Source organism: Alosa alosa, chromosome 8, assembly GCF_017589495.1.
Source record: "Alosa alosa isolate M-15738 ecotype Scorff River chromosome 8, AALO_Geno_1.1, whole genome shotgun sequence".
NCBI lineage: Eukaryota > Metazoa > Chordata > Actinopteri > Clupeiformes > Clupeidae > Alosa > Alosa alosa.
In genome coordinates, this window is record NC_063196.1 from 14,086,979 (window position 1) to 14,159,067 (window position 72,089).

General features: G+C 41.9%; 2 protein-coding genes and 2 long non-coding RNA genes across 9 annotated transcripts; 1 reads left to right on the plus strand and 3 right to left on the minus strand.

Moving 5' to 3' along the window:
- Positions 1–4,624: 4,624 nt before the first annotated feature.
- gpatch2 (G patch domain containing 2) lies at positions 4,625–16,048 on the minus strand. 5 transcript variants are annotated; one of them, XM_048250877.1, is made up of 11 exons: positions 16,014–16,048; positions 14,268–14,304; positions 12,246–13,040; positions 10,428–10,492; positions 10,013–10,186; positions 9,766–9,833; positions 9,267–9,328; positions 8,849–8,891; positions 8,354–8,418; positions 6,956–7,044; positions 4,625–6,183 (listed from the first exon to the last, which is right to left on the minus strand). In XM_048250877.1, exons 3-11 carry the CDS (start codon positions 13,022–13,024, stop codon positions 6,014–6,016), a joined length of 1,515 nt encoding a protein of 504 aa, XP_048106834.1. In that variant the 5' UTR covers positions 13,025–13,040; positions 14,268–14,304; positions 16,014–16,048; the 3' UTR covers positions 4,625–6,013. The 5 variants fall into 5 exon arrangements, with proteins under 5 accessions (XP_048106834.1, XP_048106830.1, XP_048106832.1 ...); XM_048250873.1 differs by lacking the exon at positions 16,014–16,048 and having other exon boundaries at positions 8,849–8,888; positions 14,268–14,452; XM_048250875.1 differs by lacking the exon at positions 16,014–16,048 and having other exon boundaries at positions 12,249–13,040; positions 14,268–14,451.
- A 113-nt stretch (positions 16,049–16,161) lies between these two features.
- On the minus strand, positions 16,162–20,012 carry LOC125299426. Of its 2 annotated transcripts, none has more exons than XR_007194359.1 (6): positions 19,804–20,012; positions 17,199–17,388; positions 16,945–17,035; positions 16,736–16,836; positions 16,501–16,619; positions 16,162–16,221 (listed from the first exon to the last, which is right to left on the minus strand). It is a non-coding gene; the product is annotated as an uncharacterized LOC125299426 (long non-coding RNA). The 2 variants fall into 2 exon arrangements; XR_007194360.1 differs by having other exon boundaries at positions 19,896–20,011.
- Positions 20,013–25,160: 5,148 nt separating this feature from the next.
- Positions 25,161–26,209, plus strand: LOC125299749. The gene is made up of 3 exons (XR_007194440.1): positions 25,161–25,249; positions 25,709–25,879; positions 26,090–26,209. It is a non-coding gene; the product is annotated as an uncharacterized LOC125299749 (long non-coding RNA).
- Positions 26,210–43,574: 17,365 nt separating this feature from the next.
- Positions 43,575–46,620, minus strand: LOC125299614 (tryptase-2-like). Its single transcript, XM_048250952.1, has 6 exons — positions 46,561–46,620; positions 46,362–46,462; positions 44,971–45,050; positions 44,558–44,817; positions 44,150–44,292; positions 43,575–43,857 (listed from the first exon to the last, which is right to left on the minus strand). The coding sequence occupies exons 1-6, from the start codon at positions 46,610–46,612 to the stop codon at positions 43,693–43,695; spliced, it is 801 nt and encodes a 266-aa protein (XP_048106909.1). The 5' UTR covers positions 46,613–46,620; the 3' UTR covers positions 43,575–43,692.
- Positions 46,621–72,089: the final 25,469 nt, after the last annotated feature.

Consider the following 72,089-nt stretch of genomic DNA (forward strand, 5'->3'; position numbering starts at 1 on the left):
TGGATATCTTAGCAGAGATAACCCCACTGCTCATAAAGAGTTACCATGGAGACAGATGTAATGATAAGCAGTCACACGTCTGACACCTAAATAAATCCCACAGTGCTCATGTATGGCTAAACCTGACACACAAACACACGCACACACACTCTCATACACACACACACACACCACCACCACCACATATAGCACAAACCATCAGATCATTGCATCGCCCCCCCGTGTCTGTGTGTGTGTGTGTGTGTGTGTTTGTGTGTTTCTATGTGTGTGTGTGTAATGGTTTGAAATGGAGCGTCTGTGTGTGTGTGTGTGTGTGTGTGTGTGTGTGTTTCTATGTGTGTGTGTAATGGTTTGAAAGGGAGTGTCTGTGCCTGCCACAGTACATTTCTTACCTTCCCCACCATCTCCCTGCTTCCTTCCTTCCTGTCTGAATGTGTGTCTGTTTGTGTGTTTGTTGTGTGTATGGTGTTTAATCATTCAAGTTGAAAGTACATGTCTTTTTCTGTTTTCACCTCCACCTTTCTCTCTCAAACACACATCTGTAAGTATCGGTGTTATGGAGAACAGTGACTGTAGTGAAGGGGCTCCATAGAGAGTTCACTCATGTGTGGTGGTGAATTTTGACTGGCCCTCTCCAAGCCTGTCTGGCCCAGGAGAGAAAAGACAGACACAGAGAGAGAGAGAGAGAAAGAGAGAGAGAGAGACTCCCAGAGATGACTCACTGGCCTGTCATGAGGAGAGTTAATTTCCGGATCTTTCCGTATCATCGCTGTTGGTGCTGCAATCGTCCTGCAGTGTGGGTGAAGCGGAGAGTCAAGCTTGGAGTCCTTAACAACGCTGCACTCGCCGCATGGAGGTGAACCGAGTCAGCGGACGCTCCAAAACTCATGTGGGGCAGAGATGCACACGCATGTAGGGCCTACGTGTGTACACACACACACACACATACACACACACATTTACACACACGCATATACACACACACTCATACAAACACACACACACACCACCACATATAGCACAAACACATCAGACCATTACATGACACATTGTGTAATTTGTCGCTTGAATGTCTAAATAAAACAAACTTGAAACTTGAACCCCAACCCCCACACACACACACACACACACACACACACTCACACTGAGTCTCCAAGGAGTCCCCATCTGTTACACTGCAGCAGCAGCAGCTCTGCTTCAAAGCCAGAGGCATCTAAACCCTAACATCTAACCAGCAGAAGCAGGCGAACATAAAGTACTTCAGTAGAGTAAATCATTACAGGCCAGTTTGATGTTATTGTGTACTAAGTATGCACACATCTTTCTCAACACCTAAGGGCATGCGTGTGTGTGTGTGCGCGCTCACATAAGTAAACTTACAATGTATGGCTGTATTAATATGAATGCATGTACTTATGTAAGGCAATGCATGTGGATGGATGGATGGATGATGGGTGTGGATAGATAGATAGATAGATAGATAGATAGATAGATAGATAGATAGATGCAGCAGAGTATTTGGCAAAAGCAAAAATTATGTTCAAGAGGGAGGTTGTTGCCCATGTTTGTGCCTGACGGGTGCCAGCAGCATGCTCCAGGGTGCCAGTTTGGCATGCCTTAGAGAGGTGAACGGCGGGCATAGCAGGTCGGAGAATTCGGTGAGAGCGCGGCACGTCTGCTAGTGCTCCATCTGGCCCGAGAGCGTCTGCGATGGCACGCACTCCCGCGCACCCACAGCCCGGGCGCCATCTGCCAGCGGGACGGATGGGTAAAGGCTGGCGCAGGGCACAGAGCCGTGGCCGTGGAGTCAGGGGGCCCCAGGGGGTTGACAGGAGGACCTGCACCTGCTGCTGGACCGCTGGGCTGGACCCTCGGTGCACGGAGCGCTGCCCGTGGACACAGCCACAGCCGTTACAGACTGTTCCCCTCCCCGCGGTCCGACATGAGCAGAATAAGTAAAAATCACGGAGGCAGCGAATGTGAGAGCATCCGATGTTCTCTCGCTCCGATAGTTCTATCTTCTCCAGCAGCTGCTCGAGGAAGTCCACTCTTGACCTCCATGTCAAATTGGAACAACACAATCGTAAAACGGAGAAGCGGTGTTTAGAATGGATCTACATAAACATTAATGTCTGTCACCAAGTCATTAACAGCATGTAAGCCTAGTAGGCTAGACCTGCTGAAGAGGCAATCAAAACTTTGTCCTTTTTTTGTCCAAAATCTGTCTTGTTAGCCACTGCCCCATGACTGAGGATAATGTTTCTAGCCTACTGAACTTGAGGGCTAAAATAAAGCTTTTTTGGTGCATTTCCAAGCAACCTTAGAAACACACACACACACACTTGAATTTAAACATGTGTTGTGCACATTCTGCGAATTGTTCCCTCTGGTGGCCTGAAGGCTGTATAGACCGTCCAGTCCAAACATGGATTTGGTTTCCAAATGGCACGCATCTTCACTATAGAGCCGAGCATGTCCTTTGGTAAAGCTGGAAAGAGATACAAGCAAGTAATGAGCATGTTGATACTTTTCTTCTCACTGGCCTTTTTCTCATTCACAGGCCCATAGACATGCCCTCAAACCACAGGTGACTTTAAGCAGCAGCACACCAGCATTTGTATTTTGATCAAATTGTGCATCAATGTCAAAAGGTCTCCACATGTGTTAGCCAGATAGGAGGCCTTCCATGTAGTTTGCCTACTCAGAGTTCAAATCTTATCAATTTCAGAGAAGCCTGAAGACAAAAACTACAGGCCTGAAGCGGGTGCATTGACAGGATGATGCAGCAGGCAGAAGTGCATTTTCACTAGCTGGCACCAGTTTGATCCGCAGGTCTTTGCTTATCATAACTTTCAAACACCCTGTGTGCCCTGACATACTCAAACATCCCCATGGCAGGGTCTCTTCTCTCTCTCCCCTTACATGGGTGAAGAGGCCTGGTCTGTCTCAGAGATCTGGACACAGATGGCATTGGTGGGGGTAGTGTGTGTCTGTGTGGGGTGATGCATGAATTGATGATGATGTGTGAGTGTGTGTGGGGAAGCAGGAGGTGCAGCTGGTGACAGATGCCAGCACCAGCACCAGCCCTGTCTCCACACACACACACACACACACACACGCATTCATGCCCCAGGGCACAGCATGGATGAGACGTCGTGCCAGATGCCCAGATGCAGCTCCCCTAGTGCCACACCAGAACCCTACACACACACACACACACACACACAGCTCAACTGCAAACTACAAACATCTCTTCACATACTATTTGTATGTCTACTATCTGTAGTGGAATGCAGAGTTTAAAAGCAGGATAAGTATGCATGCACAATGGAAAGGGTTCCAGTTATGTAGCTTCTTATAACTTGGTAATGGCTTAGGCAAATGGCCTCACATGATACCAAGCATAAATATGGGGCGGTGGTAGTGTAGTGGTTAAGGAACTGGGCTAGCGTGCAGTAGCCTGAAATTTGTGGGCTCAATTCCCGGCTTCCACCATTGTGCCCTTGAGCAAGGCACTTAACCCCAAGTTGCTCCGGGGACAATGTAATCCCTTGTAATATAGTTGACATATGTAATTGTCATAATATTATGTATTATGTCACTTTGGACAATAGTGTCTGCTAAATGAATAAATGTAATTGAAAATGAAAAAAGTATTTCCACACTAAAATTAAAATAACAACATGGCAAAAACCTCAAGCATCAGAAATAGAATAGGTCTAAACAGGGCATGGAGCTCAAATTCCTTTTTTTAAAACTGGTAACAAATACGCCTTTAAAAAAAAAAAAGAAAAAAGATTATCACCTGTCTACGTGGCTGAGCTCACTTAACTGAGCATGCAAGATTATGTCAGGTTAGTAGGCTACGGGGAGGTTAATTTTCAATATAATTTATCATTTTAAACAAGACCAGCTTGCAAACACACCTTGCACCAAACTGAATCTCTGTGGAGTGTGTCCACATGTCTGGACTACACTAACGGCTCCTACACACAGTTGCGTTCAGTCAACGCATGCCAGTGGGTGTTCCCGCCGGTAGCTATGCAAATGACTTGAAGTATAACCGTAATTTGATTGGTTGGTGCTGTCCGTCGATTGGCTTGATTGGCCGGTGTCATCTGTCGGTGCAGCAACAGCTGAACTTCTTAACGCGAGCGACGGGAGAAACGCGACGCAACGGACCCACAATTCAGTTCGGCAACGGATGACGTGAGCCCATGTAAAGTGAATAGGATGCGTCTCCAGCAACGCAACGCACGCAATGCAACTGTGTGTAGGAGCCGTTAGAGTAGTGATCCAAGAGCCTCACAGACAGCCACAAGATAAGAACTGGGTGGTATATACTACAAAGTCAGATTAGAGATACATTGAATAGTCTGAAGTGTGTTCAAATCTGATAAGAGTCAAATGCTCCTGCCAGGGTTTCTAAAGCTCAATGTTTTTGAGTAAAAATGATCAATTCTTCATTTTAAAATGTAAACAAAATGGCGAGAAATGTGACAATAGGCACAATAGTTTGCCTTCACTCATTGAATTTCAACACATCTCAGGCTTTAGTCTCAAAATACCCCTTATATCGAATCGCAGTATAACGGCGCCTTTGTAGTCAAGGAGACATGGCAAATGAATCTTAACAGAGTTTAATACAGACGCTCATCAACAGTCCAGCTCGCCATCAAACATGTTCTACTATGACCAGTGTTCGGCTTTCCAGCCCAGCTCATGAAAACAAACAAACAAAAACTACAAACATGGCAGCTAAAATGGAGTGACGTTTTATGCCCCTACTTGGCATGTTGCACAACAATCATCAGTTTGAATAGAACGGTGAACATGATTTACAGTATAGCAGGAAACAGAACAGAAAAAAAATTATAAAAAAAAAAAAAAAAAAACACTGCAAATTTGCAAGAAACAGTCGATGACTAAATAGACAGCAGTAGGCCGAACATGCAATGAATCTTTATGTGGTCTGACTAGTTTGTTCATGGACATCATTAAAAGTGAAAAAACAACCTAAAACAATTTTGCTGTAATAACTTCAGTTGCCTTACTAACTCTGAAATACACCACAACATTAAAATATGGGTCTACCCCATATTAAATCAGAGCAAAATGTCTCGATTGGATGGAAGCTGGTCCACGGAGCAGTGACCTAAACTTCAAAAGACTTAAGATTATTCATGATGGACTTACTATTCATGAGGAATTGTAATGTACTGCTTTTGGCTTTGGAGCAAAGGACATTTAACAGCCTTCATGAGGGTGTAGTTGAGGAGGAGGCGAGGAATGGACCCAAAGGCCATCTGTTTACACTTGGTGCCGATATTTTTATAGGTGTTCAAAAACATAATAAAAACTACAAATCGAGTGACATTAATTTAGCGGACTCAAATCTCTAGCTACTATGTATGCTAGTACAGACTTAAAAAAAAACTCCTACAAGGTAAGGAGTGAGAAAAAATAAAAACAAACATATATCTTTACAGAGAACATGTAAACAAACATTCCCACTAGAACATGGTGACTAGCTTGAGCTCTCTTCTCTATATAATTTTTTTTTTTTTTTTTTAACATCCTCACTATGGGCAACAATCTTCCGGAATGGGGGATTTTTACGTCCATGTCTAATTTGGTTTCTCTCTGATGCTACAGTCATTGGCAGTCCAATGCTGGTTCTCCTTGATCGATAGTCTTTCTGTGATTCACAGTCACAGATCAATGTTACTAAGTCCTTGTTTTTTTTTTTTTTTTCCTGTGATTCCACACAACAAGCATGCTTCCACTGTAACCATACTTCTTTTGAGTCACTGAATGTGAATTACAATCATTCTCCTTCTGACCCACTCACTTTCATTCTCCTTTTGCCATCCTTTCTAACAGTCTTCTTTTTCAGTCCTTCCCATTCAATTTCCTCATTCATTCACTGTCTGTTTTTTCTCTCCACTCTCTCGTCCTGCGGTGTGGTTTGGGACATGCTCCTTCGCTCTAGCAGGCCTAAAAGCCTGGGGTTCTAGTTGAATCCCAGCCCTGCGCCTTTGGGCCTTTGGTGGGCTCGGACAGGCTCAGTGATGCCTCTGCCCTCGGGTCCCAGGCCGGAGCCAGGGTTCCAGCCCATGCTCTGCAGCATACGGTTCCCCATGTTGGAATCTGGAATTGGAGGAGCGTTCTCACCCACAGTTCCTAGAATCAGGAGAAAAGACAGGAGTCATACTTGTGCATATTTGGGGCAGCCGTGGCCTACTGGTTAGGGGTTCGAGCTTGTAACCGAAGGGTTGCTGGTTCGATCTCCGACCAGTAGGAAAAATGTGGGCGGGGGAAGTTGTAGAGCACATCCGCGTCTGAAGTGCCCTTGAGCAAGGCACCTAACCCCTCACTGCTCCCCTCAATGCATTTCAATATCGATGTGATTAACATTTCACATGGAGATGTTATGAACCAAAAGCTGAACTATGCAATTCATCTGTATATAGAATTATGATTACTTGGCATACTCTTTTGTCAACAGAGACTACCATCAAAAGAGAACATCCTTAACATAATGGCATAATGAAACATCAATGCAAGATTGTTGAAATGATACAATGCGTAAACGCGTGGTTGTCTCTGCCCAGTCTGATTATTACAGTCGAGGGGCAAATCAAGGAAATGGGCAAAAACTGGGCCCCAGCAGTGGCACGACTGGCTGGGGCACCTGCACCGTACGCCGGCGACCCAGGTTCGATTCCCGCCCCGTGGTCCTTTCCGGATCCCACCCCGACTCTATCTCCCACTCACTTCCTGTCAATCTCCACTATCCTATCTGATTAAAGACATAAAAAGCCCAAAAAAAAAAACTGGGCAAAAAGCTGAGCGTCTTGTGATGGGCTCCCACTTCTCTCCACTTGTTGTAGTTGCACTGTTATGAGAGTATAACATGGAGCTGCCTGATTGGTTAATGTAATAGGAAATGCACCTGTGGTGGCTGGGGCCCCCATTGGTGCTGCCTTCCTCCGCCTCTTCACATCCCCTGTGCATAAGGAGCCTAGGTGACCACTCGTCTGTCTGGGGACACAACAAACAAAAAAGTAAATAAACCATCAACACAACCACAAGAAGATTTGTGGCCTGTAAAATTCACCGTTCCTGCAACACTGAACTGGATGTGACTCCCCATCCCATCAACAACCCAAGCCCACTTCAGATATTTAGCTGCACTGCCCTCGAATGGTCAGATAGTGCATTACACCCAACTAAGAGTAACAATTTGCATCTTCATGTATATTTTTGTTTATGTATGTTTTGTATACTGCATCTATGTGTAACATTTTCCAACAAGGCATTTATATTTGATAAAACAGTGACACTAAGGTGGGGATCACATTGGCCAGCGGCAGGCGGCAGTGGCAAGCGTAATGCAACGCTCAGATCATAATAAGTTCTATCTACCTACCTCTGCAACTGGCTACTGGACTTTCCCTGTCAGAGGCCCCAAGTAGTACGTGTTGGCAACAATACCTCAAGCAGCATCACACTGAGCAATCCCAAGTAACACAAACAGCTTGTCTTAACTGACAATTGAATACTCTTGCGTTCAGCAAGACCAAAGAGATTGTTGAAAGTTGAACCAAGTTCAAGACTCCAGCTTATTCAACTTCCCTGAAAACTCAGGCGCTCCACCAGCCACCGACCACATTCTACCGCCTGCTGTAATAAGCTGTGTGGGGCGGAAGCTGCACTGAATACAACAGGACCATAGAGAACAATAGGAAACCCCCGCCACAATCTGTTTGATCCTGCCCTCTGGGAAGAGGTACAGAAGCCCGCGCCCCCTGCACTACCAGACTCACCAACAGCTTCATACACCAAGCCGTATGGATGCTGAACTCTCTCCTCCCTCCCCTCCACCCCTCAGCTACATAACATCCTGGACATTGGACCCAAAAAATGGCTGCCTGCACTACTCCACTTGCACACTTTGCACACTTGCCACTGGCCAGTGTGATCCCCGCCTAAGGGCCCTGATTGAAATGGTGGACAAAGTGCAAAGTCTATTAAAAAAGCAAAGTTCTTGTGCATGAACTATAGCTAGTGTGTCACGACTCATCATGTTTGTGGTTTGTGTTGTTATTAAATTAGCTTCGGTTAAACTTAAGAGTTTGCACTATGCCCATCATTCAAATTAGAACCTCAAGTGGTTCAAAAGACTTCATGTGCTGAGCATTATGGCAGGTAAAGAAAAATAACTTCTGTCTGTGAAGCTGCACAGCTGTTGAAGGCAGTAGGCAGCTTCCCAGAGTGCTTTGGGGCAGGTGACCTGACTGAGGGAGGGGGTACAAAGGTTTTTTTCATTATCTTTTTTTGCGGTTAATACCTGCTGGCAGTTTTTAACGAGCAGCTTCTACGGTGCCCCCGATCTGTCCTTGAGTCCCAGTGCAGCTTCAAGTGCAAGCAAGAACATGCAGCACACACACACACAGAAAGAGAGAGTGAGAAAGAAAGACAGAAAGAAAAAAAGAGAGAGGGAAACATTATAAAATATACAGACATTGATCTTTATGAAGACATAGTCCTTTGGCTAGCTTGTTTCAGTAGTTTGTAGTGTGTACAAGTCTGTTAAATCTTTTGTAACCACAGAGCTATAATCTAAATATGATCTGCAAGTCATACAATAACCAAAATATCATCAACTGCTAACAGTTGACTGCTACAGACTGTATATATCAAATATCATCAACTGCAACAGAGCTAACAGAAACACAGTTGTACAGCATATTTTAGGAAGAGAAGAACATGTCATTGGCTAAATTAAATGAGTACTGAGATGAGATATTGGAAAGATGGCAGCACACAGATCTCATGCTCCTACCTGGCTGTGGTCTCTCCTGGATGCTGGATTAAACCAGGGTCTGCTGGAGAGTGAGAGAGCACAACAATCAACAACAACAACAACAACAACAAAAACTACAACAACAACACATTGCATTACACATTTATAGGGCACTTTTCAAGGCATCCAAGGGGCTTTACAGTGAAGAATGAACCTCACTATCCACCTCCAAGTGTAGCACAACACAAACATCTTTTAATTCAGCCTCAATCTCCGCTAACATTACCCCATCAGGCTCGCTTAAAATAATTATTTAGGAAGACTGTCATAATCAACATCAATCGCAACCATTCCATCATTATCTGTAAAACCTGTTTACAGTAAGGTAGGAATGAAGACATATGTGTGCGAGGACACACTGTGGCTGAAAGAGGTGAGAGGACTGAGAGCTACTCACTCATGAGGGTCCTGGGACAGCCGACCCAGTCTGTCCATGCAGCCTGGTCCAGCAGAGCCGCCCTAAAGAGAAAGGGAGGGAGGGAGAGCGAGATAGAGGGAGGAAGGGGGGAGGAGAGGGAGAGAGAGAGAGAGAGAGAGAGAGAGAGAGAGTGGGTCTTGTTTGATCTTGGTTTACATATATTAAGCATCAGGATGGACTGGTGGTGCACAATTGATTGAAGTTCAATATTAAACTGAGGGGCCCTATATCTGCTGGTTTAAAGGTAACAATTCAAAATCACTATTTAAAAGAAAACGCCAACTTCTTGGGAAATTAGCCTATTTGCCATATACCCCTGAATTAGATAAGAGGATGCATATCTTTCTCTTCACTGTGCGTGCAATAACCCAGCCAGACACCGTTAGCCCAGCTAGCATAATGCACTGGAAATGGGTAAGACCAATTAGCCTACAGCTAGCCTGTGAGTTAGACCATTTAGCCTTGAGGGGGGCCTTACCTGTGAGTGCTGGGGCCCTGACGGACCAGACGCCCCGCCCTGCAAACGACTCAACCTGGCCTGGAACCCTGGGGTGGGGGACATCAGAGAGACAGTGGGGGGTGTGGGTGAGGGAGAGGAAACTTTTTGGTAGGAGTATGCATGAGCTGACAAGGTAAGTTATGTGTTCAATTCACCCGTTTGCTGGTATATAGACAAAGCACACACACACACACACACACACACACACACACACACACACACACACCTCTCTGTGCATCCTTAGACATGATAGGGAAAGATCCGGTGAGGATGCTGTTGAAGACGGGGTCATTGAGGTCGAGCTCCGCCGCGTCCCTCTCCCACCAGGGCACGACACCCGCAATGCCACACGCTCCGCCAGGCTCGCCATCATAGAACCAGTCACTTTGCTCGTCATCGCCTAGACAACCGAGGTCAAAGGTCAGGGGAGAAACAATGACGTCACAATGAGAAGGAACATTATTATTACTGAGCCAAAATCAATAACTATGTGCATAAGAGAGAGGCATCAATCCATGTAATCACACAGGAGCAATTAGGTGACTACAGACCATGATTATACATGTAAATTATTTCGGACACACACAGATGCAAATATACACAGATGGACAGAGAGGCCCGGCACACAGGCACATGCTTACCTTGCCTCCCCTCATCATTGGTGAAGAGGCCTCCATCGCTGCTGTTACTCACACTGCTTGTCTCACTGAGGACAGGGGGAAGGAGGGAGAAGGAGAGGAGGGTTTAGTTAAGGTCAACATAGCTCATTTCTAGCGTTTGACTCAGCCGTGAGGGGTAAGTCCAGGAGGCATGTCCTCTTTTCCTCAGTGACTTCTAGTTGGTGGAATGAGTTACTTCACATTCTACATTTTTTGTGATCATTTTGGACTCTCAAAATTATGAATTTTGAGAGTCCAAATATTAAAAATATTAAAAATACTCATCTCAAAATACAAATACTCATCATCACTTGCACTTAATGAATGAATTCTATTACATAGTTATGGTTTGTATATTTTGGCCTATGGAGTTTGTTAATATGATACTGTTGCTGGTATTGTTATTACACTTAATGTAGGCTTTTCAACTTTAGGACAAACGTGTCTGCCAAATATCATAAACATAAAACTCTACTTCCCATGATGCTCTCAGTAAGCTAGCCAGAGGGGGAGATGAGAAGGAGAGAATTCTGCAGCACACACAACTCTCTGCTGAAGTGTCAACAGTGTCAGAATACCCACAGATAACCTTGATCAACAGCCAAACAGTCAGTTGATGGCTCCAGTTGGCTAGACCATAACCTGCTTTAAACTGTGGGCCTAATCAGTTGCGGAGCTAATTCTAGCAGGACAAATGGCAACGTAAACAGACAAGTTCCCATGGAAACACTTCTCTGTTGTGAGCTGGTCAGGGTCAGTGTAGCAAAGCAGTTTAAGAGCAGAAGCTACAGCAGCAGGGGCAGAAATAACCCTAGTGACCAAAAAACGTGTGACTTTCCATGTGACTTTCCACTTTATCAGTCAAATTCACAAACCCTTCCTTGTACCCCTAGGTTTTATGTTAATATATATTGATACTTTTTAAGTTACCTAGTTTAAGTTTAGGTATTTATCGGAATGTCACATATTACCAACAGTCACGTATGTCCAACCTCTTACGTGTATGTGTCATTTAATATTAATTTCTATACAAACCAAGACGGCGGATTCCTAAAGAAACGCAAGCACCCACACCATAAGTTTATCTAAATTAGCTATGTACCAAAAATGACATTATACCGTGACTCGAAGAGCTGTAAACAGTGTACACGTGTACACATCCGCTTGGAGCTCCAGTGGAATTTTGAATTGCGACGAGAATTCTCGGGCTAACCGTTGATGTGCCGTGAGAAGGTTGGGAATATGCACCCACCAGCCCAGCACTAAACTCCGAGTGTGCTAGTGTGCAAAATCGGATATTTCAAGCAGTAAAAGCCCCGGTAAGAACCAAACTAGATTTTGTTCAAATCTACACACCTATGGCTACTGAAAAATGTAAGGTTCATTTAGCAAATATTATTTTGAAGTATTAAAAAACATCGTTGTTTTAAGAATTTTTTGAACGAAATGGTTGGTAATTAGCACGTTTACGATAACCTTTAACACTTTTATCCAAAGCAACTAATAAATGGTTTTGTGTGTGGGCCGGGCTTTCATTTATATATTTATGAGTTGACTTTTGCAACGTTCTGAGCATATGACTTCAGTTTTCAATCTAGAAACCATTCCACTCAAAGAAAATCAAGCACTGCTATGTTGGCCCCTGAGCTCACATGTGTAACCTGCATACTAGTCGTTTACAAGCAGGAGGAATAGTTACGTGAGAGTAACTCTTACCTAAGAGTTACCTGAGCTCCACCCAACCAGTTAGACAGTGTCAAAAGAGATGCACAGGAAGACAAAAAAAGGACAAACACTAACCACCTGTCACTCATGTCTTCTCCAGAGCCCTTATGCTCCTCAAAGTCCATCTTGTCCTTGGCCTCGCCCGAGCCCATCCCTTCCTCGCTCTCCACCACCACCCCCTCATCGGCCACGTCGGACGCCAGCTTGTATGCCGTCAGCTTCCTCTTCTTGACCCCTCCCTTTGCCGCAGTGCCCCCGATGCCCTCGCAGCCCATCGCCAGCAACCCCCTGGGCAGTGCCATGGGGGGAGGTGGGGCCAGCATGCAGGTGGTGGTGGAGACTTCCTGCGGCGGGTCCACAGCCATGCGCTTGACCTTCCTCCGCCGCCGCAGGCTGCGCATGCCTAGGCTGTCCATACAACCCCCGCCACCGCCACCACCGAGCTCCTCGTGCCACAGCGGGCGCTTGCCCCGTCCGTGGGGGTCCCCTCCCTGGAGGGGTGTGCGGCGCTTGGGCCCCAGCTGGTCATCTGAGTCGCTGTGGTTGTTGGGGGGGTCCCGGGCATGGTGATGGTTGTGGTGGTGGTGGTTGTGATGATTGTTGTTATGGTGGTTGTGGTGGCGCCCGCCCGCCTCGTCAAGACTGGACTCAGAGCCGTCGCTCAGGTGGCAGGCGTCCCAGGGCGGGTGCGGGTTGTCGGAGCGCCGCTTGCGGCCGCGCCGCTTGCGTGCCTGGCGCTTCAGCAGGCAGCCCACGGCCAGTGCGTGCTCCGCACCACCGTCACCGAATCCGCCCCGCGCCTGCTCCGAGCTCTCCTCCAGGGCCGACACCAGGTCGTGGACCAGTTCGTCCATCGTCCGACCAAAGTGCCTGAAGGGAGAAGGAAGGAAACTTATTAAGGCAAGCAAAAGTCTGTTTTTGGACCATTGAGCTGAGCTCATCAATGTTTGCGCTTAAATTTCTTGCCCAATATGTTAAACAAGCAAATCCAGTTATTAAATTAGCATTAGTTAGAATTAAGACTTTGCCCATCATTCAAATTAGGGCCTAAGTATGAAATGAATGCTTGTTTTTACTCCAACTGAGTAAAAAACTTTTGTTCAAATATTATATTTTGCTCTAATAAAACACAAAGTTAAATGTGTAGCTACTACACAATGGATGACATGCTACATGTGTGCTTATACTCCAATATGATTACAGAGCAACAGTAGCTCTCTTGGGAGACTGTGTAATGTTACATGTTACATCTGATAAAAAAAAAAAGACAGAATAACCTTTCTTTCAGGTATTTCTGTCTTGACAACACGACGAGTGACATCAGGGGCTAGCTGAACACCAGCAGATAGAATTTGACATTTAGGCTAATAGAATTAGTTACACATCGCATGTCATGCAGCAGCGGTCTTTCTTTGTTTTGATCCGAGTCCTGTGTCCAAAATGGCTCTCTGGGTCAAGTCCTCTTCTCTGCATACGCCAACACCAACACTTCCAAATATCGTCTATAATTACCTATGCTGTAATTATTTTTGTTTTGCATAACATAAATAATTATCAAATCATTGTGCTGAAACTGACCTGCTTTTGAATCCTTTTCATGTAACATCAAGCTAACGTTACACTGCCAGGCAGTTAGCTAGCTGGCTACAGTCTATAGAGGCTAAGTTATAGCTAACAATAACATAACAGATGACAATGTCCGTCTTCAATAAAAAAAAAAAAAACATTCTTTAAAACCCCTGCAAATTAGAAATAATGTTTTAACAAGTATACGCAATGACACAGAACCAGCCAGTCAGAAAGTGACCTAGTTTATCACTTAAATCCAGACTGAATAACAAGCCAACTTATCGAGAGCCCGAGGTTCAGTGACAGCTTTGACATCACGACAGTTGTCAATTAGTCATTAGCCTTACGGATTTTAACTTACTGACCGAACAAACACGATTGACCTCAATGTTAAAGAAATTATATCTACATGATCGTAGCAGACACAAGCAAAATACACAAAATGGCTAACCAGATAAAAAAACCGTTATGACTAACCTACACTTAAATTAACCCGTCAACCACGGATGAAAAAAGCTGAGTACTCACCAGCTGGTTCCCGCTTTACCAAGACTCTTTATGTTTCCTGCACGGAACATTAAAACACAAAAAACCTTGTGGTTTTCAGCCAAAAACAATAGACATACAAACGGCTAAGGAGGCCACCATTGTGGCTCAAATCTAGTTTAGAGGACAAGACATGGCGGAAATGAAAAGTGAGAATTAAAAGTCTTTACATCCTCTGACGTATTATTTTCCAAAATAAAAGTATGTTCTACTTATAAATAGTGGGCAGCAATTGCAGACAATCTCTTGTGTTATCACGGGTTTGTGTCAACTATCGAATTCATTTTTTTTACATATTTCAGTTATTCACATTTGTTCCGGAAATTAAACAAGTGGGCTCACCATGCCGCACTTTTTTTGAATTTCTCAGTTCTAGGCCAATGCTTCAAATTGAGAAGCCCATGTGAGGAGCAAGTATCAGGTACGACCAATTTTTTGGTTAAATGTATTTCGGAAGTAAGAATTTTGGTTAAATGTATTTCGGAAGTAAGATAATTTAAACAGCAGGATGTATTTTTATCAGTCTGATATGATACATGAAGAAGTGAGGTAAACAACTCAGTGCATAGCTCTGGTATGTTACGTTAGCGTCAGGGCTCACTAACAAACATTTAGCTAACTTTGCCAGAGAAGGTTAAACCAAAGTAGCTTTATCTTTACCAATTAATTAGTTAAGCTGTAATCCGTATTCCGTATACAGAATACATGCCCAAAACTGTAATTTGTAACATATTCCGTTACGTTACTCAATCTGTGTAACGTATTCTGAATACTTGGATTACTTCCACATTGAATTTAAATTGCATTTTATAAATGTAGGAATGCGGCCATCAAATCCTGCTTACTAAACAGGCCTATTCTGGTGTGTTCTTCTAGGGCCTCATTACAGAAAGAATCCTAACTGCTCATCCTAACTTAAATTAGGAAACCAAAGATAGGAAAAATCCTAACTTCCTATTACAGAAGCAGTGCCTAACCTAATGTCCGTTTCCTATCTTAGCTGTGGCTTCCTATCTTATCTTTATTTAGGAAATCCTAAATGTTCTATCAATCTGATTTTTCGACGGCTATCAACAGTTGATGTCTTTTTCTGCACTTAGAATGTGCACGAGACTGATAGAACGCATAACTGTGACGACAAATGAGCCTAATTCACACCAAGAACGATAACGATAACTATAACCATAACGATAAAAGCGTTCACACTGAACAACGATAAACAAAGTCTCTCATTGTGTTAATACATGTGAGGGCTAAAATTTGATGGGTTCTGATTGGCTATTAGCATTTTATCGTTGTGAAAATCGCTCTGAAAGTGATCCCCAACGATATCGTTCTTCATGTCGTTATCGTTATAGTTTATGTGTGAACATCGTCATTCATATTAACGAGAACGATATTTATTTATAGTTATCGTTATCGTTTTTGGTGTGAATGGGCCTTAAACGTTAACGTTAAAGCTATGACGAAAAAGTTAAAGGAAACAGCAAGCTACCCAGGTAGCATTCTGGCGAAGGAGGAAGATCAAACTATCGGTATCCAAGAAACGGATGAACCACTCACGTACAATCCTTTTAACAACACTATTTAAAACTATTTATTGTATTTATGTATGTATTCCTATTTATTCATGTATTTATTCAATGGCTTATTTATGGTATTTATTGATTATGAGAACTACTAATAACTAGAGTATAGGTTTACATACACAACATAAACAGAACTTACCAGAGAGCGCCCGTGTTTCCTTGTCAGAAAGCCGGTCCTCCATTTTTTTTTTTTTTATATCATTAATATTTTGTAACGAAACTCAAAATCTGGAAAACTGCTGACTTCAGTGACACTCCCTCTTCTCAAAATTGCCTGAAGCAGAAGAAATTTTGTCTGACTTGGCCTTTTATCTCCTCTAGCATCTGAAAGAGTCGGAGTTCTCTTTCTGAAACAGACAAAGTATATAACTTTATATAACATGTGTCTACTGTTTTGCATACTCAATTTGAAAATTATTACATTCTGTTTTATTTAGCATTTTACATGATGTCCCAAGTTCTTTTTTATTATTATCTAAATTGTGGTTGTAAATCAAAGCACATTGGATATTAAGGCTAATTGTTAAGAAGTTGTTGAAGAGTTTCTAATCCCTTTATAGACTAAAAGGTAATTAATAAAAGCTCCAAGTAAACTATTATAAAATATTTGGAATAGTTCTATGTACCATCTTGTCTTAGATCTGGGACTGTCTCTGGTGTTGATGATGGAAATGGTGGTATGGCTGGCAAGGTCTGGCTTTTGGCTCCATTATTGCAGAATTTCTTTTTGGTCTTTCCATTGTCTCTGCATATGAGAAACAGTGAGAAGAACAGTGAGAAACAGAATCAATACATGATATTCCAAAGTCTTGACCACTGTATGTTTTCTTTACATGTCATGTTTTCATCTGTGCTGTTTACCTGTGTGGAGCCTACTTGTTGAGGCCTGAACTGGAGGTCTTCCTGAGGCTGCAGATGGAGGGGCTGATGTAGACCTAAATCCAACATATTTCGATGATGGTCTGTTGGACACATTAAGTGTAATCAAATTTTTAAAGGTGCAGTGAACACTAGTAGCAAATAAGCACAGTCAGGCTATACAAGAAGAACAGAGAACAGAGGAAACATACACTCTTTTCCGCACACTGTCCTCGTCTGTCGACTCCAAACCATTGCCTTTGCAGAACTTCACGAGCTTCCTTCGGGCTTTTTCATAGGAATCTAAATATAGAAACAAACAACATTGTTAAGCCTATTATCTGAACATTTGAAAATAACTGCTTATAGGCATAACTCACAAGGAGCATGTTTAATTTTGAGCAATAGATTTGAATAGTTATTTCTCTATATTTCTTAACATTGTGGAACTTCCTCAATAACTTACCATACTCAGCCACCCATTCAGTTATATATTCTTCCCATTCTTCATCAGGGGTTTCATTTTTTTCAACCGCTTTTCTACATTTAGTAGTATTATATGGGGGCCAAAAGGAAATTTTTTTATCGATGCTCAGCCAGTCACTTGGTATAACCTCTGTCTCATTTTTTTCCGTGAAAACAACAATTGAATACATCTACAGTATAAAACAAACAAACAAACATAGCTAGTGTTACAAACTATATACACTAATTGAAGCTCAATTAAGCAGTATGCAGTAAAGGATATGCCACAAACCCATCCTTATATTGTAAAAGAATGACTTTTGTAACAGTCTGAAGAGGGACAATAGTCAATGACTGCCCGGGTTGTTTCACAAAGGATATATTAAGACTTGATGAATCAATGGGGTAGGTAAAAAAAGATGATTTGTTTTGGAATTTAAGACAGACTAAATGTGATGCTTCCTTGTCTTTTAAAATATTTTTAACTATATGAATGTCTCCATTGAACAGAATGTAGTTGTCTCCCTCTGATAAATTAATCAAAGTTCCACCATTAATATATTGCTTATATTGTGTAAATTAAGTCACATTGTATGGAAGAGGCCCATTCTTATGTTCCTGGTAAAACCATCCTTGAAAACCCTTTTTTTTTAGCTGACACTTGCTTTTTCTGACAATCTCCTGATGATCTGTTGAAGGGGCTGGGTAGGGTCCTAATCATTTTTTTTTAACTGTGTAGAGGAAGTTCTCAAATGGGAAAGCTGAGAAATTATGCAGAGCACCAAACTGCCTTGCATCATTGGCAAGATGTGTCAGCCCGTGTATGTTATACACAACGTAATTACCATAAACAGATTGAAAATGCTCAACAAATGTGATCAGCAACTTTTCAGCAAAATCATAGTACTGGAGGCACAGTGAGGGGCAGCATAAAATTCTAATGGCTACATGCAGAAGCATAAAATTGTGGTATAGAACATTCGGCAGATGGTCTTTCAGTGCCACTGGACCAGTGTACAGGAGAAAAGTTCTGAACTCTGTCGCTTTCCACCTGTCTACCTCAACAAGTGATCGCCCTTTCCGTGCAAACTCTCTGGGGAGTGTCATTGCAAAGGACACAAGAGCTGCAGAAATTAGGCCTATCTGATGAGCACCTAAACGAGTAGGAAGCGGTCCCCTCATCCAAAACCCAATCAACTTTCTCATAACCCCAAGACAAACAAGGTGCATAAAATCTAATGGAAATTGGGAGACCATACCAATTCCAACCTCTGTCAACACACGGGTCCCTTTATGGTGAAACTCATCTTCTTTATTAATAAAAGACGCATCTGTCCGTAAAGGTGAATCGACTTCAGGAAAAGTCATGCGATTTTCGGCCCACGTTCCCTCCTGTGTGCATTTTTCACAGCCATGGTATGCATTGTGGGCTTTAATGTTTTTCACGAAAGCCCGTGCACTTGCATCACAAACAAAATTAGAAATTTGAATATCTACACATTTGCCAATAACATCCACACCCTCTAATTTAAGCTTTCCATATTCATTCACAAATGTTTCCAGGAACAGATTGACATTCGCTGGTTTTTTAGACCCAAGATATAATGCCATGACGAATGGTTGCTTTGTTTTGTCTTCCTCTACCAAACCTAGAATGGGCCAGAACTGCTGATTGCTGCTTTTGAACAAAGGTAGTCCATCAATATTTACTTGTAAATGAATGGCCTTTGGGAGAGGGTCTATCTGGTGTAATATATGCCTAATGCCTTTCTCAACTCCAAAATAATGCATGGTGCCACCAGCAATCTGCTGGACCTCATAATTAGTTGGAGTGCCTAAAAGAGTGCGGGAATCCTTTGGGAGATAGGGATGATATTTTCTCAGGATGCCCAAGAGCCCATTTAGATGGCATTGTGGTACTTGGCTGTCTATTGCCCAACCTCTGAGCTCCTCCCCAAGACACTCTGCAGACTCAACAGATTCTTCATCACTTGTGTCAGTTTCTGTCAGAGCATATGACCAAAATTCATCAATAACGTTATCGTCAACAACATTAAACTCAATTTCAGACTCTGATTCATAGGACATGGGCCAATCAGATGCAGCATCTGACCACACATCATCAGAGGGGGCGTTTTCTGCCAGGCATACCGGTATATTTAAATCGTCGGCTGCGTCAGATTCAGCTTCAGCATTGACGTTAACCTCACTAAGGATATCGAAAGCCCTTCGCTTTGCCTGACGTTTAAGTGTTCTGTCTGAATAAATGTTGTTTGCAGAATGTTGTGTGTATCCCTGTAAGTATGCGGCCAAACAAATAACTAACATTTAACGTTACAGTTACAGCTGATATGCCTACGGAAGCTAATGCCCATTGTTTACCTAACGTAAAATAGCTAACGTTAACTGTTAGCAGCTAGCAGGCTAAAGGTAGGTGCTAGCTCATCTACATTTAATTGCTGGCTTGCCTATAGCTTCTAATGATAAGATTACATTTACATCAGATTGCTAGCGTGAAGATAGTAAATTGGTTTTATATATATATATATATATATATATATGTATATGTGTGTGTAAAAAAAAAAATAAATAATTGAGCAGATTACCTTGGACTGGCTGGCTGGGGTAACGTAACAGCTAGAAGGCTAACGGTTGAAGATAACGGTAGATTCTATACAATTCTATATCACGCACTCACCGTTCTCTTAGAAGAGCTCGCTCTTCTTTAGGTCCATGCTCCAATGCATCCATATGTTCAGGTGGTCTTCATGTTGTTATGTAGCGAGGACAGAGTATGATACCCATACAATATGGTGTGTTTACTATAGCAAGTTAAACGGACCTGCTGCAGGGAGAGGTTTGTTTAGATGACTTATTACAATGATTATCAATTAAATGTTTCTGGAATGTATTAGTTGTATGAAACACAAAGTAAGCTAAAACAGACCACAGACACACATGAACAAAGTTCAACAAAAAGACTTATATGCAGTAGTTGCTAGCAGTTGAAAACATTTAGCCATGGGCTAAATGTTATCTAACGGTTCTCATTTCAACTTAGCCTGCTCTTGCATTTGAGAGGACCTACTTGCTATCTGCTGCATAGCTATATACATCAGGGGTCTCAAACTACCGGCCCGCGACTTAATGTCAAAATAATAATGTAATTCGGCCCTTGAGGGTAATTTTTTTAATTGCGACAAACAACAACATTGATTAAAATAGACGATAGATCCAAGTACAGTGACAAATCCCATTCTCATCCACTGCTAGACATCCAGAGCTCCGATTCAAGCCCAAATTCGCTGTACAAAGTTTTCAGGAAATACTTATTACACGCGAGAAAGACAAGACGTGCATTTGTTTGTAATGACGCCGAAGCGATGGAGGTCATAGTTTTGCATAAATTGAAGCAGAAATAGGCCTACACCAAATGTTGAAAAAACGTTCACGTTTGATAAAGTCTTGGGTAGGCTATGTTATTCACCTATTCATTCTGATTCTGAAGGAGAATATCTGCATTTTGGAGATTTATGATCGATCGTCTATTGACAGTGGTAGTCACGGTGCGTAAGTGATGGAGGTGCGTCTTTATGTGTATACGACGGTGTCCAGGCATAGGCTACCATGCTTATTTCGACCCTCTGCCCAATATACCTGGAGTTGGCAGTGGTAATCATGATGATAGTGTCCGTAATGGACGTGATACAGACAGCAGGGGTAGTAAAAATAGGCTCTGAAGAACTACAAAGTCACCCACGATAGGAACTGATTTGACCAGGCTACTTTATTGTAGGCCTATAATAGCGGTTTGTGGTTATACTAATAGTTTACTATTGTTGGTTTACATCTTAGGCCTACTGTTTCCTAATATGACAAACAAGAAAGTAAACCTGCTCAAATATGTGCAACATCCAGTATACTGAAAGGTGTATAATTTGAGGTGCTTGCCATCCAGTGGCAAATTAGATGGGTAAATTTTCCTCCTTCATAAACTTTTGTTTATACTCAAAGATTTTTACATTTACAGTAGGACTTTATCTCTGACCACTTTCAAGCCTTTTGACATTTTGATGTCAAAATCCAATGGTGTTGTTTTCTTAACCCTGCCACCTAAAGTTTGTTTAAATAAGTTATGAGAGGAAAATATTTTTATCTGGTGTGAAACACACACATACCTGTTTTTATGCTTTTTGTTTGTTTTTATCATTTGTATGAATATTTTATTTTATCATTATTTTATCTATAAGCTAAGGTTGCTAGCACAGGTGTCTAAAAAGATTTTAAAAAAAGTTTTGTGTACTATTAGAAATAGCCATTCTTTTTTTGTATTATTCTTTAACACTGACATGGCCCTCCAATCAGATGACGATGGCAGAAGTGGCCCCCCAGCTCATTTGAGACCCCTGCTTTACATAGTATAACAATTGTATTTGTGTTGACGTTGTTCATTAAGCATGACCATAGACCAACATTACATATGCAAACTTAAACTTGAATAGGCTTTACCAACCTTACCCCAAATTTTAAGATTTTGATATGGTCTATTGTTAAATTGCATTTAGATACAACACAACAGACAAACTGAATCTTCCGGTCGTTGTGTTCCTTAAACGTCTGTATATAAATTCATGTAATCACAACAAATACTAAGAACATACTAAGGCTGATGCTTAGAGTCCACATCAAGGCCTAAGCATTTGTTAGCAAAGCCGTTGCTACTCTATCACAAGTCATACATGTTTCTGATATGTTGCTGATTGGATTATAAACAGCCACAGCAATGAAGAGGAATGGCTGAAGGACGAAGGAAATTGTATTTTTATTATTATTCTTATTTAATTATTTATATAATGTTCCAAATGTAAAGCACTTTGAGCTGCATTCTGTGTATGGAAGGTGCTATACAAATAAAACGAATCATTATTATTATTATATGTTATTGTACGTTGGGCATACGTTGTATGGGTCAGCCAAAAATAGCCAACTGTATCAACATTGGCCCAACGTTGGGCACACGTTGTATAGGTCAGCCAAACACAGCCAACTCCACCAACGTTGGCCCAACGTTGGGCATACGTTGCATAGGTCAGCCAAACACAGCCAACTCCACCAACGTTGGGCATACGTTGCATAGGTCAGCCAAACACAGCCAACTCCACCAACGTTGGCCCAACGTTGGGCATACGTTGCATAGGTCAGCCCAACCTAGCCAACCAAATTTAACGTTGGGCCAACGTCAGAATGCTACCTGGGTACAGTCATGGCTGGTCCAGCTGATAAGAAGAGGAGGGCTTTTAATTTCAGCCAAGACGAGTTGGAGGCATTAGTTCAGGCGGTGGAAGACAGGAAACATTTATTGTTAGGTAAATTTTCAATGACCGTAACGGCGCAGTCTAAAGACAGACACTGGAAAGAGGTGGCGGACTCTGTCTCAGCGGTTTGTGGGATGCTGAGGACGGTGGAGAGTACGAAGAAAAAGTGGTCCTCTCTAGCAAGTGATGCTAAGATCAGGGGGGTCTTAAGGCCCATTCACACCAAAAACGATAACGATAACTATAAATAAATATCGTTCTCGTTAATATGAATGACGACGTTCACACATAAACTATAACGATAACGACATGAAGAACGATATCGTTGGGGATCACTTTCAGAGCGATTTTCACAACGATAAAATGCTAATAGCCAATCAGAACCCATCGAATTTTAGCCCTCACATTTATTAACACAATGAGACTTTGTTTATCGTTGTTAAGTGTGAACGCTTTTATCGTTATGGTTATAGTTATCGTTCTTGGTGTGAATGGGCCTTTACAAAGGAGGCAGTGGCGCAAAAAGTGGGCGCTATATGCGGCACAGCTCCATGAAGGCGCCAAAGCGATGGTAAAATAATATATTTGGTATTTTCTATATGTAGCTACTGCTGTCCGTTTCTGAATCATTTCAACATGTTCTCAATGTTCTATAACATTTTAGAGGACTAACAGGCTAGAGTAGGCGCCCTATCTCATAAGATTCTATCATAGAATTTTGACATAGAAGAGGAAGTGGGGGCGCCGTGAGCGCTGGGCGAGCAGATAGGCCTACGAGTAGTGAGTTGCTGTCTATGGAAAAAGGTGGATACAGCAAAAAAAAGCTGTTGACGACTAAAAATAGAAAAAGAAAGAGGGAAAAGGAGATGACATGTCAAGGGATGCGACAGCAAATAAGTGGACGGTGAAAGGCAACAGGTAGGATTTAAAGTGATGACGTCTGTACTTGGAGGCTTGCAAATATGAATGTTAACAGACTAACTAGCGTTTGTTAAGCATAATGCTGATTGAAACATGGCCTATTCCATTCAGATAGCTAGGTGGCTACCATGCTCATACTGCACTTTTAATGGCCAACTGCAACCAGAAATGTCATGCTAGTAGCAACTCATTACATGTTTCCATATCCTAACAATGAAGGCTCCTTGTAATAACTTAATATTGTGTTGTCAATGTGGTGCAAACAAACAAGGCTAGAGTGCCTATCAGCCTTATCCATTGTGAGCAATAACTGGCAAAAGGACGTTATGAGAACCGTTTAGACTCTCTTAAAGTGACAATGCACCATTTATCAATACTCAGGGCTCTACACTAACATTTTTTTCCAGGAGCACTTGTGCGCCCAAGTTAAAAAATGTAGGAGCACAGACAAAAATTTGGGCGCACAGTCAGTTCTGTACTTAACTTACACATAATCTAACATTATACTCCAGCTAACAGTTAATCATGCCAGTGCACCAATTGCAAATATTAAGAATGACTGACAACATTTAGGCTACAGGAAACAGGATTTTAAAGATCAGTGCCTACTTTATTTTCAGTCTGTTCTATTTTCCTACATTTTGTTAATGTAAAATAATATAATACATTGCCATATTTGCATTTAGCCTGTATATCAAGTATCCTGCCAAATGTAGGCTAATTTATTTATTTGTGAATCCATCTGTAGCTAATCCAAATATGCCCATGGTGACCTATCTGACTGCATACTGCCTAATACTACTACTAAAACAGTCCATGTTCTCTTCCACAAAACCCAACATAGGCTATCAAGGATGTATATTTTTTTATCCTTTTATTTGAAATATCTTCATTGATGGGGGTAGTAGGCAAACGTTAGGCCTACTTTCGTTTTGCACTTCAGCTTGTATTCGGTGTAAACAAGCAAGCATGCGTGGAAGCCTGGAATTGTCAGTAGCGTTCTACCTTTGAATAAAATGGGAGTATTACGGGAGGCTACTTTTGTGCCTATTCGCTACAGCTATATTTTGCATATTGCAGCCAATACGTCTACTGGGCTAAAAGGCATGTTAGGTTACCTTTCCTTCTCTCACTGCATTCTCAGAATCTCATCCTGTTCCTCCTATATCTGATGAATTCGGTGGATAGAAGCACTAATTTCTTCAATCTTTGCATCTTGGCTGGCTAGTCTAACTTTCCGCTTTTTCTGCGCGCTCTTGGATATGATAGAAGCGACTACTAGCGAGTCACAACGCGAAACTGCTAACGTTGATGGGAGGTGTAGTTTTTATGCTGCATTCGCGACGTGATTCTATGGTTTGCACCAGTAATGTTTCTCGATGTTGCGGTGTATTTTGTAGACAAACACTAACATGGTTAGAAGTCATTCGCACCAGTGCGCCTATATATTTTTTTGCACTCGCACGCCATCATTTTTACTCGCATGTGCGAGTGAAATGGGCGCACTGTAGAGCCCTGATACTTATCAAGTATAACATCAAGTTAAACATCAAATTAGTAGCATTTCTTTAAAAACATATTCAATAGACACTAATGTACAGTAATAGTGTAAATTATTGGCCTTTTGTTTTGCTTTAGTTGTTTGTGGGTTTTTTTTTGGGGGCAATATTGTTGTTGCATACCCCTCAAAAATGGGTAGCTGCGCCCCTGAAAGGAGGGACCAAGCAAAGACGGGGGGCTGGTTTGCCCGAAGTGAAGCCCCTAACCTCACTGGAGGAGAAGATCCTGGTCGTCATGGGTCAAGTTTACACCGAAGGTAAGTTGATTTCAGCACTAGCTTCCATCGCAAATTAGCCAGCTGCTAGCTTGGCAATCCCAACTAAATGTTATTAAAGTTTGTCTTCACTAAGACATATGTCTAAACAACAAGAACGCTAGCGCTAAGGTTAGGTTGGGCATACACCTAAAGAGTGGACCTCATAATTAGTATCAATTAATGTCAACTTGTGTCAGTGTGTGTCTACATTTTGGGGGCGGTGTAGCAGGCTACAGACGTCAGCTAGCTAGTGCTACGATGTAACGATGATAATCTAAAATGTAGCAGCTACCTGGAGGAGTGACTACATAGTAACCCTACAATAGGGCCACCAGAAGCTACATGTTACATGTGTCGAACCAGACAAAATACAGTCTATGTAGGCCTAAAGCTATGTAGACAGCAAAAGAAAAGCCAACGCTGACAACTCCCTAACGTGAAATCATTTGTGTATCATAGGCATTGCAACTGACACGTAGGTGGGACTGGATGAGCTGTGTGAGCAGAGAAGTGGCGAGGTGTGTCAGTCGACATCGTCTGACCCTGAATCGAGAAGGGTCATATTAACGCTGATGGATTCAGAGTGTGACACTATGAATCTGCCACCAGCAATTGTCATCCCATCACCTGGTAAGTCGAATTCAACGTTGATGGTAATTTAAAATAAATAGGCTATGAGGTGCATTTTTACAATGATGCTGTCTCAACTGTAGGCTACTCCATATGAACAGTTGAGGTATATAATGTCCCGTTTAGTCTATGCTGTTCAAGGAAAGGTGCCTAGATTCTGAATCTAAGATTCACAGTTTTTCATTCACAGTTTTTAATTCTTCTCTACAGCTAAGAAGAAGAAGCACATAGGCCTTACAAGAGGAGCTTCTGGAGTTGGAGAAGGAGAAGCTGCTGGTAATGAGAGAAAAAGTAAATATTGATAAGGAGAGACTGCAATTGGAAAAAGAAAAATTCAAATTCATGGAGTATTTAAAAAATCGAGGGAACAACATTGTTGATCTCTCTGAACTATAAAACAATGCACACTTAGTTAAATGTATTTATTTAATATTGTCAAAAATAAATATTTTAAATCAAACTGCAATGTTTTGTCTTTAATTATCTTGTAAAATAATGTGCAATTAAGTTGTTTCTGGCAGTTCTGCCAGTCTGTGCACCATCATGTAGGCCTATGCCATCATGGCCTTCCTCCTCATCTTCAGCCGGGATGTTTTCAGGGTCCGGGAGATTAGCCATCCTGCATATGTTGTGCAGCACAGCAGTGGCTTTCACAAACATCACCACTCTCTCAGGGGAATACTGAAGATACTGTATCCCCCACTCTTATCATGGCATCTCCATCTACAACAACATAAATTAACCAGCAGTGCACCAATTAACCAGTTAGTTTGTATTGCCATCATGGTAACATGCTTTAATTTTTGGTATGATGTTATAGTCCATATTAATATTAAATCATATTAAACTTATACATTTGCTACATTGCTTTTGAAGTGTATAGTTTAACACTAGCTTCTTCTTCAGGGTTACTACACACTCCTTATCTACACTATTGAATGCATCAAAGCAGTATGTCTCACCTTCCTTTCCATATACCATAAAGCCTCTCCTGACGGCTACGGCACCTTTTGTGTGCCACATTATACTTCCTTTCTGCCTCTGTCTGCTCATTCATGACTGGTGTCATTAGGTAGGGTTTCAAGGGGTATCCAGAGTCCCAAAAGCCATCCACTTGCCCTGCCCTTACTCAGGTAAGCATTGATATCACTGTAAATGGGCACATTTAATATTTTAAATAGTATTCGAGTGGATAATGAATATGTATATAATGAAGTCTGTAAAACAATAATTTATGTTAGTGTCAAGGACCTACCTGGTGTTGAATATGAATGAATCATGGATGGATCCAGGCCACTTTGCCAACAAATGCTGTATAACCATATTTTGGTCCCCTATGGCCTGAACGTTAATGGCATGGCATCCTTAACGGCACACGTATGCCGGCTCACTTGGAGCTTTGATTGGAAAAAGTGACCCATCAATAAGCCCAATTACCCCTGGCATTCCACTCAGTTGTAAAAACTCCTTTATCCGCAGAAGCTCTTCTCCATGCGGAAACTGAATATAATTTGGTGCCAGATTGCAGATGGCTTTGGTGACTTCCATGGGTTTGCGTGAAATACACGGCTGTGACACCGAAGACAGGCTTGCAACCTCAGTCTGGAAGTCACCCTTGGCAAAACAACGCAGAGCATTGTTACCTGCACAAGCACTGGCAAGGCTCTATGTCTCCTTGTAGGCCTCTACAGAACTGGACGTAGTTCTTCCACCAAATTCAAAATTAAATGTCTTGGCAGAGGATAAAATGAAATTAAAACACGGTCCGGAAAATTTAACACATCATTATGCGGTCTAAGTAGCCTTTCTGCCATTACATTTCTGTTAATGTGTTCATCTTCATTGTCAAAGATGCCTACAAGCAGTGCTGCTGCCATATTTTTTTCAGTTAGTGACAGTTATTTTGATTTAGGACAGGGTGAATGGCAACCTAACTTAGGATGATTCTGTAATGGCTAAATTCCTAAGTTAAGTTAGGAAACCTGCTTCTGTAATACCAAAACCCCTAAATGCCTTCCTAACTTAAGTTAGGATAGGATTTCAGAGTTAGGAAGTTTCTGTAATGAGGCCCCTGTTCTAAATGGCTGAAGTATTAGGCCCACATAGGAGAATGTAAAGTCAACTAAGCTACTGATACAACTATAAAATAGCAAGGTGATCACTAAGACTACAGCAGACAACTAGGCTAATAAAAAAAAAAAAAGCTACTTTAAGGGCGTAGCTAGAAATTATAATTAAGGTGTGCCTGTGAGATTTTTCGGTGGCATCAACCCAGTACAAGTGAGGGGCGCATATGACGGGTGGAACGCAAATGACCTGCAAATGTAATCACTGTGAATGTAAATGTAATTTGCTGTGCAAGCATTCATTTCAGGGTCTCCGATGACGCGTCCATAATGCGCGCTGGCTGCGTTTTGACGGGTGCAATGTGAGGCTAGTGCAAGATTGCGGGGCTTGGATTTAAACATGGAAACCATTTCATCATAGATTGCTTTCAGGAGCTTCTGGGAAATTGAGTTGCCTTCATTTATTTATAGTGTGAATAAACTTATGAAACAGAGAAGTATCGTCATGTAATCCATTGATTTCAACAATGTAACTGTATTCTAAATACCAACTATTTAAATTATAACCGTAACATAATACAGTTACTCATAATTTGTATTTTGAATACGTAACGCCGGTACATGTATTCCGTTACTCACAGGCAAGCTGACTGTACGGCAGAGTACAAAGCTTAATTCACGACACCGGAGACAGGTTACATGCACACAAGCATCCAGGCAAGCATGAGAGCAAAAGTCTATCGTAGACAAAGTCTTACCATTACTTATAGGAAAAAGTGTTCATAATGGATTACAAAGAAATAACAGTGCTAACACAGGTGTTTATGATGGATTATAAAAAAGGGTAGTGAAAGAGTTGTCATAAGACGGTGGTCCCCCAAACCTTTTCTTCCGAGGGCCAGATACTCGGAGTATATCAGTAACCATAAATAGCTTAGGGCTGTGAACAAAGGCAGTCTACCTTAGTTGAATATTCCATTACATTTAATCTATAGGCTATTGCAATTTAATACCATTGTTATCTGTGTTTATATTGCCATCTTGCCATATCAGTGTAAAATGTAGCTCAAATGAAATAATACTAATAATAGCATCCTCAAAACTATAAGAAGGGGTCCCAAAAGTATATTTTGAACTCTGAATTTTGCATACACAGCTCAAGTTGTGAACAAGCAATATCCTACAAATTTAAAGTTCTCAAACTATGAGTTTTATGAAGTGGTGGCAGAAACATGTGAAATGACCACCATTCTAACTTTCACTCACCTGATGAGAACTTTGTGAACTCTGTATGAATATTTGAACGAGTGAATAAAAAATATAAATAATTATACCAGAAAGTTCCAGAATTATGACTTGAATAGAAGTTAGTTAGTTATTAACAATTAATTGATAAACTTTTAGAATACTTTGAGCACTGATGCAGTCAGCAGAGGCCTCTTACATTGTTTGCAGGTACAGTAGGCCTACTATACATTTCATTCCGTTTTCGATGGCAAACGCGAAACAGCGCCAAAACAACCACCAGTGGACAAAAAGAGTATTACATGTGTACTGTTAAGACCCGCCATAGAGAATGAATGGGGGAAATTACGGAGGTTATAGTTTGACGATGTCGTCCTCCCGTGCGGGCCGGATCCTATATACCACGGACGTGTTTTGGGGGGCCACCTAAAATGAGGCGGCGGGCTGTAGTTTGGGGACCACTGTGATAAGAGATAAGCTGTTACTGAGGTGGACTGGTCATGGATGAAGGGAAAATCAAAAGGACTGACATCATCCCTTTAATGTCTACATGTCTTTTAAAGTGTAGCCAGTTGGACAATAACAACCCCAGTAATCATTAAACAGCTAACTAATGGAAATTTCCCCACCCACCCCTGGAAACGAACATTGTGCCTAATACACTCCTGCCAAATTTAGTGAGGTTGAATGTATGAGACGCATGATGACATTGAACTGTCTAAAATGGCATACATACACAAAAGCTATGTTGTTTTTGCTCAGTCAGAGAGCTAGACAAGTTAATTTGTTGTGAAATCAAGACCTGTTTACCACCATCTCAAAACAGGCCACAGGTGGGGTGTTAGTAGGCCTAAAACAGGACAGGACAGTAGGCCTATACAATAGGGCTGTAACTATATGCGTTTCGAAACCGAAATCGCAACTGTCATATCCACGAACCTGTGTCGCTTTACTTACCGGTAGCCTACGTTGTCCAAAAATAAATAAATAAATCATAATTTCATTCCTCTTGTTGCTTTCATTGTAGACTATGTGTCTGTAAGTCTGTCTGTAAAAGTTACATCCCAAGAGGCTCTTTTGGAGAGCCACGGACCTGATTTCATTTAGAATCCATCGAAAGACTCCAGTATGACATGAAAACACATGTATGAAAAATCATATCTAGCTTTGTTGGATGACAAACTTAGACGGGAAGCGAGTGTGATTCACTGATATTAATATTAGCTGTGCTAGATAGACTTGCATGCATACTACAAGGACACTGGGTCATGTCGTGAGACAAGGATCCGAGACGGGCATTGTCCCACTCTGCTTGATGTGGATGGTGACTCTTGCCATCAGGTCCACAACGCTGCAAAGAGATTTGCAGAACCTTTTGAGAACTACTTGGAGCAGCTCTTTGCAGACGTCCACACAGACCATCAATGGGCACCAGATCAGGTATCTGAGCATGAGTTTAATTTTTTATGAAAAATCAGTTTCTAACTAGTTTATTAACTGTTTTGAGTGTTGCTAGTAGTGTAATATATGTTATGTCTTTACTTGCAGTTGGCATACCTGAAAGAAACAGCAGAGTTCCTGGACATACCTGCCACCAATCCCCAGCAATTTGTCTCCGATTGCTGGTTGTCATCTTATGATGTAGGGATCAACACTAAAAGAATGGTACCTGTGTTCAGATTGCTCTACTTTGGATTAATGGGAAAGCAGGACCAAGAACTGTACAACGAAATATTACAGGACCTAAACAGAGATCATGGTGTGAGTGACAAGGCTCAGCAAAGGGTTGAATTTATATATTTACCAGGATCTCTGCAAGAAGGGTATGTATGTGTATGCATATATCAGAGGAGGCTCCTTCATTGAGGAAAGGGAGGAACACCCTCCCTAAAATTTTAGAGAAAAATACAAAATATATAAAGTGAATTACTAATCTGATAAATTACTGTTAATATTACTATTTGCATCAACACTTTGAATGAACAAAAATCGTTCCCCTAGGTCAAAATGCCAACAGCACCCCCTATCGCAATTGAAAATTACTGTATGGAGGAGCTTCCTCAAGCCCCTCATTGAAGTCCATTATAAATGCTTCAGACCCCAGTGGCTCGTGAATGAATCCTGTCGTTTTCAATGGGCAAGGGAAGAAGGTCCTCCGTTTAAGTGGGCGGGTCTAGCCAGAGGCTCTGGAATTTGGTGCCAACGGTGAACCAATGAGCAGCTAGCTGCTCTGCAAGAACGTTATCTGCGGTCATACAGTGAAGAATCTTGTGTTGAACGGAAAGTTTGCTTTATTGCTCGTGAAATAAAGAGTACAATGAAATCAGAGGACATTATCCATCTTTTATACATTCAACTACAGTGCGAAGGTTAGGATCAAAGCAGCAGGAAGACCAGTTCCATACATTTATATACCAAAAAAAGGATGGTAAGGCTGGTGTAGGCTACTGAATGCTACATAGTATGACAAATACTCATGGCTAACTGGTAGCACAAAAACAATAGGCTACACAGCCTACTGTTGGCCTGTCACAAAAGTAGACAGTTCAGCGATTTGCAGATACAAAAAAATGGGATAATTATGCGTTGTTATAATAATCCAAGTTATGCCTTAACTAAACAATTGCTAAATAATGTTCTTGTTTTCACCGTTCTAACTGTATCTTTGGATGGTAACATCGTTAATGAATGTTTCCGACCATGATGCATTCCTTTAATGACGTCTTCAATGACATGCACCTTTTGAGTATAAATCCCTCTTAGGGTTACATGCAGCTATTCCGACATGCCACTACTTAGACATTGGCGTCTAATTGTCGAAGCGGCGGCATTAACATTAATTTTCAAGCGTCCCACTACTGCAACATTTTTTCCATTGTCGGAGTAGCGACACTTGACCTTTTTTAAAACGTCCTGCCATTCCGACACGAGTGGCGTAATCAGGATTTTTCAACGGAGTGGACTATTGCGAAGTAGGCCTAAGGTTGGCATTTATTTTTTATTCCAATATGGGCAGTATAGCCTAGGCCTACAGTAATCCCAACTTTAAACAACACTCGATTTCATCACAGCTCAGATGATTCATGGCAAAAAACAATAAAAGGCTACATTGATAAATAACAGGGGCAACAGGATTGGATTCTATAATTGCCTACGCACAATAACTTCAACCGAAAGGTTAGTCGCGTTTCAAGGAGTCCAAGAGTGCGCCTCACACACACCAGCTCCGTTGAACAGTGTATTTTTCGTGTTTAAGAGCTAAAAAAGTTCATTAGAGAGTCACATTTGAAATGTCGGGTAGCCTAAATTATAGTCTATAGCTCGTGCATCTCAGAGGAAGAGATTTTGGAGAGAGAGAGAGAGGATTTAACCTAGGTGATGATTATTTGTGTCTGGTGGTAATTAGACTTGAGTATGGATATCTACGAATTGTTTTGAATAAAAAAAGATAAGACAACAAATGAAATGTGACCCTGCAAGGCGAAACCAGTCGTTTTGGTAAAATTTACAAAATTAAGTTATTGTACTCACACGAACGGCCATAAATCAAAACACGCCCAATTCACGCTTGGACTTTTCGATTATGTTTCTAAATGTTGGGACTGATGGACATTGAACTCTGGGGGTTATTTGAGCGTTCGTTGTGAAGTGGTTTACTGTAAAAGGAGCGTCGGATATCCCGCCTGTCTTTGCACAATTATAGGGCCATGATAATGCATGCGCTAGCCTAGAGTCGAGAGAAAGAAGACTAAATAAATATGCAGACATGTTATGTGCAATTCAACAACTGCACGCATGACATATAAAAGATATATTCCTAGCCTACATTATTGTGTAGTAAATTGAGTTTATCCAACCTGCTGGCAAGCCAAAATGCGTTGAACATGGCTTTATCATTGTCCTCTAAAATGCAATATAAGCAACTTGAATATATCGCACATCCAGTTTGAACACCCTGATGGACACTGAACTCTGGGGGTTATTTGAACGTTCGCTGAAGTGGTTTAGGCTATTGGAGCATAAGAATTCTAACTTGACTCTCGCTAGGCGAAATGAAATTCATCTGGCGAGAGTCAGGTTATAAGAATTCCGCCCGTCTTTGCGCAATTGGCCATTGATTGACGGCCATTAATTAATTAATATAGGTGGCCTGCGCGCACGGGGTTTGTTTGATGCATGGAGTTTCCGACCGTTTTCCCCTGAGAGCTTAGAGAATAAAATGAGGAGAGCTACCTATGTTTTACATAATGTGTAACATTTATTCACATGGCCAGTTCAAAATCACCTGAGGTTTTGACTGAAATGTGTGCCGATATCAATTATTGGGAAAAACATTGTTTGGAGTGGATGGCGGGTGGATTGTTGATGTAGCTGCAGGTGCAGATGACATGACTACAGCTCATCCATGCATCTAGGATGTTGGAATTTGATAGGATACAGGAACTGCAGAGATAAACTGAAAATGAGGATTGGTAATGTCGGAATAGCGGTACTAAAAAAAATCGGAGTAGGGGCATGTCTAAATAGAGGCATACCGTTATTACGACATGTCGTAATAGAGGGTTGTCGTAATAACGGGATGTCGTAATAAAGAGTGAACCCCCCCTCTTAGCTATTACAACCTGTCTTTAAACTATAGCAATTTGGCTTTTAAAGCCCCCCATGTGTAACGTTTTCAGTTGTTTGTTAACAAAATCAACATTTACCATTCATAAATGTGGCCTCATTCATGTTTAATTACCACCACCACCAATTCGAAGCATACCTATTGGCTTAGAAATCCTCATTTAAATCTACATAGCACAGGGGCGACTAGCTGTGTACGTGCGCCATGTTAAAATACTGTTGGCCAGCAAGGGACATAATATGCGAATACAGCTCAGTCTTTGGCGTCTGGATACATAGAAAAACATTAGCTTGGATTCATCTGCAGAATTTCCCTACATTCAGCAATGTAAGTTACGAGCCCATTTCTTCCTAACAGTCCGACATTGACATTGTATTTTCCAACGAAATAAATAAAGAGAAATAACTATGTTCGTGATCTGTCACCAGCTCTCTTGATCTCTAGTTTCTAGACCCAGAGACAGTTGACAACCTAACCTAACATAGTTATGCTAGGACTAATAGACCACAAAGTTGCTGAACGTGTTATTTCAGTTTAGTTTGCAACAATATAGTTTAACCAAAGTCCTTAGCTGCAGTAGCCTACTACCTAGCCGTTCCCATTACTTTCCGTTTACTGTCCTAACGATAGCTAGCTAGCTCAGTCCGAAAGAGTTGCATTGGCATCGCACACAAGCAATGGCAATAAAATAGTACACAAAATGTTATGAATACGTTGTTATTGCTTATTCAAGCGTAACTCTTGCCAAAATGCATCATAGGGTGTTTTTGTGAATGTACCCGAGTCAAACTTTCGTGAATGGGAGTCGTAGGGGCACTAGCCTACTATTTTGATGTGTCAAAATCGCTATTTTAAAACACGAAGAAGGCTCGTGAAACGTGAAACTTTGATCAAAGTATCATCAGTGTCTCTACTCCTTAAAATTGGCAGGCTGTATAGACAATATGGCTATTTAATTGGCACATGCGGTAGGCTATGTGCGGTAGAACTTTTGACACCGACGTGTCATTCAGGAACATGCCGGTTCCAGCGGTCATGTTGACTGTTGTGTGGGCTGTGCTGGTTTATCTATGTCTGGTTAATCAACAAAGATATTAGTGTTCAGGGGAGGAGGAGGTTCCTACAGGAGTTCCTCTTGAGGAGAGGGGTTTTCCTGCAGGAGTAGGTGAGGAGGTTCCAGCAGGAGTGCCTTTTGAGGGAGGATTTAGTTTTCCAAAGGGTTAGATGAGGAGGAAGAGGAGGAGAGGGTTCCTGCAGGAGTACCTTTTGATTTTCCTGCAGGGGAAGCTTTTCTGGATGTGGAATGTGGGAGATGGCCTGCAGGGGTATCTTTTCTGGATTTGGAATGTGGGAAATGACCTGCAGGGGTATCTTTTCTGGATGTGGAAGAGGGGGTGACCTGCAGGGGTAGCTTTTCTGGTTATGGAGGAAGAAGGGTGGGAAGATTTGGTTGCTGATGAAGTGGTGGAGGCTTTTTTCATCTTCTTCTTCCTCACTGCTGAGAGGACTTTTAAAGCTTCCCTGATTTTCTGATCCTTCTCTTCATTAACCCTCTAGGCGCCACAGTCGAGTTTACTCGACAAGATGCGGTACTGAATAAAACGGCCGATTTAGTCAAATAGGGTGTCATTTTTCGTTCGACCTCCACTCCACTAGATGGCAGACATATCATACGTCATCCCCGAGTCGAAAAAACAGCATGCTTTAAACAAAACTTTCTAGCTACAGCGCATTGAATCAGTGCGTGAAATACCGGAGCTAGTGTGCGTGTGAGCCACTTTGTCAGAGCGATATTGTCAACGTCAGCGAGTATTTGCATTAGATTATTGTCTAATGGCATCAAAAAAGTTTACCTGAAATGAAGTGTTGGGTCTTCTATTCGCGGACCCTGATTCTGCCTTCAGAAAATGACGGTGATTCGTTTAGTGAGGCTTCAGATGCGTCCCTGCCTTGCAATGATCCAGCTGGACAAAGTGAGAGTTTACTCCATAGTTTAGCTTACACCAAGCACAAACGTTGAATCGTTTGCCCAATGTCACTGGTGGGAATAATGTTTCACGGGTTCGGAGTGTTAATCGGGAAGTTAGCAGGGTGTTAGTGGTGTGGCGAACGAGGCTGGAGGTAGCCTAATGTCCATAGCGCTAGCTTCTGTCTTCTGAACGTGTGCCTCTCCGCAATCGTGGCGACAGTAACGTGGTAGAGCCTTTGTCTAATGAATGCCACTGGGTATGTTAGACGAGGTCGAAGTGCTCATAGGACAGTTAGGGGGGAACGTAGAGGCAGTGTGGGGAGTCGCAATGAGAATGACCGTAGGCCTAGTCCGAGCTGCGCAAATTCTCTCCACTCGGCGCAAGCCTTGAGGCAGATCTGGCCATGCTGCTCGCAACAGGAGCAGAGGTGGTGACACGGGGCAGGAGAGCCATTAGGCCATGCATAGTCTATCACAAGATGATGGGAATGCCGGCCCTGTATGGATAGGATATGGATATGGATAGTCATTACCTCTACAGCAAAAGGCCTGCTACATAAAAAAAAAATTGTCAAAGTCAGCTTTATTGTCAATTTCTTCACATGTTCCAGACATACAAAGAGATCGAAATTACGTTTCTCACTATCCCACGGTGAAGACAAGACATATTTTACCAATTTTAAGTCCACAGACAAACATAACATTCAAGTAAACAAAAAGTAAGTAAATAAGAGGGCACATATAATAATGAAAAATAAGAGCAGCAAAATTTTTGTTGAAATTGTGCATAGACAGTCAATAAAAAACTAGTGCAAAGTCAGGCCAATAAGAGGCTTGGGTAGTTCTGTTTGACCTGAGTAATAAAGAAAGTGGCATAGTGGTGCAAGTTATGTAAGAGCAGCAGAAGTGTTGTGTTTTCAGGACAACAACACCAAGTTGTAAAGTGTACAAGTGTGCAAGTGGAGTAGTGCAGGCGCCATTGTGGGTCCAATGTCCAGGATGTTATGTAGCTGAGGGTGGAGGGGGAGAGGAGGGAGAGAGTTCAGCATCCTTACAGCTTGGTGTATGAAGCTGTTGGTGAGTCTGGTAGTCTTGAGGGCGCAGGCTTCTGTACCTCTTCCCAGAGGGCAGTAGATCCAACAGATTGTGAGGGGTGACTTGCATCACTCACAATTTTGGTCGCCTTGTGAGGTGGGTGGTGTAAATGTCCTTCAGGGAGGGGAGTGAAGCACCAATGATCCTTCCAGCTGTGTTCACTATGCTGCAGGGCTTTCCTGTTGTATTCAGTGCAGCTTCCATACACAGCGATACAGCTGGAGAGGATGCTCTCAATGGTGCCTCGGTAGAATGTGGTCATGATGGCTGGTGGAGCACTTGCTCGCCTGAGTTTCCATTGGGAAGTACAGGCGGCGCTGAGCTCTCTTCGCCAGTGATGCAGTGTTGGTGGTCCAGGAGAGGTCTTCACTGATGTGCACCCCCAGGAATTTGGTGCTGCTCGCTCTCTCCACCACAGCACCGTCGATGGTCAGTGGCAGGTGTTGGGTGTGACCTCTCCGGAAGTCAACAACAAAGCCATTTATTAGTAATGATTTACACTGTTGATTATCTATTTCCCTGACCATTTAGGACGTGTTCTTTTTTGTGTGTTCATGTCCTTGTGATGTGTGTGTGTTTGTCAGCTAAGAAAAAATAACAAAAAAACATCAACAAAAACAACAAAAAGAAAACAAATACTAACATTCTCTTGTCTCGTCTCGTCATCTCACTCCTGATCTGTGCATTGCCGTGGCAAGTGAGTTTTTGAACTAAACAGGTCTTGTCTACTTGTGTTTGTGTGTCATCTGAGTAATATGTGCCCCATACATGGAATCAGAGTGCCTACTGTATGTAGTAAATGGAAAATCTCTACAGCAAAAGACCAGCCTACCGCTACATGCATTTGGTTTGTTTCTGCTATTTATTAGTAATGATTTATACAGTTTGTTTACTACTTACTATTTACCTGAGCATTCCGTATTGTGCAATATAGCATACAGAAGGTGAGGGACATTTTGGGGGAAAAGAAGTGGTGCATTTTATCATTCAAACATGCAACTTTTCATGAAAATTCTATAATCCAAGATGGCCGCCACCATATGATGTCATAATATGCAAATTAGATATAAACATTTACTCTCTACATAAACTTTTGGTCATCCTTAATATTTCTCTAATTTACAGAAAGTCTCTATCTCTTATCACTTTTAAGATATAGCCTTTTGAAATGAAGATGTCAAAATCGAACGTTTCGGAAAAAAAACTCTGGCGCCTAAAGGGTTAATTTTCTCTAGCTTCTAAAGATGGCATTTGTAACATTGAAATGATGAGAGACACGAACTCCTCCAACCAGCACTAATTTTCATGGTAGAGGCTGTTTGTTCTGCTGCCTTCAGGTGTGTTTTGATGACAGCAAAGCCTTCATAGGTCTCAATGTTTAATCTGACCCTATCCTTCTCAATGATGTCATCCATTATGTTGAATGAACCTTCAACAAGAGGGCCAGTAAACAAAGAAAGCACCAATTTGCCCAAGACAGGAAATCTTATTGAGTCTTTTGGTGTCTTCATTAAAAAGATTTCACTCCACCAGTCAGCATCAATAGGTGCAGCATTGTCATCAAACCCTTGGCCCTAGTGCACTGCCATGCACACCAATTGACCGATCCCAAGCCCCTCCTCCCATTGTCAGTCCCATAGTTACTGTTGCTAAGTCGGACAAGTTTGCAGGAAAGTGTGCGAGAACACGTGTTCAACATGGGTACGCAGCACCATTTAGCAGAGTGTAACAGTGTATGCTAGATTTCTGGGCGTCAAGTAATATTGATATATTCAAAAAACAGAGGCCAGAAAGGCCTTCAGTATTCGGAAGGACACATTCACAATGTCTGCTGTTATCAACGAGGTGGAACACCACAAATTGAGGACAAACCAATCTGGTGTTATGGATCTTAATGGGATGCATGTTAACTGGGGATAAACAATTAGCACGTTATCACAAGCAGGTAGTTTACCTTATTTGCTGCAGATGTGACTGATTCAATAAACAGGTCTGTGCAAACATATGGTGTTGACGTGTCCATAACAAAATCTAACCATATTTCGAGGATTAATTAAAGACGGGTCCAAGTGCTGCAGATCCAAGTTCCCACACAACTTGGGAGAGTGGCTAGCCTGTTAAGCAGCTCATGTTGGGGAGGTGGAGAGATAGCTTCGCCGGTGAGCCGATAGCCTACTTATTATTTTGAATGGCTGCTTTAGAAGGAAGAGTTCAAATAAACATGATACAAATGTAGGCTATTGAAAAGAAACCACTAGATCTACCCGAGTTTACCCATACAACGCCGCGACAAATCTGCAGTTTGCAGGCGTGATTTGTCTTGCACAAGACTTCATCAGTGCCAGCTTATGCTATACTTAATTTAAATGTGGGCAATGTAGTAGGCCTAATATTGGCGATTTCGAGACTGCATAGCCTATACAGCAAGGTTTTCAATCGGCACATGATTTGATCTTTAGAAGACATTGGCTATCTCGTTTAGCCATCAATGATGCATCGCAGTAGTCTATTCCGTTTGTTGAAAAAATGTCATTAGCTTATTTCTGTGAACAGTCTTCTATCCCAAGTTAAACAGGGCAAGGTAGCCTATGCCTAAAAGCTGAAGGTATTCTTATTGTGTGTAAAAGGCGTCACGTGATTGAAGGTGTAGCCTATTTGGCGCGATACTTCCAATTGTATGAGTGTGAGTTCAGTTCCTGCAAGGTAGGTATAATTTTTTGCGTAGGCTTATGTTGTTGTTTCAACAGTGGAAACCAGGTTTAGTTATGTTTTTGTATGTAGTTATGAACACAAAAAAGGGAACATTTTCGTACACACTCAGATTTCTTTACTGAAAAGTAGCAGCCTATCCAAAGTTATGCAAAGTTAGGCCTATGTCTGTCAACGTTTCACACGGTCAGGATATCGGATGTCACTTCTACAAGTATCTCAGGCATATATTTGAACCTTTTTGAGCTCTTTAGTTATTTAGTTACTTAGGCTACTCGCAAAAGAAGCATTAGCATTCACATAACCGGCGTATTGTAGGCTACAGAATGGACACTATAAAATTCAAAATTGACCGAGGTTGACCGAGGTCCTCCGACGTCCTCATTGTGACATAGTAAAAGGGGGCGGGGCTTGGGATCGGTCAATTGTACTAGGTTCAATTGGTTGGTGTGCATAGCAATGCACATAAATGGCCTCTAGATGACTTGCTCTGAATCTGGTTTGGACACCTCCAACTGCACCACCACTCATTACTGCTGCACCATCATATGCCTGTGCAACACACGTCTCTGTAATACCATAATGCTCTAGCTGTTCCTCAATAGCAGCGGTTATGCATTCTGCATCAAAACGTCTCAATTCTATCATGGCCAGCAAACACTCCTTTACTCCACCCTCAGTGACATAGCAGATACATAAAGCCATTTGCTGAGTGGTTCCATCTCTAGCTTCAACTGCCATGATAGAAAACATTCCTGAATATTTTAATTCCCTCACAATAGTTGATGTTACCCCCTCCACCCAGCACTGAATGACCTCATTTTGAGACAGGGGTGATAAATAGTGGTTATGTGATGGAGCCGAGTATGACTGCAGGAAAGGATCAAATTGCTTTAAATATGTCATGCACTCAAGGAAATTCCCCTGATTATTGCTTGATATTCCCTCATCATGACCACGGAATATGTTTTGTTTAGCTAAGAGCTGTGTGGTGGCCACAATACGTGTGATGTACTCCCGCCTCATGTGCAGAGTGTAACTGCTCAACAACACTACCATGAGCAGCACTGGCTATGAAGCTGTTCCAGGACATCATACTTGCTTTGTGGGCAGGTATTTTTTCATACTCTCTAAAAAGATCCATAGCTTTTTTCCCAGTTGATTAAACCAGTGCTTACAAATGTGTCATGTTTAATGTGTCTACAAAAACTCCTGCATGAGAAACAAAAAACTGCATCCCGAGATATGGAATATTCCAACCATGGAAAGCTTTCAAACCAGCTAGAATTAAATGATCGCTTTTTTAATCCAAAGCTGTGTTGGGGATATTGGGACAACTTCACTTGATTAGGGCCATCATGCTTTTCCCCTAGATCACTAATGTTCCTTCAATGTTGTGGACACTGTTTTTCCCCCTAGCCCCCTGTCTAATTCCCTCTGTTTCTGTGGAAACTGCTCCCTCAGTGTCATCTCCATGGCGAGGTCTTTCCTGACTTTCGCCTGTTGTGCCTTGCCTGTACTTTCTGACCTTGTCAGCAACACCACCTTTGTCACTGGAGTTTTCTGGTCCATAACTGAAGAAATCTTCATCTGACTGCAGAATTCACACTTTCGTTGGAATTTCGTTTAGTTTTGCTGCCGATTTCCTCTCCAACTCCCATTCCTCGATCCAGTAGCATGTCATCCCAAAAACGCTCCTATTAGAAGCTGTCCATATATCAGCAGTTGTGCAGACTGACTGCACTTGTTGTAATTTGTTTTTGTTTTTTAAGTTTGTATTTCATGTTCATTTATTCACTTTGAAGTTTAGCCATTAGTGTCTTTCTGGTCATTACAGTTTTCCCCCCACTTAATCCCTCTAAGTCTTTTAAATGCTTGCTTGTTCTTCCAGTATGTTAAATGAATGGACTTCATCCACAATGAAAGTTAACATAAGTGAGTTCACCTTGGATTTTGGAAATGTTGCTCGCAAGTTGTGTGAGCCTTGTTTGCTTTTCTTTAGGTGCTCCAGTCTGTTGCTGATCTGCAGTGTCGAGCTCGGGCTTCTTATAATTTTCTACAGGCTTTCTCTGAAATAATCACACAAAGGAAAAGGAAACTAAATTTAATTTTCACACAATTATCATTCATCATCATCATAATTCCATTCTTTCCATCATGATAAAAACTTGGTCGCCGCACACTCTATCTCCTAATTCTTTTATTTAATTCCAACGTTTTGGCCTGTCAGCCTTTGTCAAGGTTCCTAATGTGGACACAAATCCAGGTGTCAAGGGCACTCTGGGTATCTCACCAGGTGTGTAATCAAGCTAGGTCCAAACAATCGATTATGAGGCACATAACCAGAACATACAAAGGGAGCCCATCATCAAGACGATTACAGAAACAATAGTATTCATAAATTACAATATGTACAAAATTTACAAAACAATCAGCATACAACATACTGTATCACACACTTCAAGTTATATTATACACATTGTGTCATTATCTAATTCATAATAGTCACTAATTACAGTACATCATATGCATGTTTTTTTTCTCAGTACAAATAACCAATATTGTCACTTTCAATCAGATCCAACCATTTCTGTCCAGATTCAAACAGGTCTAGGCTATTAGAAATCACTTAGCATTAGGCCTACTGAACTACAATTTGCAGAGAAAGCATTCTTTTGATCAATCATCCAACAGTGGAGAAAAACCTGTGTGTGTGTATTAATTGGGTTTACCACCATCCTAATTTGCATAATTTGGCAGCATTTCTTAAAAATCATGGTGTAGCTATAAGAATGCGCTTAGCACTGAGCTTACTGAACTACATTGCAATTTCCAGACAACAATGAGAAGGCACTATTTTAATCAATCAGGCAGCAGTGGAGAAATAACTTCAAGAATTGATCTGTAATGTGCAAACCAAAAGCAAGCTACACTTTCCCTTTATGTTTTTGCCATCTGGGCATGTTTTTAGAGCTGCAAGAAATAGAGGCTTCATGGTTAACTGTATGAACCATATTCTGGTTTGTAAACTATTAAACGGTAGATTACTGTAGCGTGATAAGAAAAGAGGATGTGAATGGCTGGACAAACTTGTTTTAGAATTTCATCACAAATCACACCCTGAGGTGTGTATATGTGCAAGACATCACACACACACAGAATGTTGACATATTTCCATAGATTTTTAATTCATTTGTAGAGCCTTTTGTAAACTATTAAACAGTAGATTACTGTAGCGTGATAAGAAAAGAGGATGTGAATGGCTGGACAAACTTGTTTTAGAAGTGTGTGATTTCATCACAAACACACTCACACACACAGAATGTTGACATATTTCCATAGATTTTTAATTCATTTGTAGAGCCTTTAGAACCATGTATCAATCTATGACGTCTGCCTCTCTTCCTGTTAACAACAGCAGAACATGAGGTGGGAGCTTGTGTGAGTGTGTGTATGAGAAATAGAGTGAGTAAGTGCACACACATACACTATAATATACTGCATTTTTCAAAAACAAATGTATTTATTTGTATTTTATTTTATTCTTATGAACATCTATTGATATGTATGTGTGTATGTCATTGCTGTGGCAATATGAATGACCTTGTCATGCCAATAAAGAATTTTGAATTTGAGTGTAGGCTATGTGGGTTTTCATGTGTATGTGCATGAGTGTGTGGCATATGTGAAATAAGCTAATCAAATGATATATAAGGTGTGTTCCGAGCCAAATAAGGATAATTGTGGGGCTGGACATTAAGCGTGTTCATGTGCACATGAACTTACACTCTTTTCATTCATGTTTAGATTTATGAACAGAAGGAATGCTGCACTTTCATGTGTACGTTGTGTTTGATAACTCTGATGAGAAACCCCTGTACAGAGACTGTGGGATTGCACATACTCATGGATATACAGTACAAGTTGCTCAAAGATTGATACATGTGATACACACAGACACACACACACCAATTTGATGCTGTTAAAGATTTTATTGATCGGATAGAAAAGGTGAGAGATGAAGAGAATCAGGAGAGAGGGACAGAGAAATGTCAGACGGAGGTGTAGTTCTCTCTGAGTGACGTCTAGAGGTTGCTGTGGTTCAGCTGTATTTGCGGATAGCGTCTTTGATGAACTTTTTGTAACTGATCACACGCGTGTACACCCCAGGGTAGTCACGCCGGGCACAGCCACGTCCAAAACTCACCACCCCGACCTGGACAAACTTCTTCCCCGACTTACACACCAGGGGGCCACCAGAATCGCCCTACACACAAACACACACACACCACAAATATATGCATACAAACACACACACATACACACACCACAGAAATAGCACACAAACACCAAAAATATATACACACACACACATACCAAGAGAATCACAAATACAGAAAGTGAGACACATATTTAGAACTCCCCCTGCATACAGTACACACCTCCAACATACACATTGCATTGCTACAGATGCAAAATTATAACACATAGTGAAGTCTTAATCATCTTGTTAATATACATGTTCACTAGAATAGTCGTGGTCAGACACACACACACACCTTGCATGAGTCCTTGCCTCCCTGCATGTATCCAGCACAAAGATGCTGCTCATCATTGGTACTGGGGTACGCCTTTTTGCAGGTGTCTTTGTCCAAAAGGGGGAGGTTCACCTGCTGCAGTGTCTTCCTACCTCCCAATGGCTCTAAACAGCAAGAAACGGTAAGACAGAAAAGAAACAAAGTCAGAGTCACATACACAGATAACACACATACACTCACACACCAACATGGCATACCAACATTGAGTGCAACAAACACACACACACAACATACACACACACACATTGAGTGCAACAAATTTACACACCACACACACACACAAAATCAATAAAGCCCTATCTATCTATCTATCTAAACACACAGAAACATGCACAAACACCACAAATACACACACAAACACACACATACTGTTCTCAGCCACTTTGCCCCATCCGGTGACCCAGCACTCAGAGCTGGTGTTGAAGAAGTCCTGACAGGTTGGCAGTGCCACAGGCTCCACAAGTTTGGAGGTGACCACCGACTTCTTCAGCTGCACCAGAGCGATGTCATTGTACAGCACGTCCCCATTGTCATGGTAACCAGGATGGATCAGGACACGGTGCACAGAGTACTGCCAGTGAATGGGATCACGAAGATTCAACCGGCCCACCACCACTGGTTTCAAATGACTGTGTGTGTGTGTGTGAATGTAAGTGTGTGTGTGTGTTTGACAGAGTGAAGGGAGAAATATATTATTATGTAAACACAGCAACTCTTAAGAACCCCAACCCCCACCTCCAGTATGCACACACACACACACACATACAAAAAAGAAAACTTACTAGTTTTTTGAGTTAACACAGTGGGCTGCAGTCAGAACCCATCGAGTGTTGATAAGGGAACCGCCACAGGTGTAGGATTTCTGAGAATAGAGCACACACACACACATATTCAAACAGGTGAATCCTTTAGATGGGAAAACACTGAATATCTATAACAAGGGAATCGTTTTGTCTGCCAGATGAAGACGATGCCATAATACGCTGAAGTGCATCAGAGTTTTTAAAGGTTTAAAATGACTAGGCCATGAAAATAAAGGCTCTTTAATCCTGATGCCTGCTCTATATTAATGTAAAGTAAATCAGGTTTCTAGGCCAAGTATACTTGCGTACAAGGAATTTGGTCTCTGCATTTATCCCATCCGTGAATTAGTGAAGACAGAGAGGTGAAGCACACTAATTTGGTGTCTGCATTTATCCCAATTCGTGAATTAGTGAGACACACTCAGTACACAGTGAGGTGAATCACACACTATCACAGCAGTGAGCTGCCTTGTTACAGCAGCGCTCGGGGAGCCTCGCTCAGGCACTACAGCTGTTTCCACTGGTCGGGGATCGAACCGGCAACTCTCTGGTTCCAAGTCCAAAGCACTAACCAGTAGGCCATGACTGCCCCAATGTAGGCCACGACTGCACGACTTTTCAGGGCATTCTCACTACCTTTAGTTATAAGTATTTACTGTACCCTAGTCATTGCCATTCATACATGCTTCACATTGTTATTTTCAGCTGAGTCTAGGCTACCCAGATCTGTCACCATTTCATACTAGTACATTGATTGGATTTTGATTTTTTTTAAATAATAAAAAAAAGGTAGGAGCTATATGAAGTTATTATTTTGCTGTCTCTTCGTCTATTTTTATAACATGATCCCTTTGACCCAGAAGAAAGTGCTTGGCATCAATGGATAGGTATGTGTTTCTGACATGCGTGCCATATCTATTCGATCACAGGTTTAAGAGTAATTCAACGAACGCAGTGTATAGATTGCAAATATGATGCAATTTCATGGTTTTTTTTTTATTTGAATACTTGATCGCACAGACAAGTGCCTTGTCTCGTTAGAAAGCCCCACTTCTGTTCTGTCAAACGAAAAAGGTTTCATCTCACTGAAAGAAATTTAACAGAGAAGAATGGGTGTGGTTTTTTGACAAACTTTGCGTCAATAGTCCTCTAAGGGTTAACTATTCCAAAGACAGTGCATTAGAGTTTTCTTGTTTTTGACAACAAAAATATGGTTGTGAGCCATTATGCAAGAAATAACTCAATGGTGGATAACTATAGCTGATATGCACTCACATATATCCATACATATACACTGGTACCCATTCCTAAACACATACTGTACACACAATTGGCCATTCTCTTTCAATCTTTCTTTAACACACACACACCATTCCATTAGTGCTCTGAAGGTACACCATCCAGGGCCATTGTCCAGGAGCTGCATCCTCTCCCCCAACTATAGAGCTCCTGGGTTTGAGATGCGGCAAGCCTGCAGACAAACACACCGCGTTACACTCACACACACACACACCCTGCGTTACACACTCTCTCTCACTCACACACACACACACACACACAGCATCTTACCGGTAGCTGTGTTGAGCAGCAGGGTCACACAGAGACAGATCCTCACTGTCATGTCTGCAATCTGCTGGATCGCCCTCAGAGCATAGGTGTTATATATGAGATTACCACACCCACCAAGATGATCTCACACATGCATCTTCCTGCTTCACACACACACACACACACACACACACACACCACACACACACACACACACACACACACACAACACACATAAACACACACACACACACACACACACACACACACACACACACACACACACACACACACACACACTCCCTCACTGGGTGGTGGAGGTCTTTACAAATGCATGCACATAGAGGCATAGATATATTGCCTAAACACACTATCCTTCGTAATATTGCATAATTATGAATCTCTAACAGAAATCGAAAAACATGCAGATGCTTTATGTGTGTGTGTGTGAGTGTGTGTGAAAGTTGATTTGTGGAGCCTTTAAAACCACACATCTCTCTAATTTCTACTATTACTCTTTGCTATTGTTTCTGTGAAGCCTATTGCATGACCACTGTGTATGAAATGCCAAGGATGGGCAGTATTTATGATATATGTAAAATAAAATACTTATACTTATACCAAAAGTATTTTGTAATTCACATTTTATTGGGTTGAGGAAAATGGCTTTGTATTTTGCATCAAAATACTTTATAGATGTGTATTTTTGTAGTTTAGAAATATTGCTAAATATCTTAAAACCAATAGTTTTGATGATGTGATGACATCATAAAAGTGCAAAACAATGAATGTACTCTGATTGGTGCTGATGTAGTAATTTGCTCAAACTTGTGGACAGAATAACGGAAGATAACATGTAGGTTGCTCCAACACACAATACACCACCTCTCTCACACCAACTTCAAGTTTCTTAAGACATGTAACCATTAGTTTCTAACCAAGTTTTTGGTTAACCTTGCATTATGTGGTTCTCCTTCAACATTGCTCAAAAAGTTGGCTCATGCATAGGGTGACCAGATTGTTTCCTCTTTTTGGTTTGTGAAAGAGAGGGCACAAGAGAAAACACTGCCTCAAAAGGCTATTTTGAACTCATTTGTGAACGACAGAGAGAAACGCAATGCAAATTCGCTGTAAACATGTTTGAGGCTCTAGAAGAACAAAATACTGGACAATTTTTAGATCTCAAAAAGAGAACTTGTCCTGGAAAAAGAGAACATCTGGGCACCCTACTCATGTATCATCCATATCTACGCCCTGTCAGGACTTATGGACCCAATAATGACCGGCGTTCTATACATGATCCCTTACTTAAATCTTAAATCTCAGTCTATACTAAAATTGCACTATTTCTACCCTCTCTTCAATTGTATATTGTATCTTGCCTGTGCCTGTTGAGGTGTCCATGACCATGGCAACCTTGACAGGGACATCAAGGAGGCAGACATCCCCAGCCGCTCCCCGGATAATTGCACTACCCTATCCCACCCATAGTGTTCTATTTATTGCAAATGTACATACTTTATTTATACTTTATATATAGCTATATTCTACTGCCCTTCATTCTATTCTTACTGTTCTGTTTTTATTCTTTTTTTTTTTTTTTTTTTTTTTTATTCTTATATGTTAAGTGAGTGTTGTACTTTGAGAGCAAAGATTAACCGGTGTCAAACTCCTTACCTTGCTTGTTTACAAACCTGGCCAATAAAGCTGATTCTGATTCTGTGCCCGAGCTTGATAGCAACGGTCGAAAAGACGGTCGGTCTCCGTCGCCGACGCAGCAGAGCAAACCGAGCTGGGTTTGACAACGGTAGCTCACCTGGTGATTGACATGCTGAAGCCACGGCCATGAGCGTCGCAGCAGGCAGAAGAGGCTATCGACCGCCCAGGGCAGTGGTCCCCAAACTTTTTCTTCTGAGGGCCAGCTTACTATGCCTGGCTCTAAGAGAGGGCCAGAGACTCGGAGTATATCAGTAACCATAAATAGCTTAGAACTGTGAACAACAGCAGTCTACCTTAGTTGAATATTTCATTACATTTAATCATAGGCTACTGCAATTTAATACCTTTGTTAGCTGTGTTTATATTGCCATCATGCCATATCAGTGTAAAATGTAGCTCAAATGAAATAATACTAATAAAAAGACTTTAGCATTCCCAAAAGTATTAGCAGGGAGTCCCAAAAGTATATTTTATTCAAAATGTGTGAACTCTGAACTCTGTGTGTTTGCAAACACAAGTTGTGAACAAGCAATATCCTACAAATAATTTAAAGTTCTCAAACTATGACAGTTTTATGAAGTGCAGGGAAAAACATCTGAAATGACCACTTTCACTCACCTGATGAGAACTTTGTGAATTTGTATGAACATTTGAACGAGTGAATAAACAATAGAAATAATTATCCCAGAAAGTCCCAGAAATATGACTTGAATAGAAGTTAGTTAGTTATTAACAATTAATTGATCAACTTTTAGAATACTTTGAGCACTGATGCAGTCAGCATAGGCCTCTTACATTGTTTGCAGGTAGGCCTACATTTTATTCCGTTTTCGATGGCAAATGTGAAACAGCGCCAAAACAACCACAGTGGACAAAAAGAGTATTACATGTGTACTGTTAAGACTCGCCATAGAGAATGAATGGGGGAAATTACGGGGGTTATAGTTTGACATTGTCATACTCCCGTGCGGGCCAGATGCTATATACCACGGACATGTTTTGGGGGGCCACCCAAAATGAGGTGGCGGGCTGTATCCGGCCCACTTGCCGTAGTTTGGGGGACCACTAGCCCAGGGGTTCAGCTTGTCCGGCTGCAGTGGAACTGTTGTTTTTGTTTGTTCTAGATGGCACAGCTGTACTGCAAGGAGACTGGGGCTGAACGAGAGCACTACCCGTGACTTGCGAGTTCCGGTGCTTGGTGGACTGTGGTGGCTGTCGAAAGCCCTGCCAGTGGGCGGGGTTGGTAATGTGTGACACGCCACTGCAGGAGTGACACAAACACATACACACACACACACACACACACACACACAAATACACTAATACTGCATTTAATTTTATTTCATGTATTCATTGATATTTATATATTCATTTTATTTTATTCTTATGAAAATCTATTGATATGTATGTGTGTATGTCAATATGAATTACCTTGTCATGCCAATGAAGCCTTTTGAATTTGATTTTGGGTTTGTGTATTTGTATGTGTACAGTATGCGAGTTTGCATGTGTGTGTGAGTGTGTAGGTGCATGTGCACATGATCTTATACTTCATACTGTATATTTCATTCACTTTCAGATTTATGAACAGAAGAATGCTGCACTTTAATGTGTACGTTGTGTTTGATCATTCTGATGAGAAACACCTGTACACAAATCATAGGATTGTGCATACTCACAGATGTATGGCAAAATGTCACACACACACACACAAACACAGCAATTTTATCCTGCTAAAGATTTTATTGATCAGATAGACAAGGGGAGAGATGGAAGAGAATCAGGAGAGAGAGACAGAGAAATGTCAGGCAGAGGTGTAGTTCTCCTCTCTGAGTGGATGAACTTTGTGTAACTGATTGGATGAACTTTGTGTAACTGATCACACGTGTGTACACCCCAGGGTAGCCACGCCGGGCACAGCCAATTCTAAAACTCACCACCCCGATCTGGACAAACTTCCCAGTTTGCTGACTTACACACCAGGGGGCCGCCAGAATCGCCCTACACACAAACATATATATACATACAAAGAGAGATATTTTATATACTTTATTTGATCCCACATTACAAGTCAAATTTCATTTAGGAATCAAATGTTCTGAATGATCCAACACATAAGACAACATAGACATTGTTATGGTTTTTACAACTTCACATACACACACACTTACACTCCATGCACCCTTGCGCCCCTGCATGTAGCCGGCACAGAGCTGCTTATCAGTGGTACCAGGGTACACCTTCCTGCAGGTATTGTCGTCCACTAGGGGGAGCTTCAGCTGCTGCAGGGTCTTCTTACCTCCCAATGGAGCTAAAAGAGAGAAACAGGGAGACAGAAAAGAGAAAGAGACAGTCAGTCACATACACAGATAACACACACACTCACACACCAACATAGGCATACCAACATTGAGTACAACCATGCCTTCATACACAAACACACACACACACACACACCAACATAGGCATACCAACATTGAGTACAACCATGCCTTCATACACAAATACACACACACACACACACACACTCACACACCAACATAGGCATACCAACATTGAGTACAACCATGCCGTCAAACACAAATACACACACACTCACACACCAACATAGGCATACCAACATTGAGTACAACCATGCCGTCAAACACAAATACACACACACACACACACACACACACACACACACACACACACTCACACACCAACATAGGCATACCAACATTGAGTACAACCATGCCATCAAACATAAACACACATGTAGACAGACCAGTGGCAGCTGGTGGTTTTAGAAGTAAAGGAGGATGGGGGGGGGGGTGTTCATTAGATAAAGGTAAATAAAGGGGCCTTACAGACAGTGAGGGTGTTAAGCCCACATTATGTTTATGGTTATGAACATATGAATATTTTGTAATCCAGATTGGTACAGTGTTAGTATAATTTTAGTATCCTGTACCATTTACAGTTTTTTTTCTAAATGCTTAAACACAACTGTGATTCTTATCCACAATTTCTAAAACTATTAATACTTATAGCAAAACCACTCACTGAGTTCGCAAAACTAAAAGCACAAACACTGCTTTGCACTCAGTTTGCAATTTTGTAACACACACTTTGCACAACTGTAGGCACAATTCACTACACTTACACTATTTTGCCAACTCTCTGGCACACTTTCTCATGTGAAAACTGTTTTAGATAATTAGTTCACTTTGCAATCAGCCTAAGCACTATAAATAAGCCACAGCTAATGTACAATGGGTACAATGGAGGGAACAGGAAGAGTGAGAAGAGAAAGATATTGTCATGTCAGGCCTGGATACGTCATTCCAGAATATATTTTTCCCGGTGCCTTGGACTAGGACATTGCATGTGATGTAGACGGAAGTACATCTGAATGCCCACTTTCCGTGCCACCTGTATAACACAATGACGTTGAAATTACTTAAATACTTCATATAAACTTAAAGAAGCCCTATGCAGGTCTGGTTATTCCTTCGCTGTATTTGGGCTCGCATTTTTCACGACATAGCTCCCCTGCAGCTTTGGTAGCAAGTGACTGCTACGCTAAACCCCCACTAGCTAGCGAGCTAGCCATCAAGAAACCAAGCTAAACACATACAGGGCTCACAATAAAATGGTCGAGCAAACACATTGTTCATAAGACTATCAAACCACATTACAAAAACTAAGTTCACCCAAGAGTAGGCTACTAACAATTTCAACAGCAACAAAGCCAAGTCGGAGTCCGTTTTGCAGTCTGCTTAGAAACTACAATCTGACTACATTTTCGGATGTGTTCGGACCGCGACCAGAAAGTTGCATATTTGTTTTTTCCATGGAGAAGCACTAGGCGGAGACGAAGCACCCACCAAACGACCCAAAAAGTGTTGTAGAACCATCAGAACGACTCTCAACCTGCATAATTAAGATAATTTTTGCTAAAATTGTTGCATAGGGCTTCTTTAACTTACAGTAATCAATGTCACTGTAATTACTTGATCAAATTGGGTTATCACAGCACAAATCAATTTTGTAAATGTTGACATTTCATTCATGTGCAACCGATGTACGTGATAAAATCAAGTAATTCCAGCAATTCTTTTTTTTCAGTGCACGCACACATACACTGAAACATTTTTTACATGATTTTAATGTTTACATCGGTCCCACATGCGCAGAATGTGTCCAACTGACACCATTTTTACACTTTTGTTCTAGTTAATCGTTGCTTGTAGGGACATAAAACTTTAAGGGCTGTATTTTGCACACTGGCGCATGGCGTAAAATCCGTTTTCCACCCGGCGCGAAGTTTAATTCCTTTTTTTGCACGTTTAATTTTTTTAATAATGCGCCCAGGGGTGTGGCAATTAACAACTTAGGGAGTGGCCTGGCGCATTGTCTAAAAATCGCTATTGTACACCTGGTCAGAAGTCTATGGCGAGTTGTTTGTTGTTTTAAGAGTGCATTGTCAACAGTCATATTGGCGGGTGCACCTATCATCCATGAACGCACACCAGCCACGTCCAAGCAAAACATTACAAATTGCATGATTACAATAGGAAACATAATTAGAATAAAGATATTACGAAATACTGTACATCTCATGATGAGTAGTTATTCACCATCATTTGCAAATTAGTAATGACGGTTAAAAGTGATTAGGGGAGAGGGAGAGAAACGTATGTAGCACAGCTGAAGATGCACTGTCACGAGATATAAGCAACTCCTCTGCAGGATAAATGCTGTTTTATTCAGTCATTTGAGCAATATTTGGGCAAGTGTTGCTTTTTTCAGCCTATGTTTTCGATGGTAACCCATTGTCAGTCAATAGTGAAAGTAACTGCATAACTGTCTTGTTGTTGACTTACACCTTGGTAAAGTTAGTTTCACTTTGCCAATGAGTTCAAATAATAGACGAGTGCAAATGCGTGAATGCTATGCTAGGTTTCAGTAAAGCATGGTTTAGTGGAATGACTATTCCATACGGTCTCACAAGCAGCCTCCTTCAAATGCGCCGTTGAATGTCAAAATACCGATGCATTTATTTGACATATTGCGCTTTGCGCCGTTAAAGGGAATGACAGATGTCATTCTCATTGGTTTAAATGATACGCCCCAAACACACCCATATGACTGATTAAAAAACCTAGGAACAGCTTGTTGCGCCATGCGCTCGACGTTTGATAACTGTGACGGATATTGGCAGGTCTTAGACCCCGCCCTGTTTGGTGTGCCTGTGCTCTCTACCGCTCCTTCTCTATTCCCCATGAGCAGGTGTTGGTGCTCAGGTGTGCCTGATTGGCAGGACTATAAATCGCCTGCATCTACAGCAGCCAGGCCCCGGCTTCCTCCTCCTGGCATTTGGCTTTCGTTGTCCTTCGGCTGTTAAACCCCTAGACTGATTTTGCATGACACTTTTGGTTTCCTTCCATTATACTGACTTGCACTACACAACGTTATCATTTAGTCTCTGTTAAATTTACCTTTAATTAATAAATTATCTTGATTATTATGGAATCAGCGTGTGGCCTCCCCATTCATGTTTCATGCATCGAGCCGGCATGTCACATAACGAAACCCCTCCCAATGTGGACTGGACACATCCTACTAAATTTGAATAGATAGATAGATAGATAGATAGTTTATTGATCCCCAGGGGAAATTCAATGTCTCAGTAGCATACAGACATCACACACACATTCACTAACAGCAGAAAAAAGTAATTAAAAGTATGTAATATAAAAAACACAACTAAGCAAAAAGGACAGTAGAAAATAAAGAATATACTAAATATACTAAAATACAAATTATAATAAATAACACTTAATCTAAATCAATTCTAAAAACAGGATCCACATAGTGGGTGATTAATCAATCAAGAGGCGCTTGCAATGACTGAGGCAGGGACTGAGCCTGTGATTCTCTCTGCATTGTAAGGTAAGGTAAGGTGCTCTGTGTGAGTGAGTGTCATGGTGATGGTGCAAATGAGTAAGTCCAACAGTGCAACATCTATATATCTATATAACTATATTAAGAAAAGGTATAAGTGTGGTCACAGTTCGGCTGTGGCATGGGGGGAGGGGTTATGCATATGTGCTAATATAGCATGCAAACAGCGAGGCAGAAAGACAGTGGTAAAAAGTGGCTAGTGGACAGACAGTATCCAAACATGGAGGGGGTGAAGAGGCAGACAGACTATGCGGAGAAGTCTATCTTTCCTCTCCTCTTCCCTTAAGTGAAGCATTGAACAGTTCAATGGCCCTGGGGACAAATGACTTCCTCAGTCTGTCTGTTGTGCAAGGCAGTGAGCGAAGTCTCCAGCTGATCAGGCTCTTCTGCTTTACAACAGTGCTGTGGAGTGGATGACACTCATTGTCCAAGATGTTGATCAGTTTGTTCAGGGTCCTTTTGTCAGATATTGAAGTGATGCACTCCAGTTCAGCTCCCACTACAGAGCCAGCTTTCCTTACCAGAATAAGCTTTTGACGAGTGACGATGCACTTTTGACCAGTGTTGTAGTCAAGTCACTATGCCTCGAGTCTGAGTCTAGGTTCGAGTCCCCAGTGTTCAAGTCCGAGTCATTAAAAAAAAATTCCAAGTCAAGTCCACTACTCATCCGAGTCAAGTCCGAGTCGAGTCCCTATTGATCAAGTCGAGTCGAAGTCTAGCACTAAAGTAAGCATAGCCTACATGTCGTTCCATTTTTTCCCATTGCAGATGAAATCCTTAAAAGCAAAACGGACAATCTTCTGTCTCCATGCAGGGGTGCCATCACTTGTGTGAAAGTAGTATTGCCAAATTTCTTGCCAAACCCAATGTGTTGTATTTATTATATCGGAGAGAATACCATACCATAGCCTATAGGCCTACTCATAATAAATGAGCAATCCACATCCCAATCACACAGGCCATTAAGTCAAAGTCAAAGTCAAAGTCAGCTTTATTGTCAATTTCTTCACATGTTCCAGACATACAAAGAGATCGAAATTACGTTTCTCACTATCCCACGGTGAAGACAAGACATATTTTACCAATTTAAGTCCACAGACAAACATAACATTCAAGTAAACAAAAAAGTAAGTAAATAAGTAAATAAGAGGGCACATATAATAATGAAAAAATAAGAGTAGCAAAATTTGGTTGAAATTGTGCATAGACAGTCAATAAAATACTAGTGCAAACTCAGGCCAATAAAAGGCTTGGGTAGTTCTGTTTGACCTAAGTAAGAAAGAAAGTGGCATAGTGGTGCAAGTTATGTAAGAGCAGCAGAAGTGTTGTGTTTTCAGGACAACAACAACAAGTTGTAAAGTGTACAAGTGTGCAAGTGGAGTAGTGCAGGCGGCCATTGTGGGTCCAATGTCCAGGATGTTATGTAGCTGAGGGTGGAGGGGGAGAGGAGGGAGAGAGTTCAGCATCCTTACAGCTTGGTGTATGAAGCTGTTGGTGAGTCTGGTAGTGGGGGCGCAGGCTTCTGTACCTCTTCCCAGAGGGCAGTAGATCAAACAGATTGTGAGCGGGGTGACTTGCATCACTCACAATTTTGGTCAGCCTTTGCGGGTGAGGTGGGTGGTGTAAATGTCCTTCAGGGAGGGAGTGAAGCACCAATAATCCTTCCAGCTGTGTTCACTATGCGCTGCAGGGCTTTCCTGTTGTATTCAGTGCAGCTTCCTCCACACACAGCGATACAGCTGGAGAGGATGCTCTCAATGGTGCCTCGGTAGAATGTGGTCACGATGGCTGGTGGAGCACTTGCTCACCTGAGTTTCCGCGGGAAGTACAGGCTGCGCGCTGAGCTCTCTTCGCCAGTGATGCAGTGTTGGTGGTCCAGGAGAGGTCTCCACTGATGTGCACCCCAGGAATTTGGTGCTGCTCGCTCTCTCCACCACAGCACCGCCGATGGTCAGTGGCAGGTGTTGGGTGTGACCTCTCCGAAGTCAACAACAATCTCTTTGGTCTTGCTGACGCTCAGCAGGAGGTTGTTGTCCCTGCACCACGTGGTCAGATGGTCGACCTCCAACCTGTATTGAGTCTCGTCAGCCCTTGGTGATGAGACCCACCAGAGTTGTGTCATCCAGCAAATTTCACTATGTGATTGTTGCTGTAGGTTGCAGTGCAGTCATCGTCAGCAGGGTGAAGAGCAGCGGACTGAGCACGCAGCCTTGGGGGGCCCCTGTGCTCAGTGTGATGCTGCTTGAGGTATTGTTGCCAACACATACTACTTGAGGCCTCTGACAGAGGAAGTCCAGTAGCCAGTTGCAGAGGTAGGTACTGAGTCCCAGTTTGTCAAGTTTGCAGATGAGTTGTTGTGGTATTATGGTGTTGAATGCAGAACTGAAGTCTATAAACAGCAATCTCACATATGAGTCTCTTTTTTCCAGGTGGGTGAGGGCTGGGTGGAGGGCAGAGCAGATTGCATCCTCTGTAGACCGCTTGGCTCGGTATGCAAATTGGAAGGGGTCCAGGGTGGGGGAGAATGGATTTGATATGTGACATGACAAGCCGCCTCAAAGCACTTCATGATGATGGGTGTCAGTGCCACAGGGCGGTAGTCATTGAAGCAGGATGGAGCAGTTTTCTTCGGCACAGGTATGATGGTGGCAGCTTTGAAACATGATGGGACGATGGCTTGCTTCAGGGAAGTGTTAAAGATGTCTGTGAAGACATCCTTAAGCTCCCCCGCGCAGTCCTTCAGCGCCTAACCTGGGATGTTGTCTGGACCTGTTACCTTACGGTGTTGATAGCAGCAAGTGTCCTCTTCACGCTGTCGGCAGAGAGGCACAGGGCTGCTCATGTAGAGGGGGATGGGTCTTCTGTGGGCAGGTGCTGTTTTGTGCTTCAAAGCGAGCAAAGAAGCGGTTCAGGTTGTTGAGCAGAGGGATGTTGCTCTCACAGCTCTGTGGCGCGGGCTTGTAGTCCGTGAGGGCCTGAATGCCCTGCCATAGGCTTTGTGCGTTCCTGCTGTCTTTGAAGTGGGTGGTTATCTTGTGAGTGTATTCCTTTTTTGCTTCCTTGATGCCACGGGACAGGTTGGCTCTCGCTGTTCTCATGCCAGATTCATCCCCAGCTCTGTAGGCTTTGTCTCTGGCCCTCAGCAGCCTGAGGACATCCCCTGTCAGCCATGGCTTCCAGTTAGCCCGAAAGTGATGATGTCTTTTGTGTGGGTCACATCATCGATGCACTTGGTGATGTAAGAGGTTACAGTGTCTGTATACTCCTCTATGTCTGTCCGGTTGTTGTAAGTGGCTGCCTGCTTAAACATTTCCCAGTCTGTTGTGTCAACCTCTGCAACAGTGATCGTACATTTGCCAGGAGAATGGATGGTATGGCTGGGTGAGTTGGGCTGGCCGCTAGCCTGGCCCGGACGCCTCGGCTGCCCCCTCTTCTGCTTCCTCGCACACCGCGTCCGGCGCTTTCTTTCGGGGGGAGTAGCAGGCGAGTCCGGTGTTGTTGCAGGCCGGAGTAGTCCGGAAGTTCCTTTAAGCGCCTCTGTTGCAAAGTCCAGAACGCTGCAAAACTTGCTTTTGCAGATGTCAATTAAAAACTGCCTGCTGTACTTGTAGTACGGCGTAGTAAGACGCAGAGGCGAACACGTAAAACTTTCGGACAAACACTTTTAAACTAACAAAACACCGCACGGTTGGGACAGAGAGAGGTCGCTCGCGTGTGTATGCCGCCGCCATCTTGGATCATTTCAAGTCACATTATGCTGTTACTGACTGCTGACAATTGTACTCTGTAGGCAGTGTTGTAGAAGTTCATACTTCACAAGAGCTAGATGGACGTTGGAGTAGGCCTATTTTGTAAGAGGTAGTGTGGATCATAAAAGGGCCTCCCCCAGGCATTTTTTTTTTTAATTCTGGCTGTTAAATAGCCTACACAATTGTAGCGCAGTTTGGGAGGGTAGAAAACCGAGGTGAAGTTAGTTGGACAGATATTCAATTATTTTTTTAATGCGGCCGGTTTCACCCCGTGTTTGAGACAATGTACAAACAGATGACCTGTCTACTTGCTCCTAGCCGACCTACTTAGGGACTGTCTATAAAGTACCTTCTGAATTACCTTCATAGTTTTTTCTGTCATTAGCTTCGACATCAAGTGCCCCATCTTGTTTTGAGTCTTACATTGATGGCAGTTACTATAAAGAAAGCCCTTTCTTTTGTGGGGATGACCTTAAACTTGCTTTGATTGTTTATGTTGATGACTTTGAGGTGTGCAATCCACTTGGAACATCCAAAAAGAAGCACAAAATTACTGCAGTGTATTGGGTGTTGGCCAACTTGTCACCTGTAATAAAACCGTCACTGACATAAATTAATCTTGCTATTCTGTGTAAAGCTGAGGACCTGAAACGCTTTGGTTACTCAGTCATTTTGGAGCCTCTTAGCTAAACGTTTTCTGGCTAGCATGACTTATTTATCCATTAGCAAATTAGTTAGCTATTGTTAAATACCAATGTGTGAATATTCTAAAGACTGAATATAATGTTAATAATATGCCCCAGATTCCTTCTCATTCATTCGCCCTTCTTTACATCAAACACAGTCTTGTGTTACAGCTGCGTTAACGTCACCACCTAACCAGTGGATAGGTGATGTACCGTAGTCTGCAGCCATATGTCTCATTTCTCTTTTAGAACAGGATGGTGTTTATATTGCCAGTCTCGGGAAAAACATCAAGGGTACAATCCTGTGTATGATTGCCCTGGTCAACCTTGGCGCCCATTCTGTCAATGGTTTGGTAGAAAGCTTTAGTGGAAGTTACATCTGCAGGTACTGCTTGGGCAACAGTAGGAAGGTTCCAGAGCAGAGAAGTAAGGTCAGGTGCTTTTCCACAGAGAACAAAGGAGGACCATGCCTTGCATGGTCAGTCAGTAAAGAACAATCCTAAGTTGATCCATTCATTTGGGTGAAAAAAGCCTGTCCACTGACAGAGTGTCTCTCATACTTTCATTTCTGTACTGGTTATCCCCCTGACCTGTCGCATGATCTGTTTGAAGGAGTGATTCCAGTAGAGCTAGCACTCTCTCTTTTCATTAAGAAGAGGTAATGAACTTAATGACCGCATCAAACATTTTCCATACAAAGACAGTGACAAAAGCAAACAGTCCCCAGTTAATACCTCAAAATTTTGCAACTCGGCGAACAGTATGGGGTAATGCACATGAGTACTGGGCCCTTATAAGACTTATGCCATTCTTTATCGGGGTCCAAAATACCCTCTGATGAAACAGCATGGGATGTTCTTGTGACATTGAAAGATATAGTTGAACTGGTGGTGGCACCTGTCCACACAAGAGAGACTATTGGTTATCTTGATTCAAAAATATCTGAACATCGCCATAAGTTTCTAGATGTTTTCACCAATGAAAGACTGCTCCCAAAGCATAATGTCCTGGAACATTATCCGGAATTGATTGAAGGTTTTGGTCCTCTTGTTAGCTCATGGTCTATGCATTTTGAATCAAAGCATAGTTTTTTCAAGTGTGTAGTCAGGCACACCAGAAACTTCATAAATGTCTTATCTTCACTTGCAACATGGCATCAGTTGATGATGGTTTACCACATGTATACCAATTCAGAGAAATCCCCCTCAATCTGTGTCAGCAAGGTGTCGAAAATGCCTATTGAACTGTTACATACATCAGTGCAAGTGGCACTCAGAGAAATATTGCCAAGCCATAGTGATGTTGATTTGTCCAGTGTTGTATCTTACAATGGTGTGAAATACAAGGTAGGAATGGTACTGCTGTATGGCTGCACAGACTTTTTTTTTTTTAGATAAGTCAGATTGTCATCTTGAAAAAAAGACTCCTTGTGCATGGTATGACGAGCATCTCAGGTCATACTACCTTGAACATTCTGAAGGTGTGCGTCTTGTTGAGTACCAGACACTAAGTGATTGGTATCCCTTGTCAGCTTACACAGTGGCACAAAAACGTGTGGTCCCTCTTAAGCGTCACATATGTTTCTCTTACTATGATTTGACTTTGCTTTTAGACCTAGATTAGTTATTTTACTTTATGTTCATGGTATGTTTAAGGGGCTTTTTGTGTATATAAGTATTTCTTTTTAAAATATTTTCTGATTTCAAGGCTTCTTGATGACCCAATGGATCCTGCTGCATTAAAAGTTCTAATTGATCAGGAGGTCCATAAGCTATTGCTTCCTGCAGGGATTCCAAATACACCGGGGGAACTGATTTTGGCTGTTAAGGAGTCATTTTGTGTGACAGAAGAATTCTCTTTGCAGTATCTGGACTCAGAGTTCAGTGATTTTTTCACTTTGACTGCAACAGAGCAAATTAAACATAAAGACACAATCAAAGTAGTGTATACTACTCCTGTCATTCTCACATTCTGCTGTGAGGATGGAACTCCCACTGATAGCACACAATCATTAGATGAAGCTGCTACCTTTGCTGTCAGCCAACACCCAGAGCACTCCTCTACCCCACGTTCATCCATGCCCTGTACAGATGATGTCGCCTCTACTAGTTCATCACAAGATACAGTCATCCTGTCCAGGAGCCCACAACAGTTTCCGATTCCCCGCTTTTCTCCTGAAGTGGAGATAGCAGTGGAAAAGGCTATGGACTTGTGCAGACAAGATGGGACTCTAATGCAATTGGATCACGTTGACAGGGAAATTAAGGAAAAGTTAGCTCAGGCCATGCACAATTACAGTCTACCCTTCAGGCCTGCAAATTGCAGGGGGTCCCTGACAAAGTTTGCTACAAAATATGAAATTGTCTTATATGGCAAAAAAATGCTACAGTATCAGTATTTGCCCAATTGATCTGCTGATACGTTACATCAATACGTCAAAACACTTTACTATTAATTAACCGCCAACAAAATGAAAGTTATGTGAAGCAAACACTATCTGTTCAACACAATAGGCCTACATTTGACAAAGAAACAACAATCCTTTAAAAAAATCTTACATTTGACATACTGTCAAAGTTTGCTAACATGACTATTGTGGTATTAGCACTCTATGTTTTTAGAATACATAAGAATCTAACAGAAAAAAAGGCTATACAGCTATATGATTAACTTAAGTTTTATGTGTTGTGATTATGAGGGGTCCTTGGAGAATTTTCCAATCCATGAGGGGTCCCCGGCCCACAAAAAATTGAGGTCACAATGGTTGCAGCCCCTGGGATTGAACTCATCGTTTTGACGAGCAGATATGGGAATAAACATTATTTTGTGTGTTTTACAGAGCACTGAAGAGGCTCAACATGCTTGTGTAGGCCACACAATGAAAATCTGGAAGGTAATGAGGTTCTTTGCGGGTTGACAAGTGTGCCACCGGCATGCAGTATCTAACTGGGACTTATGTATGCTTTAAACTTAAGCTATCCGAAAGAGCTTAAACCAAAGTCATTTTAGGCAAGTCCCTCAGCTCGGCGGCCATATTGCAACGCTTTTTGGACACTCATCGGGCATCCTATTCGGCAGAAATGCGTGTGCGCAAGGCTTTACGACACCAATCTTTCTCCAGCGGCGAGTTCAAAACACACGATTGGCACGATGTCTTCACAACACACCACATGATTGGCTCAATGTATTCACATGTCGATGTTTTGCCGAGGAAGGGGTGGGATATGTGTAGACAACGGCGTTACAAACTAGCCCCATGCATTTCTATGGAGGAATTTTTAAGTGCTGTGTCTCCTCATTATAAAGTCTCTGCTTAAACACACCTTTTGAAGTTTTTCAAAAGCTCTTTCTGGAGCTGGACAATGCCAAACTTTCCCCCAGACTTCAGTCTTTGGTGAGAAAACTTCAGCCTGTTTGAGGCCTACACACACTGTATTGTCAGAACTGTAACAATGTGTTGTTTGAATGTCTAGTGTGTTTAACCCTTTAGCCGCCAGGGTTTAAAAATTAATAAATTGGATTTTTACATCAAAATTTCAAAAGGCCATGGCTTGCAAGTGGTCAGAGATAAAGTCCTACTGTAAATGTGAAAATCATTGAGTATGACCAGAAGTTTATGAAGGGGGTAAATTTACTCATCTAATTGGCATATTATGACGTCACTGGATGGCAACCACCGTGAATTATGCACATTTCAGTAAATACTTGATGTTGAACATATTTGAGCAGTTTTACTTTCTTTTTTTGTCATTTCACCGACAACAAATGAACAGGAAAACAGTCACATGTAAACCAACAATAGTAAACTATTACTATAATCACAAACCCTATGCTAATATACAATAAAGTAGCCTGGTCAAATCAGTTCCATATCGCGGGTGACTTTGAAGTTCTTCAGAGCCCTATTTTTACAACCCCTGCTGTCTATACCACATCCATTACGGACACCATCATCACTATTGTCACTGGCACCTCCAGCTATGTTGGGCAGAGGGTCGAAATAAGCATGGTAAGCTTAGTGGACACTGTCAAAAAAGACGCACCTCCATTCACAGACGCTCCGTGACTATCAGTCAATAGACGATCGATCATATTCTGTCATGAGCTCTCTCTCTGCCTGGTAACACGCGCTGATTGAAGCCTGATGACCTCCACCTGTTCCTGCTCTGCTCTGCCTCACCCTCGTTTACCTACCAGCTGCACTGCATTCACCACTCATCATGCCCTGTATTTAAAGCCTTGCTTTTCAGTCCACATTTGTCAGATCGTCTGCAAACCCGCACCAGTTACCTGCCTGTCTTGGAAAATGACTCTGACTCTTTGCCTGTGAACCCAGACCCGCTCGACTACCTCTTTGATCTCCAGCCCCGGTAATCTTGACCTGCCTTCCGTCTCTCTTCTACGAATACAGCCTAGCCCTTGACTGTACTGCTGCTTCGTTTCAATTGCTGTTGTGTGTGTGTTTCCCCCAGGACTTCCCCGGATCATCCAGCTCCTGCCATTGCTGCTCGGCTATTGGGGAACACACACACGCAGACTCTTGGAACTCCCGAACCCCTGAAACCCCTGTAACCCCCAACCCTTAAATAAACATTCTAACGTGACGCTTTTGTGGTCCTCATCCTGTTTGGTGTCTGACATATTCTCCAAAAGGCAGATATTCTCCTTCAGAATCAGAATAGATGAATAACAGATCCAAGACTTCATCACACGTGAATTTTTTTTTTTCAACATTTGGTGAATTTCTGCTTCAATTTGTGCAAAACTAAGGCCCGCATCGCTTCCGCGTTATGGAGGAAATGCACGTCTTCTTCGTGTGTTTCTCACGTGTTTTCGCGAGCTTCCTGAAAACTTTAAAAAAAAAAAAGTTGAGCTTGAATCAAAGCTCTGGGTGTCTGCCAACTAGTGGTCAAGAGTACAAATGAGATTTTACACTGTACTCGCGTCTATCGTCTGTTTTATTCAGTAATGACGCTTGTCGCAATATTGCGACATGGGCGGTTAGAGGGTTAAAATGGTTTGTTGTCAGGTTCAATAAACATGATTATTTTGCTTATTTTGACCAGTGCCGGTTCAGACCTCCAAGGGGCCCTAAGCAAAATCCTGCTAAGGGGCCATCCTACCTGAACTCTGAGCGCAAAATTGTAACCATTTTTTACAGTATCGTCTGACACCTCAGTGCTCCCAATACAATCATCCAACCCCATTTTGGATTTCTATGGAAGTTACCAAATATAGTGTTTTTCCCTATAAAGGACTAGGAGAAAGAATCACCTTCACACAGCAATAAATGCCCAGTTTCAGTGTATGGGCTCTTTGCTTTTGATGCTTGCTGTAGGCTACATATCCCCTTGCAAAAAATAACTGCAGTTTTTCAGTAGTACAGTTCAGTTATACCACAGTAGGCTACAGTGCAGTATAGTATATTCATGTCCAAAATACTGCATTTCTGTAGTAAAGTATAGTACTATGCAGTAGTTTTTTGTGTTTAAAATACTGCATTCCCTGCATAAGAACTGTAAATATTTTCTCCAAAACTGCGGTTTTCATACTCAGAAATCTGCAGTTTGACACTTGAAGTAATGCAGTTTTTTTTGTAAGGGTCTGGTTGTGCTAGTAGCCTACTGGCTGACTGTTCTTCACCTGTGTGTCTGTAGTAGGCTACTTTCCAAAGACATAGGCTATGAACTAGCTCCCCTGATTCTCTTATTATTTCAATATTTTTTTTCAAACGTAGACTATTTTAAACAATCATTTTAATACTTCATATAGGCCTAATTTACGATGTGCATCTATTGTCCATGCAGCACAGCGAATCAAAGTTAAGTAGGCTTGGCCTACTTTCCATTTTGCATAGGCCTACGTTCAGTTGTTAGCCTGGGTGTTCCCATGCTGCCTTGCGCGCAATTTGATTCACGCTGCTAAGGCAGCCTGGAGACCATGGAGCAAATTTTCGCCTGAGATAGGGAACCAATCACAGAACAGGGGGGAAAGCAAGACAATGATGAGCTATGCACAGACGCATTTGATAGACATCCGTGGCACCCAATAAACGGATCTGGGCATTTTTTTCAAATACGAGAAAATGAACGTTTGGTTCCCAGACCACGTCTCATTGAGAAGTGGTGGCGCTAGCCAGGCTATTCAGTTGTAGGCTATAAAGTTTGACTGCTCTGTCCTGTTCCAGTTGAGACTTCCATAAGCACAGTTTGTACTGGAAAGCTGTGATCGCGTTGTATATCTCTGTTATGACTTGTTTGCGGCCCTGCAGCCTCTGGTTCAGTTGGGCGAGATGCTCCGCTGTATCACACAGCATGGCAAAATCCCACAGCCAGTTTGTATCTGACAGTTCGGACAAGGGTTTGCCTTTATTTGCATTAGAGGGTGACACGGGAATCAATTTTCACTCCCGGCCCATCCTGAGCCCACACAAATACTCCCGTCATATCCCGATCACGTGACTGCCCCCCCCAAAAAAAATCCTGTCCTGCAAAATCCAGAGAGAAAGGCTCCCGAATCCCGTCCCACTCCCGTTTCGTTCCCTATGTTGTCTAAAGCATTGGTTCCCAAAGGGTTGGTCGTAGGAGATTTTATTTGGGTCGCCAGCATAACAATGTATGTAGTGTAATAGGCCTAGCTAATACCTTATACCGTGAGGTTTATTTGCGTCATAGGCTACAGATAGTTTCAATTGTAGATAGCCTAAGCCTCTTTAAAGTTAATAGGAGTCTCCTCACATTCCATCTTATTTTGGATTTAAAACGCACAAAAGTGCATTAGAAAGGCTATAATTTAAATGGACATGTAAACGCTATTTCCTCTTTCCAATCTTGCGAACTTCACTACAGTAAAGCTGCATTGCCATTTATTAGCTAGTTTCCCATAACAACCACCACATAGGCTAGTCGAGGTGATGAGGGTTATTAAAGGTCCAGTATGTAGGAAATAATGGAAAATAAACTGTAACCATTCCAAAAATGATCACCATATGTTGTCAGAGAGTAAGGAAACACGATGAATTGAAGTAACGGCTTATTTGACAACATTACTCTAACCCGTAAAATCCATGAAAAAAAAAAAGAGTTACGGGGCGGAATCTCTTGGAAATTGTGTTTATGTTTGAACGATTAATTCTAGAATAGCGTATTAATAATGGGCTAGCGCGTCCTCCTATTTGGGTTGCCAAATTAGCAAAGGCCAACTGTCAACAGCTGTCAGTTGTAGTCATGAACGCCTACGAGAGGCAGGCAAATTTCCAAAATTAAGAAACAAATTAAGTGGACATCGGAGGAGCTTCCTGAGATGATGACGATGATGACGCAGAGCTGGCCATATTTCTCCACAACAGGTAGCCTAGGCTAAACTTCATCTGCATCGCTAACTTCAGCTAAATATGTTACTTTGGTTAGAGAGGTATGTTTTGTTTTCACTGTTTCCGTAATGTGTAGCTGGGTCATGGTTAGAGAAACGTTAAAGCAGCTGCAGGTCAACTAACGTTAGCTAAGTCTTCATTACATCTGGCAACCCAGAAAAGGCTCGCGTCTGGTAGTCTTGAGAATGTTCACCAGTGTTTTGATTTTGGCCTACAGAATGTTCGGTAACAATCCTACAAATTGCACCTTTAAGATCGACTTTGAACACAGTGAGCCATACAACTTGACAATTACACTGTATCATAGTGTTAATGTGTTGAGTAAAGCTACACATGTTTAGATTGATTGTGTTGCCATGTGTTTATTCCTGCCGTTACAAAAACTAGCATCTCGGATAACGTTAGCGATTAGCTCACGTTGATTTGGCAATAGAAAACACCTTCAGTTTTCGGTGTAGATGCTAGTCGCTGACGCTGATTGATTGGCTTGTGAACAGGGCAGCTGCTTTGTATTGCTCTGATAGGCTACTCTGTGGCTAGCACAGGGGTCCGGCAACCTTTTTTTGCCTTAGCTGGAAAGGAATATGTGAAAAATCATGAAGATTGGGTACTTCTGGATAAGTTTTTGATTTTTGGCAGGGTGTTAGGTATAGGCCTAAGGTTTTCAAAAATCCATGGATACAAGTTCGGGTGGCCCCCCTAGTGGCAGTTATTAATAAAATCCAAAATGGCCCCCGCCGAAAAGAGAAAATGTTATCTCAGCTTCCTTTAGTCTTAAATTGTTGTATAATGTATTTTCTCTACTTTGTTTGATACAAGGAATCCAATTTTGATATGTTCTTCTTATTTTAAGTCCATTTAAATCTAGTATCATAGTCATATTTAGCTCATAAACTATCAATATCTCTGAAAAAGTCACATTGAAATATTACTCAGGTCCCTAGACCCATATTTTTTACCTCCAAGGTATGCTTTTCTTTGTTGATTGGACAGGTCATTATCACTATAGTGTCAAAAATCACATGTTGTGACCAAAAGGACCATTGTTGAGGCCTTAAATAAACACAAATTCAGAATTATTGACCTGTCCAATCAACAAAGAAAAGCATACCTTGGGAGGTAAAATATGGGTCTAAGGACCTGAGTATTTCAATGACTAACTAAAATAGAATACATTTTAATTAAATACTCATTAATTATTTTCAAAAGCTGAGCCGCATCAGAGGGATCAAAGAGCCACATGCGGCTCCGGAGCCGCAGGTTACCGACCGTTCTCTTTTCTAGAAATGCCTTGCACTCACCGCATGTTTTAATTTAATCTTCGGCTCCGTTCCCCTCCCGCCCAATCCCGTTGATTTCTGCCCGTCCCGTCCCTATCACGTTACCAACAGTGAAATTGACTCCCGTACCACAGGACTCCCGCGGGAATACTGTGACCCGCGGGAGTCCCGAAAAATTGTCACCCTCTAGTGCCCAGCTCTTCAAAAAAAGTTAGAAATGGCGATGATTCAGGCCCAGCGCACAAATTAAATTCATTGTTTTCGTGACAGTGGCCATTATGTTATCGAGTTCCAGAACCTTGCCACATTGCGCTTCTTGGTGAATAATGCAATGATACGTTATCAGACTTGTGTACCAGTTGCTTTTTTGCATTTTCTCCTTAAAGGAATTATCCGGAGTAAAATGCACTTTAGATCAATTTACGGATGATTGAGAGTACATACGTTGAGTTGACATCAAAATCATGTCATTCGGATGTGTTTTGAGAAAGTTCGATTTTACAGTTTTTAGTCAAAACTCGTTAGCGTTTCCAGGAGCCCACTTTGAAACAGTGGCTTGTTGTTTTGCAACTCGATGTTGAGACACCTGTCAATATTCTAAAACAAAAGGATTACCGTGTATGTAGTCGACATTTTGATGTAGACGAGTTTGCTATCCCTACAAGCGGATCAAACCCCCCAAGACGGGTACATCTGAAGAAAAACGCCATCCCGAAAGCGACGTAATTGCTCTGGAGGTATGTATGAAATTGTTTGACTATTTGCATGTAAATCACACCGTTTTGGAATCGTGTAACATTACATGACCAAACTTTGCTTGCTAACAAGCCACTTAGCTTTGTATTCCGGAGAGCAGTTTATGCTGGCGTTACTTTTCCTTGCCCACCATCAGAAATAGAAAGAAATGTAGTTTGGGAGGGAGGAAGGGGTGGGCGTTGTTTCAGTGTGTATTTTGATAAATGGAATAGATGGATGCGTGGGGGACCGAATGCTTTCCAGGTAACCTAACCTGGCCGAACGTGACTCGGGGTCCGCCGAGGTGAGTGGGGGATGGTTGCACCCATTGCATCCTGTGCACTTCCAAAGTTCTCAGTATTTCGTTTTAAATGTCAGGACCCTCAGAAGTCTACCAATGCAGTGTGGAGTTACTTGGAACATTTTTAATGGTGTAAAAATAGCGATTTAGCTGCATAAGCTACGCTATGCCCCCACAGCTAGCTGAAAACCTTATGCAAGTTCGGCGCAATTTGGAATACTAGGGGGTGACCGAAGGTGCCTATTGGACACATGTAAGTAACTTAAGGTAAGAATATATATTACTACTGACATTGGGTGGCGTGTTCCTTTAACTTTAATGCAGCAGTTTTGAACAAATTTGCACAGCATTGTCACAATGCTAAGCGGATTCAATAGCAATTTAGCCCGCCGTTTTCTATGCAATGCTTCGCAACAACAATCCTTCAACAATCGTTAATGTTTTGTTAATTGCACATGCAAAGGAGGGGCAGCGGGCTCCTTACGAGAGAGAGAGGGGCGGGGAAGGAAAGGCTGCGTGTGTAAAAAGCGCAGCTCAATGAAATGCTTTTATCTTATCTTTATTTAAATAGTACAACATAGAATATTAATGTGTGGCGGCCGGTTTTGATTTCATGGCGCCCCGCCACAGATTAGTCAACGTATGGGAAACACTGGGTTAGGCACATTGCATGCATTGATCCCACAAGAATCCACCAAGAACCAGAGTGGTGCATCAAGCAAATGAAGAGTGTAGTGAAAGGGATGGAAATTAACTTTTTTGTCCACCTGCCACTGCTCAACATTTTTACCAGCCAATTTATACTTTTATGGGCTTTTCCCAAATCACGGAAGTAATGTCGATTGGCGGTAGATAGCAGCAGAGAGAAGAGTCCATCAGGCAAGTGTAATTTAAATAAACTCCTGGTGTACTTACAAACTTTTCAATGCCTCGTTTTATGAGTACAGAACATAGTTGTACTACTGTAAAAGTTTCGTACCATTCAGGGCATTATTAGTGGGGTAATTTACAAGATACTCTACAGGTTCATAATTGCCTGCAGAAAGTCATTAGTTTCTGACAGCGCTACTCGACCAGGGTTTGACCAAGGGAAAACAGGTTCCGGGAGGGTGTTTGGCTCGGGGTCATGGTGCAAAGGACCCTAGGGTGAAATTACTCCGAACCATCGCTTTAACATAGCAGCTAAGTGTTCTGGGCTAGCATCTACAGGGCAGCTGAAAACTCAGTTGTGTAATTAGAAAACACTGACAATTCCAAATAGCTAGCCTAATAAATGTAGTAAAAAAACACTTACGTGCACTGCCATTCATAATCTTTGAATGGTCTTTTTTTGCTATGGCGTGGACATTGCGGAATATTATGGTAATCTTTTCGATCTTTAGGCTGTTGAGAGTTTGCATAGGTTGGCTGTCAAGTGCAGATTTTCCTTTTGCTACTTTTATATTGTGGATATGGCACTTGGGATGTTTCGTGGTCCTTTACTGCCTCAAGTTTCAGATTTCTCGTTCCCGCAATGAAACTGTTCAATTTCTGGGTGTCTGATGCGTACTTGCGACACAGAGCAAAACATCACTCCCTCCTCATGAACAAGCCAGTGACACTGTTCTCCGTCCTCTGCTATCCTCCATCTCTCTTGGAAGTGTCGCGTCTTGGCCAGGCTATCACTGTTTTCCTGCTGTACACTCTCGTCAGCTTTCCTTTTCACTCCAGATATAAGCGCCACATTTTATTCAAGTCTCAGCTTTTTTCCCGACAAGTGATTTCAACTTTCCTCTGATGCCTAACGTTAACGTTAGCTGCCTTCTATCAACTTTCATTCTCTTTGCGCGGCCTCTAACTGTCAACACGCTTACGTCACATACACAACACGCTTACGTCACACTCACGCTTTCAGCACCAATCTCACGCACACTCAAGAAATGTCACGCCAAATCCGTTCATTTTTTTTTTACGACTAGACTAGACCACAGCATTGTTTCTAAATGACAGGATACGAGTTTAAGGCATACAAATGTCTAGACCAACAGCAGGTAGGTCTAATATCCGCCTACAACGTTCTCAGCGCAGTTTTCTCTGATTGTTGATTCGCTGACTGTTATGCTGCGATAAACGGTTCGCGAGAAAATTAACTTTCAAGAAATAATCATATTAGGCTACTATAGCTCTGCGCTCATTTCAATTCATATAGGAGGAATATTTCACAAACTTTTCGTTCCACACATAACAAACCGTAAACCAGAATAAACAGCAGACCTTACCGAACACAAAGGTGTAATGCAATCCCCTGTACAATAAGCCGTTCCAGAGTAATCCGGTTTTGATTTGGTAGCAAATTTCTATATGGTCTCCAATTTTGGGCTTTAAGTTTCTTAAAACTGAGCTGTGCTTAAATACCTACATATGTGTAAATATTAAAATCAGAGGATATACAGCTCATGGCTAAGAGTTTGTCGATGTAGCCATAATGATTTGTTTTCACAAAATGCTAAGCATGCATGTATTTAAGTGTCTTAAAAAAAGTGTGCTTATATTGGTCAATGCATAATTTCATAACAGGCCAAATAGAAAATAAATGTTAAATATAGCCTAGACATAATATTAAAATCAGATGATGTAGGATAGTATAGAGTTAGATAAAGTTGGATGGCTCCAGAACTCACACCAATGGATTGGGTCTTAAAGGAGCCACGCCACTTTTATGACACTATAGCTGTTCTGTTGACCTTTAGATTTGTTGCTACTGGGCATGAAGGGCAGACCAATTATGAGTTCTGTCCAACATTGATGGTAGGTTTAGAAAAAAAGTCAGCACATTTTAATCATATTGCAATAATACCAATAACCGTGATCATTTTGGTCATGATTTTTCATCAGATGTTCATACTGTATCTCTAGTGGCTGGTAGACTTTGGAATCTACCAGCCACAATGGTAGGTGGAAAAAAAATATTTTAGGCTATTTCCATCCCTGATACATATGTACACTCATACACACATTCATACGTCTCAATCTGTCCATTTCTTTCCACAAAACTAGCCAGAAGTCACTATTTTTCATTTTTTTTTACTGAGCTACTACCTTTTTCAGGTGGGCAGGGGGGCCCTTTTCATGTCTGTGCCCAGAGGCCCAGTGGCTCATAATCCTTCCATGCCACGGGGTTAAAACACTGGTCATGTTTTCAAGTGCAATCAATAATTTAATTGTACATTTTGAAGAAGCGTTTCCATTCTATTAGGGTTTTTTTTTTTAATAAAAAAAACATAAATCAGGGATTATACTGTACATAGCAAAAAAGTCAGGTGACAGACATTTTTAAAATTAGGTTTAGGGAAAAATTTAACGCACACGCACTATGACTTCACAAAATCTCACTCCAGCCAAACACCCAAAGTTGGCAACCCTGCATACATATATGCTGCGTTCCAGACACAATTTTTAGCACTTTCACGCAGGCGCGCGGGAACCTATTTTTGACCAGGGGTGCTGAATAACAAAAATAATGGATGTCCGACGATCCCCTCCCCTCCCCTGGACATTTTTCGGATTTTTACTGCTAAATAGCCTACGTAATTATAGTGCGGTGTGCGGGTGATAGCGAGAAGTTTTAGAAAAGTCCTGGACAGCCACAAATTCCAATGTTCCCCGACAGCACTCCGAGTCCACTGCGCCCACCCTAACCCCACAGAAGTGCACTTGACATCATTAGCCTATTTCAGTATAGCTAAAGAAAATTACTTTTCTGATCGTCAAAACCACACC

Bases quoted from the DNA above. Each gene is read 5' to 3' on its own strand.
- gpatch2 (XM_048250872.1), bottom strand. From the start codon at position 14,317: ATGTTCCGTGCAGGAAACATAAAGAGTCTTGGTAAAGCGGGAACCAGC. The intron at 10,187-10,427 runs GTAAGCATGTGC...TCGGTTGTCTAG, and splicing joins CAATGATGAGGGGAGGCAAG to GCGATGACGAGCAAAGTGAC. The intron at 6,184-6,955 runs GTGCATTTCCTA...TCCTGATTCTAG, and splicing joins GGGGGCCCCAGCCACCACAG to GAACTGTGGGTGAGAACGCT.
- LOC125299614 (XM_048250952.1), bottom strand. From the start codon at position 46,612: ATGACAGTGAGGATCTGTCTCTGTGTGACCCTGCTGCTCAACACAGCT. The intron at 46,463-46,560 runs GTAAGATGCTGT...GTTTGTCTGCAG, and splicing joins GCTGCTCAACACAGCTACCG to GCTTGCCGCATCTCAAACCC. The intron at 44,293-44,557 runs GTATGTGTGTGT...CTTGCTGTTTAG, and splicing joins GGGCAAAGTGGCTGAGAACA to AGCCATTGGGAGGTAGGAAG.